This window comes from Stegostoma tigrinum, chromosome 8 (genome assembly GCF_030684315.1).
Source record: "Stegostoma tigrinum isolate sSteTig4 chromosome 8, sSteTig4.hap1, whole genome shotgun sequence".
Classification (NCBI taxonomy): Eukaryota; Metazoa; Chordata; class Chondrichthyes; order Orectolobiformes; family Stegostomatidae; genus Stegostoma; species Stegostoma tigrinum.
In genome coordinates, this window is record NC_081361.1 from 30,521,169 (window position 1) to 30,593,257 (window position 72,089).

Genomic DNA, 72,089 nt, shown 5'->3' on the forward strand with positions numbered 1-72,089 from the left:
CGGAGGAATTGGGAATAGGGGATGGAATTTTTGCAGGAGGGTGGGTGGGAGGAGGTGTATTCTAGGTAGCTGTGGGAGTCGGTGGGCTTGAAATGAACATCATTTACAAGCTGGTTGCCTGAGATGGAGACTGAGAGGTCCAGGAAGGTGAGGGATGTGCTGGAGATGGCCCAGGTGAACTGAAGGTTGGGATGGAAGGCGTTGGTGAAATGGATGAACTGTTCGAGCTCCTCTGGGGAGGAAGAGGCGGCGCCGATACAGTTATCAATGTACCGGAGGAAGAGGTGGGGTTTGGGGCCTGTGTACATGCGGAAGAGGGACTGTTCCACGTAACCTACAAAGAGGCACGCATAGCTGGGGTCCATGCGGGTGCCCATGGCCACCCCCTTAGTCTGTAGGAAGTGGGAGGAGTCAAAAGAGAAGTTGTTGAGGGTGAGGACGAGTTCGGCTAGGCTAACCATTTCCACTCCCCCTCCCATTCTTTAGATGACATGTCCATCATGGGCCTCCTGCAGTGCCACAATGATGCCACCCGAAGGTTGCAGGAACAGCAACTCATATTCCGCCTGGGAACCCTGCAGCCTAATGGTATCAATGTGGACTTCACCAGTTTCAAAATCTCCCCTTCCCCAACTGCATCCCTAAACCAGCCCAGTTCGTCCCCTCCCCCCACTGCACCACACAACCAGCCGAGCTCTTGCCCTCCAACCACTGCATCCCAAAACCAGTCCAACCTGTCTCCGCCTCCCTAACCTGTTCTTCCTCTCACCCATCCCTTCCTCCCACCCCAAGCCGCACCCCCATCTACCTACTAACCTCATCCCACCTCCTTGACCTGTCCGTCTTCCCTGGACTGACCTATCCCCTCTCTACCTTCCCACCTATACTCTCTCCACCTATCTTCTTTTCTCTCCATCTTCGGTCCACCTCCCCCCTCTCCCTATTTATTCCAGAGCCCTCACCCCATCCCCCTCTCTGATGAAGGGTCTAGGCCCGAAACGTCAGCTTTTGTGCTCCTGAGATGCTGCTGGGCCTGCTGTGTTCATCCAGCCTCACATTTTGTTGTCTATACCTACATAAAGTGGTGGGCAATGCAGAATGGTGTCAAACAGCTCCCAGACAGAAGCCTTCATGAAACTAACACTAAGCCTGTTACTTTTGTTAAACTCAGAAATAGCAAATTGTTTCATAGAGCAGTCGTACCTACATAAAGTGGTGGGTAGTTGTAGTTATGTAGGTACGACTGCTCTGTGAAACTGCACTCACGCTATCATCTCACAATCATTTGCTATTTCTGAATTTAACAAAAGTAACAGGCTTAGTGTTAGTTTTATGAAGGCTTCTGTCTGGGAGCTGTTTGACACCATTCTGCATTGCCCACCACTTCATGTAGGTGCGACTGCTCTGTGAAACTGCACTCACGCTATCATCTCACAATCATTTGCTATTTCTGAGCTTTATAAAGCAGTTCATTGGGCTATCGTGTAGTTGATGCATTCTGTATCTTGTTTGCAGAATAGTGATCTTCTTTAACTCTTTCGCAGTTCTTTCTGCAGTTGCTGGCAGTGGGAGATGGCACTTAACACAAAGTCCAGCTGAAGCCTTAAAGTGCCCATCTGTGTCTGACTGTGGAATGTAGTTTTATGGATTGTATCATCAAAGCTTCGATACATATCCCTGACAATCAATTTCAATGCTCATTTCTGACCTCCATGAATCACCAGCACCACAGAAAAAAAGCAACACATAAACAGGGAGAGAGAGCGCCTTTCAATCAAAGGAAACCTAACCTAAATTACAAAATAACCTGATCCCACATTTGTCTCTTTTCATGGTCATTGACCTTTGAGAATTGACCATAGAACAAATTCGAAAGTGATACCAGATGATTTAGTTTCCTTCACTGCAGAAAAAGAAACGTTAACCAGATAAGATTTTACCCAAATTTCTGCATTTTCTCTCAGTGACTGCAAAAAAGCAGTGTGCGCACTGATCATGAGTAGCTAAATGAAACGAGACACTCTGCAAAATGGAACAGTGTGTTTGTAGACATCAGCTGTTGACATGGCCAGATAAACCTGGAAACATCTGCACTATCTTCCCGGTTTCTCTCCGCAGCCTACAAAACTACTCCAGAAAGCTACACCCCAGCTTTAATTATTAGAGTCTCTGCAGCAACGGAAAATATTATTTCCATCCCTAAAAGTTTTGAGTAAAAGTGGAACATTTGAGAGAATAGAGTTAACAAGGTGTAGAGCTGGATGAACGCAGCCAGCCAAGCAGCATTGGTGGAGCAGAAAAGCTGACGTTTGGGTTCTGGACCGTTCTTGAGAAATGGGGGAGGGGAAGGGGATTCTGAAATAAATAGGGAGAGAGGGATAGGCGGATGGAAGATGGATAAAGGAGAAGATAGATGGAGAGGCGGGGATGGAGCCCGTAAAGGTGAGTGCAGTTGGGGAGTTAGGGAGGAGATAGGTCAGTCCAGGGAGGATGGACAGGTCAAAGAGGCGTGATGATGCTATTCAGTAGGAGGTGGGGGTGTGGCTTGAGGCGGAAGGAGTGGATTGGTGGGAGGAAGGAGGGACAGGTTCGGGAGGCGGGGATGAGCTGGGCTGGTTTTGGGATGTGGTTGGGGGAGGGGAGATTTTGAAGCTTGTGAAGTTCTCATTCATACCGTTGGACTGCAGGGGTCCCAACTGAAACATGAGACACTGTTCCTGCAACCTTCAGATGGCATTGTTGTGGCACTGGAGGAGGCCCAGGATGGACATGTCATCTAGGGAGTGGAGGGGGGAGTTGAAATGGTTTGGGAGGTGCAGTCATTTGTCGCAAACCAAGCATAGGTGTTCTACAAAGTGCCCCCCAAGCTTCCGCTTGGTTTCCCTGATGTAGAGGAGATAACATCAGGAACAGCGGATACAGTATACCACATTAGCACTTAGCAGATGTGCAGGTGAACAATATGTTTGATGTAGAAGGTCTTCTTGGGGCCTGGGAAGAGGGGGGGGGGTCGTGAGGGCGGAGGTGTAAGGGCAGGTGTAGCACTTCCTGCAGTTGGAGGGAAAAGTGCCAGGTGTGGTGGGGCTGGTGGCAAGTGTGGAGTGGACAAGGGAGTCCCAGAGAGAGCGGTTCGTCCGGAAAGCAGATAAGGGTGGGGAGGGAAAATTGTCTTTGGTAGTGGGGTCGGATTGCAGATGACGGAAGTGCCGGAGGATGATGCGTTCAGTCTGGAGGTTGGTGGGGTGGGTATGTGAGGACAAGGGGGATTCTGTTTTGGTTGTTATTGTGGGGAGGGGGTGTGAGGAATGAGTTGCGGGAAATGTGAGATTCACGGTTAAGGGCGTTTTTGACCACTGTGGAGGGGAAGTTGCGGTGCTTTAAAAACGAGGACATACGGGATGTCAGGGAGTGGAATGCCTCATCTCGGGAGCAGATGTGTTGGAGGCAAAAGAATTAATAATAGGGGATGGCATTTTTGGAGGACGTTGGGTGAGAGAAGATGTATTCTCGGTCGCTGTGGGAGTCGATAGGCTTGAATTAGATAACAGTTTCCAAGTGGTTGCCAGATATGGAAACAGAGAGGTTCGGGAAGGAGAGAGAGGTATCAGAAATGGTCCAGGTGAACTTACTGTTGTGGTGGAAGGTGTTCGTGAAGTGGATGAATTGTTCGAGCTCCTTGTGGGAGCATGAGGCGGCACCAATACAGCCTTAGATGTAATGGAAGAAGAGGTGGGAGATAGGGCCAGTGTAGCTTCGGAAGAGGGATTGTTCCACATATCCTACAAAGAGATAGGCATAGCTTGGGCCCATGTGGGTACCCATGGCCACCCTCTTTGCCTGTAGGAAATGGAAAGAATTGAAGAATAGTTTTATTTTTTGTTTGGTTGGAGGACCTTTCCCGACTCAACAAGGCTTTTCACGGTAGGAAACTCTATTCCTTATTCAAAACGAAGGGCCAAAACTGCCACTACAGGAACAAGATTTAAAGCGCTGAAAGAAACAGCGCCCTGCAGATGACAGACATGCTTTAATCTGGAAAGTTCAAGCAAAGACTGAAGGAGATGAGGAGTTGCAAAATTCAACAATTTTGGACAGGGAGAATGAATAAGAGAGAAGGAGGAGGCATTTTTGCATTTGTATCACACCTTTCACAACCGCTGGATGTTTTGAGGCATTTTTTTTCAACCAGTGGTGTATGTCTCCAGTGAACGCTCACTGTTGGTAATATAGGAACCACAGCACCCAATTGTACACAGCAAGATCCCACAAGCAAATAAATTGCCAGAACATCTATTTCACACGTCACTTTGTGGCACAGACACGAGCCAGGACACCAGGAGAAGTTAGTTCATACTTTTCTTTGAAATAATACCATGGAGTATTTTAGTTCTGCCAGAGGATGTAGTCGGGGATGTGATTTGATGCCTCTCTTTAAAAAAAGCATGCTCTGACTGAAGTGCCCTTCAACTTTCTAAGTCAGAGATGACTCTGACTTGGGCTACTAGCAGAGCCAAGGAGAGACAGTGTGATGAATCTTCATTTGGATTATGTGAGGGTACAGTGTGAAGAGGAGCTGCAGGATACGACATTAGCAGTTTAGGAGGGACAAATAGCAGGAAGCTCAGGACAGTAGTGACCATTGATTAAAAAGAAGTAGAAAGGTTGCAAGCAAGGATGGTGGTGGAGTTTAAAGGGAAGAAAGATAATCTAATGGGCAGCAGACTGTAAATTATTTGTGAGGGCATAAGAGATAATTCTAAAAGTCTCCCTCTAAATGGGATCTGTACTCCTCTTTGAAAGCAAGGAATGACAGAATGGGTTTGAAACTACTTGAGTAAAGATTTTAATGTGAAAGTGGATTGCAGGTTTCTTCAAAACAGTTTCAGCAAGTGAGAAGAGAACTGAGTTTGAGGGTGGCATGGTGGCCCAGTGGTTAGTACTGCTGCCTCACAGTGCCAGGGACCCAGGCTCAATTCCAACCTCAGGCAACTGTCTGTGTGGAGTTTGCATATTCTCCCTGTGTCTGTGAGTGTTTTCTTCAGCTGCTCTGGTTTCCTCTCATAGATCAAAAATGTGCGGGTTAGGTGGATTGGCCATGCTAAATTGCCTGTAGTGTTCAGAGATATGTAGATTGGGCGGGTGCTCTGAGGATTGGTGTGGACTGGTTTCCACACTGTCAGGACTCTATGAAGCTCTATTTAGTGTCTGAGAGGACAATGTTAAATGGATAAGCAAGAGCAAGTTGTGCAATTCAGCTATTGTATGGGCTTTTGATTTACAAGGTTCGTCTTTGAAAAAACAACAATGTTGAACTCCCCACACACCCAGAGATTTCATGAAGATGCTTTGATCATTTTGTCATTTTGAAGGTGCGGAATTTAAAGGCATTGTTGAATTTCAAGTTGGAATTATCAATTCAAGAATAGAGAGGATACTAGAGAGAGAACAGATCATGGACAGGAAGGGGAAATGGAAGAGGAGAACCAACAAGCTCAAGAGTCAATGTGGATACAGTCAATATTCACATTGTATTGATATCAGACAAAGTTAGACAGCATTGAACCCAGCTGTAATGTTAAAACTTATTACATTAGCCTATTTAAAGTGCAGTTGTCCAGTTCAGTCAATGATTGGGAGTGGTCAAGTTAATGAACAGTTGTTTAACAACAGTAGAGTCCCAGTTATAGTGTAAACACTATAAAGTCCCTGGAAAATGACCATAGAGAGACATGTAGCAGAGAAATGTTTTGATGTAGGTTTGGTGCATATCATGCAATGCTGCAGCTTTTGAAGCTGTTAGTATTATTTTCATACAACATGCAGAATGTTTCATCTTTGAAAATGTTTAAGACATTGTCTTTGTAGAGTTGCAGCAGTAGTATCTTTTCCTTTTAAAGTTTTCCAACAACAGATACTGGAATCAATTTATAAATGTATGAAACGAGCTTCAAAACAAATGGCTTTTGTCAATGAGAAGTTAACATTGTAGAAAGGAAAGTGAAAGTTTTTATTACAATGTCTTTCAGTTTCATTAACACTGTATAGACCTCACTATCAATGTTTTCCTTTTATGCTTGCTAGCTTCAACCATGCGTGGATTTGAAGACAGATGTTTTTTAATACTGTGGGAGAGTTGTACTTGTTAAGGGTCACATATGCATTAATCCCTTTCCTGGCTACAAAGCAATGGGTGTTATGGCATTGGCAGTGGGTAAGAAGGAACAAGTTGAACAGATGGTGAGAGTGCCCAAAGCAACAGACAGAGGGAGTGCTAATGGCGGTAGAGATGAAGATGTAAAATAGGCTGAAACAGAAAGTTTATGGCTGTTCATTCAAAAAAAATGTGAAATCTTGGGTATTTATTCTCTTTATAAAGACCAGCATCTTACACCTAGTCTACTTTAAAAAAGCAAATTGCTCTAAATAAATTGGTGATCTATTCTGGGATCATAAGGCAGGAAAAAGAAAATTATTATTTCTAGAATAATAATGCATTCAACCACCTTGCAAGGAAATTTTGTCTTTGAGATTTGCCGAGTTTTTCACAGCCCCCAGCAGTACCATCTGCAGAATAAACTGAGAGACAGGCAGCACACCACTGGATTACCAGTCATTCAAAAACTTTCCTGAAGGCTTTGTGGGTAAATGCACCACTATATTGTCACATTGAGTCACTGATGTGGATGTTGACTTACTTGCTAGGTAACATCATCAGTGCACTTCCTGTGAAGTGTCGGTGTTCTGTCCTGCTTGTTATTCATGTGCCTCGGTTTGTTGGGGTGAGTGGCATCACCTGCAGGTTTGTTTTTTCATTGTTGGTGTATGGGGTCAAGCTCTACATGTTTGTTAATAGAGTTCTGGTTTGGGTGCCAAGCCTCCAGGAATTCTCATGATTATCTTTGCTTTGCTTGTCCTAGGATAGCTACGTTGTCCCAGCTGAATTGGTGTCCCTTTTGCCCATGTTTATTGAAATGAGTGATAGTTGGGCATGTTGTGGGGTGGCACAGTGTCTCAGTGGCTAACTGTTGCCTCACGGCACCAGCGACCTGGGTTCGATTCCACCCTTGGTTAAGTGTCTGTAGTTTACATATTCTCCTCCTGTCTGCATGTGTTTTCTCCTGGTACTCCGGTTTCCTCCCACAATCCAAAGATATGCAGGCTCGGTGGATCGGCCATGTTAAATTGCCCATAGTATTCAGGGATATGTAGATTGGTTGGGTTATTGGGGGATGGTTCTGGGTTGGATGTTCTGAGCATGAGTGTAGATTTGTTGGGCCACAGGGCCTGTTTCCACACTGTAAGGATTCTAAAAATGTCTTTCAGTCGCTCGTTGGTGTTGATGATTCCTGATGGCTAGTTTCCTTCCGGTTTTCCCTATGTCATGTTTTTGGCAGTCTTTGCATGGTGCCTTATAAATAGTGTTGGTTCTGTTCGGTGTGGTTGCCAGGTCATTCATTTTTGTCAGTGGCTGTCGTAGCGTAGCTGTCGGTTTGTGGGCTACTATTATTTCTATGGGGTGGAGTAGTCTGGTGGCCATTTCAGATATGTCCTCAATGTATGGAAGGGTACTTCGTGTCTCTGGATGCATTGTGCCTTCCTGTTGCGGTCTGTTGTGTAGGTATTGATGGAGTACGTTTTCAGCAAGTACTGTTTATAAAGACACTGTATAAGTATTCTTTCCTGGCTTTGCATAGCTCCAGGGTGCTGCAGTGAGTTGCAGTTCGCTTGAATAGTGTTTTGATGCAGCTCTGTTTGTGGGATTTGGTATGCCACCCACTCCAGCAAACCAAGACGCATAAATAGAAAGTGGGCAGAAAACCAACACTTCACCAGTGGCGCACTGATAGCTTGAAACACAAACATTTATTCACATCTCCTTTCACGACATCTCAAAGTGCTTTATCGTGAATGAAGCACATTTGTTGCATAGTTGTAGTAAGACTATATCGAACACAATAAACGTTTTGTGTGCAGCAAGCTCCGACTAACAGCAACAAGACAGTGAAGTAACAAGGTGTAGAGCTGGATGAACACAGCAAGCCAAGCAGCATCAGAGGAGCAGGAAAGCTGACATTTTGGGCCTGGACCCTTCTGCAGAAAATGTTCTGACTATCAGTGAGCAGAGAATTTGCTTTATTGAAGTTGGTTGAAGGATTAATGTTGGCCAGGATATTAAGGAGCCTTCATCCATCTTTAAATAGTGGCATGGGATCTTTTAAACCCATCTCAATCAAGGCTTTGATTTAACATTTCATTTTAAAAACCGGAATTCTGTCAGTCTAGCACTACCTCAGTACTGCACTGAAGCATCAGACTAGATTATGTGCTCAGTCCCAGCAGTAGGACATGCCCCACAATCTTCTGATTCAAGATCACTGAACAATTAACATCAGTAACATTTTTCTACCCATTAAAGCAGACAACAACTTCAATTCTGAGGAAGGGTCACTCGTCCTGAAACATTAATTCTGATTTCTGTCCATGGATGCTGCCAGACCTGTTGAACCTTTCCAGCAATTTCTGTCTGTTTCTGATTAACAGCATCTGCAGCTCTTCTGGTTTTTCTTTAGTAGAAGCTCCTTGAAATAACATTGATAACCTTTTAAAAAACCATTGGTGTGACTGTTCACAAACTGAGATCTGCATGAGCTTTACAATCCAGCCTACAACTTCTAAGTTTTGGTATTAAATTTACAGCTGGAATTTTTGGCTTCCCAGCCATATTAGGATTAAATGCATTTTTAAAGAACTGATAGTTTTGATTCTGGTAATTTGCTATTTCCAGTTTCCCCTCCCATATATACTGAAGAGTTCTCCTCCTGTGGTTTCCTATCAGCAAGTGGATACCATCAATTCTGGCTATGGAACATTTACAGGCAAAGCATAGCTTGAACTATATTGCAATTTCGAAAAGCCTACATTAAACTAGATCTGACATAACAACTTAGGTCAATTTCCAAGGATTAAATAGTTGCATTGTATACAAATTTGTTAAGAAACTTCTCATTTTCACAAATTCATGACTAATCCAAGTGCCCAAGTCCTTCAGTTTTAAAACACATTTTATTTTATTGCTGTGCCTTTAGCGACTTATGTTGTCGATTAGAAAGTGAAACTGTCACAAACGGTGGCACGATGGTAGTGTCCGTAATTCTGAGGCTGGAGTACTGGGTTCAAATCCCACCTGCTCCAGACCTTTGTTATAACTTTCCCGAACATGGTAATTAAGCTTATCAAGAAGTAAGTGGATATTAATATGGTGCAGGAAAAGGACCGGGTTTTGATTCCAGCCTCAGCTCACTGTCTGTGTGGAGTTTGAACATTCTCCCCTTGTCTGTGTGAATTTCCTCTGGGTGCTGTAGCTTCCTCTAAAGATGTGCAGGTTAGGTGGTAGGGACGTAGGAAATGCATGTGGGTCTGGGTGGGATGATCTTTGGAGGGTTGGTGTAGAGTCAATGGGCTGAATGGCCCGCTTCCATACTGTAGGGATTCTGTGATTTGAAGTGAAGTTGAGAAGGTGGCTTCAATGGGATTTAGACAAGTCATGTGACTAGGTAAGAATATGGCAAATGGAATGTCATGTGAAATTTTCCACTTTGGTATGAGGAAAAGCAAAACACAGATTATTTCTTAAATAGTGAAAGATTGGGAAGTGTTGCTGTCCGTACGGACCTGGCTACCTTGAGTCTCATAGTTTGCAGTCGGTACAACAAGCAACTGGGAAGGTAAATCATTGACCCTCATCATAACGGAATTTAAGCACAAGACTGGAGACATCTTGCTGCAACTGTAGAGGGGATTGGTGAGACGAAACTGTGTAGAGTTTTGGTCTCCTTATCCAACAAATAATATGCGGAGCGAGTGCAGTGGAGGATCAGGTGACTAATTCTTATGATGGTGAGTTTGTCTTGTGAGGATCGATTGAGGAAACTGACCTTCCTGGAGAAGGTGATGACATGGTGGGTATTATTGCTGAACTGTTAATCCAGAGACCCAGGTAATGTTCTGACACCAGTTGTAAAATCCAACCATGCCCACGGCAGATGGAGCAATTTGAATTCAATAAAAATCAGGAATTGAGGATCCAATGATGTCCATGACTCCATTGTTAATTGCTGGAAAATCCCATCTGGTTCACTAACGTCATTAAAGGAACGAAACTGCCATCCTTACCTGACTGGAGACCCACAGCAGTGTGGTTGACTCTTTACTGACCTCAGGGCAGTTAGGATGGGCAGTAAATGCTGGTCTTGCCAGCGATGCCCTCACCCCATGAATTATTAAAAATAAGTATTCTCTAGTGTTTCGATGAATGATTGGCAATCCCATTGAAACCAACACAAATCCTATGGAGACTGTCAGCATGCATGCAGGTAAAATGTTTCTCCCAGCTGGCAAGACTAAAGGCAAAGAATATAATCTCAGAATAAGAGATGGGCAATTTAAGACCGAGGTATGAAGAATTTTCTCACTCAAAGTTTGCTCAACTTTTAGAATTCTGTAACCCAGAGGGTTACAGAAGCTCAGACATTAAGCACGCTCGAGAGAGAAACAGATATATGTTTGTACACTAATGGCATCAAGGGATAATGGAGCTTCACTGTAGACGATGAACCAGGTTCGAATTGAATGACAGAGCAGGCTCAGTAGTCTCAATAGCCTATTTGTGTTCCTACATTCTGTTAGAAACCGAAAAGATGTATTTTCCAGTTCTCAGTCTAGCTGACAGTACCACAACTCCCACATGACCAATTTGGGAATCTCAGGTGATGTCAATGTCTGGACGTCATCCAGAAACTAAACTGTTGAGAACATGCTGAGGATTACTGCACTATTAGTTTTTTTTTCCATGCAGTATATTTCAATGGCCGTGAACTGTGGATAAGGCAGATGCAAACCATGTGGAATTGAATCTGATTTAAATTTCAAGCCTTCATGAGAAAATATGTTGTTGTTTGCTGTTCCAACTGTTTAAGTCACCTCTTTTGAAATGGACAATATGCGCTGTGACAATGCTATGCTCTTCCAAGTTACTTTTGGTTTTCAATTCTTCACTCCTTCACGATCACCACACCGAATCACTCTAGAGGCCAAACCAAGCCTGTATTAAGAATTGAATCTTTTGCTTGCTGAAAATTGTGTCTTCTAATAGAAATTTAACTGGGATGAGGAATGGCTGTCTCAACAGTTCAGGGTTTGTTGTAGAAAGGCGACTGTTTTCCAAGCCAGTTGATCTTACTGGGACAGTTTTATTTTGCAATGTATAAAAATTATTCAGGCCTTTAACAGGCTGACTCAACTGAACTAATTAAAGCAAAATACTACAGATGCAGGAAATCAGAATTGGGGGATATTGGGGAAAACAGAAAGTGCTGGAAATATTCAGACAACATCTGTGGAGAGAAGAGCTAACATTTTAGGATGTAGTCCTTCGCCCTGCTTTGGTCCTCTCTGCGTTTCCCAATAAAACAGCCCAACCAACTCAGAGTTCAGTCACTGCAAAAATGAACAAGCAGCTTTTGTTTTTAGAAGAGAGAACAAGATGCAAGCAATGAGCATCAAACATCATTTTGATAAAGGCCTTCTGTTCAAAGCATCAGCACCAGGGATTCAGCTAATGCCCTAGACAGAGCTCAGTATACAGAAATTATAACAAGCGGAATTCAACCGCTAACCTTGAAGATTAATTTCTACTTTATATAAAATATTAAGATTGTATGGGCAGGGAGCCTCGCTGAGGAATTCAATAATGAGCAGGTAGTGCTAGCATTATTAAACATACTATGATAAATTGATTTGCTAAATACCATAATTTACCTTCATGTACCTGCCATTTGTGTTCTGAAACTGTGCTGATGACTGCCACACGTGGTGCAGCAGAGGTTATACAAATACACTCATGTTGGAATTATTGAGAAAATCCCCCAAATCAGCTTCCATGGGTCACCTTCACAATTTCAGCAATTACCTGGTTTCCGTGCAGAACAGGATGCATTACATTTGCCACTGTAGCCACGTTAAATCTTTTGGTGGGGATGTCTGAGCTCAGATTTTTGCAACCATTAGGCCATGGGAAACATCCATTACTAAAAGCAAGTTTGCATTTACTATTTCCACTTAAGGATTGCAGGAATATCTGTGAGCTGCAACACTGAAGGGCAGTAATAAAAACAATCAACTTATCGTATTTATTAGCGTCACAGAGTCGTACAGCACAGAAATAGACCCGTCAGTCCAACTAGTTCATGCCGACCAAGTTTCCCAAACTGTACTAATCTCATTTGCCTGCATATCCGTCGAAAGCTTTCCGATTTGGTTAATCGTTCAGATGTCTTTTAAATGTTGTAATAAGTGGAATTCAGCTGTACCGGCATGTACCATTTCCTCTGGCAGCTCATTCCAGGTACGATTCACCCTTCGTGTGAAAATATTGCCTCTCAGGTCCCTGCTGCTTTCCTCATCCAAGTAATATGTTTGAATCTTCAGAAAGCGTCAGTTAGATTGTGTAAAAAGAATTAAATAGGTTATTACTCAAAATTAGACCTCAGCATTGGGGTTAATATATCAAATCATATTGGGAGTTGATAAAAAGACTTAAATTTGACGCCAGGATTAAACAGATATTGTTTGTGGACTGAAATTTGTTTGATGCTACACAGATCGGTGCTTGGGCTTCAGTTATTTATAATTACGTTTCTTGAGACTGTCAATACTTTGCTTTATTTTAATTTTGGATTTGGAACTGAGAGTTGTCGTTGAGAGCTGAACCTTGAGTAGCGGCTTTTTCAAAAATGGTGACATCAAAGAGTGATGTTTATTGGACAGAATTACAATTCTGTTAGGCAAGAACTGAGTAACATAAAATGGGAACAGATGCTGTCAGGGAAGAGTATTCTAGACATGTGGAGATTGTTTAAGGAATATATACTGCATGTGCTTGATATGTTTATCCCTAGCAGGCAGGTAAGATGCGGACGAGTGAGTGAGCCGTAGTTCTCAAGAGAGGTTGAACGACTAGTTAAGAGGAAGAAGGATGCTTCTATCAGGTATAGGAACCAAGGATCGGAAAAGGCTCTAAATGGATACAAGCTAGCCAGAAAGGAACTGAAGAAAAGACTTAGGAGAGCTATGAGAAAACCTTGGCAGATAGGATCAAGGAAAACCCCAAGGCTTTTTACACGGATGTGAGGAATAAGAGAATGACCAGAGAAAGGGTAGGGTCCATGAAGGATTGTAAAGGGAATTTGTGTACGGAGTCTGAAGAGATAGAAGAAGTCCTTAATTAATAATTTTCTTCAATATTCACAATTGAGAGCGACCTCTTTGTAGGGGAGGCAGTGTAAAACAGGCTGGTAGGCTGGAGGAAGTGGATGTTAGTAAGGAAGATGTACTAGGAATTTTGAGAAACTTGAAGATGATGGGATTTATCCAAGCATTCTCTGGGAAGCGAGGGAAGAGATCGTAGGGCCTTTGGTGATGATCTTTTCATCCTCACCGTTCACGGGTATAGTGCCGGAAGATTGGAGAGAGGCAAAGGTCATTCCCTTGTTTAAAAAAGTGAATAGGGATAATCCTGGTAATTATGGGCCAGTTAGTCTTATGTCAGTGGTGGGCAAATTACTGGAAAGGGCTCTGAGAGATAGGATTAATGATCACTTGGATGGGTACAGTTTGATTTGTGATAGCATGGATTTGTGACGGGTACATCATGCCTCACAAACCTTACTGAATTCTTTGAAGAGGTGATCAAACACGTGGATGAAGGTAGAGCAGTGGATGTGGTGTACATGGATTTAAGTAAGGCTTTTGATAAGATTCCCCATGATCGGCTCATGCAGAAAGTAAAGAGGCATGGGATAGGCGGAAATGTGGCAGATTGGATTCAGAATTGGCTGACCCTGAGAAGACAAAGGGAGATAGCGGATGGAAAATATTCAGCACGGAGCTCTGTTATGAGTGGTGTACCACAAGGATCTGTTCTGGGTCCTCTTCTATTTGTGATTTTTGTAAATGATTTGGATGTCGGAGTGGAAGGGTGGATTAGTAAGATCGTGGACGATACAAAGGTGGGTCGAGTTGTAGGTCGTACGGAGGGCTGTTCCAGTTTACAAAGGGACATTGATAGGATGCAGAGATGGGCTGAAAAGTGGCAGATGTAGTTTAACCCTGAAAAGTGTGAGGTGATTAATTTTGGAAGGCCAAACTTGAAAGCAGAATACAGGGTTACCGGAAAGATTCTTGGCATTGTGGAGGAGCAGAGGGATCTTGGGGTTCACATCCACAGTTCCCTGAAAGCTGCTACCTAGGTGGATAGAGTTGTTAAGAAAGTGTGTGGTGTGTTAGTTTTCATTAATAGAGGGATTGAGTTCAAGAGCCGTGAGGTTATGCTACAACTATACAAAACCCTGGTTTGGCCACATCTGGAGTATTGTGTCCAATTCTGGTCGCCTCATCACAGGAAAGATGTGGAAGCATTGGAAAAGGTGCAGAGGAGATTTACCAGGATGTTGCCTGGAATGGAAGGAAGGTCATATGAGGAAGGTTGAGAGAGCTGGGGCTTTTCTCTTTAGAACAACAAAGGATGAGAGGTGACTTGATAGAGGTGAACAAAATGATCAGAGGTATAGAAAGAGTGGACAGCCAGGGACTTTTTCCGAGGATGGAGGTAGCTGTTATAAGGGGGCATAGTTTCAAAGTGAGTGGAGGTAGATATAAGGGAGATGTCAGAGGTAGGTTCTTTACTCAGAGAGTGGTAGTGGCATGGAATGCATTGCCGGAGAGGGTAGTGGAGTCAGCCTCATTCGGGGCATCTAAGCAGCTGTGAAGTAGGCATATGGATAATAGCATAAGGTCAGGTGGAGGTTAGATAGACCTTACGTTTGGCACAACATTATGACCTTAAGGACCTGTACTGAGCTGTATTAATCTATGTTCTATGTACTGTGTTTGCTGTGGGGATGGGAACTTAAGTGATCGTGAGAAAAGAGATGAGTTTGATGCTGGTACAGTAGGTAAGAGAATCAAGTCTCACAGTCAATGCTGACAAGACCTTGTCAGAGAACGAGATAAGACTGATAAATTAAACTGCATTTACTTCAATGCAAGGGAACTCAGGGCATGATTGGGAACATGGGACTGGGATACCATAGCTATTACAAAGACTTGGATCAGGAATGGACAGGACTGGCAGTTTCATGTTCTGGAGTATTGATGCTCTATGAAGGACTGAAAGGAAGGAAAGAGAGGAGGGGGAGTGGTGATTTTGGTTAGGGATAACATTATGGCTGCACTGAGGGAGTGCTTCGAGAGTATTCCTGCGAGTTTGCCCAGGGAAATGATTTGGGTTGAACTTTGAAATGGAAAAAGAATAACCATCTTGTTAGGATTGTACCATAGACACCCCCACATTGAAATTGGGGAAATTGAGAAGAAAATATGTTAGGAGATCTCTGATATCTGTGAGACTTTTTGAGTTGTAATGGGAGGGGATTTTAACATTCGAACATAGACTGGGCCTGGCATCGTGTTAAGAGATGGGATGGGAAGGAATTTGTTAAGTGTGTGAAAGAAGACTTTCTTATTCGTTATATGGATGTACGTACTAGAGAAGGAGCAAAACTTGACTTCTTGGGAACAAGGCAGGGGAAATGATTAAGGTGTTAGTTGGGGAGTACTTTGTGATCATAATTCTATCGATTTTAAAATAGTTATGGAAAAAGTTGGACTTATCAGAAAGTTAAATAGGAATAAGGTCAATTTTGATGGTATTTGGCAGGAACTTCCGAAAGTTGCTGAAACAGAAATTGCTGGTCCAGCTCAGCAGGTCTGGCAGCATCTGTGGAGAGAAATTAGAGTTAACAGTTCAGGTTGAGTTCCTGAGCTCTGAGGAAGTGTCGCTCAATATGAAATGTTAACACTGATTTCTCTCCACAGATTCTGCCAGACCTGCTGAGCTTTTCCAGCAATTTTAGTTTTTGTTTCTGATTTAGAGCATCCGCAGTTTCATCGGGGTTTTTATTTTCAAAATTTGATTGGAAGAGGCTATTTGCAGGTAAAGATTGGGAAGCAGGACTCCTTCATAAAAGAGATAATTAGAGTCTGGAGACAGCTTGTTCATGTTCATGTGAAGGGTAAACATGGTAGCTGCCAGGAATGCTGGATGACGAGAGGAATTGAAGGCCTAGTTAAGAAAAATGAGGCATATGTCGAGTTTACACAGCTGGGATTGAGCGAATCCCGAGACACACATCAGGACAGTCAGTGTTTATTGAAGAGGGAAATTAGGAGTGCTAGAAAGAGACATGAAATAGCTTTGACTAAAGAGATTCTGTAACTACATGAAGGGCAAAAGAGTAACGAGGGAGATCCTTTAAAGATCAACAAGGCCATCTGTGTATGAAACCACAAGAGATGGATGAGATACAAAATGAATATTTCATATCATTATTTACTGTGGAGAAGGACATGGAAGCTAGGGAACTTGGCAAAATAAATAGTGATGCCTTGAAAACAGTTCATATTACAGAGGAGGTGCTGGAGGTTTCACAACACATGAAGGTGGATAAGTCCCTGGGACCTGATCAGGTGTACCCCAGAACTTTGTGGACAGCGAGGGGAGTAATTATTGGGCCCTTTGCTGAGATATTTGTCTCAGTGAAAGCCATGTGTGAGTTGCCAGAAGCCTGGAGGTTGACTAATGTGGTACCATTATTTAAGAAAGGTGGTAAGAAAAAGCCAGGGAACTGTAGACCAGTAGGCCTGACTCCAGTGGTAGATAAGACGTTGAAGGGGGTCCTGAGGGATAGGATTTACATGTATTTAGAAAGGCAAGTACTGACCACACATAGTGAACATGGCTTTGTGTGTGACAAATTGTCTCTCATTAACTTGTTCAAGATTTTTTTAAGAAGTCATGAAGAAGATGGTTGAAGGCAGAGCAATGGATGTTGTTTATATGAACTTCAGTAAGGCATTCAACAAGGTACTGCATGGGTAGACTGCTAAGCAAAGTTATGTTATGTGGAATACAGGGACAGCTAAACATTTGGGTACAAAATTGGCTCAAAAGTATGAGACAGGGTGGTAGTGGAGGGTTCCTTTTCGGGCTAAAGGCCTGTGACCAGCGGTGTGCGGCAAGATTTTAGTGCTGCGCCCACTACTTTTTGTCATTTATGTAAATGATTTGGATATGAACATAGTAGGTATGGCTAGTAGATATGTAGATGACACCGAAATTGGGGGTGTAGTGGACAGTGAAGAAGGTTATCTTAGAGTACAACAGGATATTGATCACATGGGCCAGTAGGCCAAGGAGTGGGAAATGGAGTTCAATTTAGATAAAGGTGAGGTGCTGCATTTTGGAAAACTGAATCAGGGCCAGACTCATATACTTAATGGTCAGGTCCTGGGGAATGTTGCAGAATAAAATGATGTTGCAGTGCAGGTGCATAGGACTTTAAAAGTGTAGCGATCATGGAGATAGGATAATGAAGAGGGTGTTTGATATGCATGCCTTTATTGCTCATTGCATTGAGCCTAGGAGTTGGGAGGTCATGTTGTGACTGTATCGGGTATTGGTTGGGCCACTTTTGGAATGCTATTTTCAGTTTTGGTCTCCCTGCTGTCGGAAAGATTTTGCGAAACTTGATAGGATTCAGAAAGGTTTTACAAGGATGTTGCCAGGTTTGGAGGGCTTGAGCTACAGGGAGAGGCTAGGGCTATTTTCCATGGAGTTTTGAAGTCTGAAGGGAGAGGTTTAAAAAAAGTCATGATCGGCGTGAGTAGGGTGAACAGCCAACGTCTTTTTCCCAGGGTAGGGCCGTTGAATACGAGTGCGCATAGGTTTAAGGTGAGAGGAGAAAGATTTGAAAGGGACCTAAGGGGCAGTGTTTTCACACTGAGGGTGGTGCATGTATCGAACAAGCTGCCAGAGGAAGTGTTGGAAGTGGATACAGTAAAATTTAAAAGGAATCTGGATAGGTATATAAATAGGGTTTGGAGGGATTTGGGCCAAATGCTGACAAATTGGACAAGATCAGTTACGGATATTTGGCCAGCGTGGATGATTGGACCAAAGGGTCTGTTTCTGTGCTGTAGAGCTCTATGACTCCATGAGTACCAGAGGTGGTTAAACCTCAGAACAAATTCCTCCTCACCTCAGTTTGAGGAGGAGGACCTGTCCACTTTGTCCATTTCTTTTCTATTTTTCCTCCTTTTGTTTGCTTCTTTCTTCTCGGTGATCTCCTGAATGTCCGGCTTTGGCGCAGGAACAGCGAGGTCATCTCGCGGCTGACATGCCATTAGCATGGACTTCTGGCCTTGAGGTGATTCCAGAGCAGTCTCCCAGCCTCGTGATGCTCAAAGTGAGGCCTGGCATGGTCAGGAGGCTCAGTGCCAGCATGAACTGGGTTACTAGGTCTAACATCCTGAACTTTTTATTTATATTTTAAAATTTATTCCTGTGAGCAATCATGGCGAACTTTTTATTTACTTTTCTAATTTATTCCAATGACCTATAATCCAGAACATTTTATTTATTGTTCGAATGAATTCCTACGATCTATAATCCTGGATCTTTTCTTTCTTGATTTCTCAATTTTTTTTTTCCTGACCAAGAATTTGTACTTAAGAATCTTAGCCTGGGTACCTGTACAGATAAGATGGCCCAACATGTGACATTTGAGTACATGTGACAATGAAGCTAATTCTAAGATTCAGTTCTAGAATAGCATCCTTTATTTTGAGACTATACCCTCTGGTCCTAGACTCTCCAATGAAGGAAACACCCTTTCATCATTTACCCTGTCAAGCCTCTTAAGAATCCTGTACGATTCAACAAGATCATATCCTCATTCTTTTAAATTCCAGACAGCGAGTCCTAACTTGTTTAGTCTTTGCTCATAAGGTAATCCCACCGCACTGGAGATCATCTAGTGAACCTTCTTTGTGCTGCCTTCAGTAAAATGATATCTTTGAAATAAGGGGACAAAAACTGCTGATATAGTCTAAATGTGGTCTCACTAGCACTTTGTATGGTTGCTGTAAGTCCTCCCTAATCTTTACACTCCAACCCCCTTGAAATAAGGGCCAGCATTCTATTGGCCTTTGTGTTTACCTGTTGCATCTGTGTGCTAGCTTCTTGTGTTTTTTGCACAAGTACCTCAATTTCCTTTGTTGCAGATTTCTGCTGTTTTCCTCCATTTGAATATAACAGCTCTTTTGTTCTGCCTTCCAAAATTAACAACTTTGCATTTTCCCACATTACATTCCATTTGCTTTTTGTCTACTCAGATATCAATATCTCTTTGTGAACTGTTTGTATCCCTCTCATAACCCGCCTCTCCACTTATTTTAATGTTTTCTGCAAATTCAGCCCCGGTACTTACATTTCCTTGCTCCGAGTCATTTATGTATGTTGGAAACAGTTGTGGTCCCAGTACTGATCCACTGGCCACAGGTCACCAAGTTGAAAAGGAACCTCCAATCCCTGCTCATTGTTTCCTGGCTGTTCATCCACGTCTACATATCACCTCCAACACCATGGACTTTTATCTTAAGACTTAACCTTTTGTGAGGCACCTTGTTGAACGCAAACTTGAAGTCCAAATACAACACATGTACTGGCTCCTCCCTAATTGCTCTGGTTGAGCAATCTTCAAAAAACCAATAGTCAGACGTGATTTCTCTTTCATGGAGTCATGATGACTCTGTTTGATGAGAGTGTTATTTTCCAAATGCAGTGTTATTATTTCCTTAATAATTGATCCCAATACTTTTTCAACATTAAATGTTTGGCCTCAAGTTACCTGCCTTTTGCCTCCCTCCCTTCTTTGAATTAGGGAAGGTTGTTTTCCAGATACTTTCCCAGAATGCAAAGATTAGGAAAACTACAATAGTAAGTCCACTATTGCTGGAGCTGCCTCTTTTATCTGTGCCAGCACTAGGTGACCCACTGCACTGGAGAGACAATCACTGTAAATACCATCATTCAACAGTCTTGCGCATAAATTCTTTGAAAGTGAGTCAAGAGCACTGAAGGTTACATTTCACAAATGGCATGGGGTCAGTGGTGCAAGTGAGTAGATGGATAGTAGAGGCCTTTTTTAATGGTGGTACCTTCCCCACATATTGCGAACAAACTTTTCCAATCCTGGCAGAGCCATTATTTGGTCGACCAGGCTCTCTATCACCTGACTCCCAGAAGAGATCTCCTGTGTGGTACCAAGGTACCTGTCTTGCTTTTTAGGATTATAATTGTCACTTACCCCAGATACATGGTTCGTGGAGGTGAGCTCTCAACGCATGAATTGTTGATAGGAGGTTATAGGCAGTGAAGCAGCACAAATGAGATTCAAAATATACTCACACCTCCATCAGCCCAGAATTTGCCTTCTGCTTCAAAAGAATGAAACAAAAGATTGCATTTTTTAATTTAAATCAAATGTAAGAATATTGAAAATATTTCCTCAAACACTATCTTTAGAAATAAAAATTAGACAAAGAATTCAGATGATTTCCTCTTACACCTGTGCCTGGTATTGTTGGCATAGCCTAGATGTTGAACGATTGTAGTATTGAGTGGTTATGTGTAATTATCTAATTGGTGAATCCTCTATAGGGCACCAAACAATACATAGGAGGGGAAGGAGGAAAGAAAATACATAAGATCTCTCAAAAATCAGGGTGGTGAGCTCCCTAAAGCTCCTCCTCACCAGAGCTCATTGGCACACAGATTCACATTGGGGAAGGAGAATCGAACATTGCCTATGAAAGACATGCCTGCTAGAAATGTTAAAGTGCTTCAGGACTTGCTGTTCCTGGTATAATTTATACATCGTGCAAATGTGAATTTGATAGAGACTCAGATACTGTTCAAATATTCTTGGCATTTTGCTACTTTGAATGGATTTTTGTTTTCCATCTAATTGAAAAGCACCTGAGAATTTGATTGTATTGAGATGAAAAGGTCATTGAGTAAACATGGAACATAGGCCCTTCGGCACTTGATGTTGCGCCAAATTGTGAAACCAAACTGAAGCCCCTCTAACCTACACACTTCCATTATTATCCATGTGTTTATCCAATGACCATTTAAATGCCCTTAAACTTGGCAAGTCTATTACTATTGCAGGCAGGGCATTCCGTGCCCTTACTACTTTCTGAGTAAAGAACCTACCTCTGACATCGGTCCTATGTCTATCACCCCTCAAATTAAAGCCATGTCCCGTCGTGCTAGCCATCTCCATCCGAGGAAAAAGGCTCTCACTGTCCACCCTGTCTAATCCTCTGATCATCTTGTATGTCTCTGTTGGGTCACTTCTTGACTGTCTTCTCTCTAACGAAAACAGCCTCAAGTCCCTCAGCCTTTCCTCATAAGACCTTCCCCCAATACCAGGCAACATCCTGGTAAATCTCCTTTGCACCCTTTCCAATGCTTCCACATCCTTCCTATAATGCGGCAACTAGAACTGCATGCAAGACTCCAAGTGCGGTCGCACCAGAGTTTTGTACAGCTGCAACATGACCTTATGGCTCTGAAACTCAATCCTTCTACCAATAAAACCTAACACACTGTATGCCTTAACAACCCTATCAACCTGGGTGGCAACTTTCAGGGATCTATGTACATGGACACCGAGGTCTCTCTGCTAATCCACAATACCAAGAATCTTACCGTTCGCCCAGTACTGTGTATTCCTGTTACTCCTTCCAAAGTGAATCACCTCACACTTTTCTGCATAGAGCTCCATTTGCCACGTCTTAGCCCATCTCTGAAACTTATCTATGACCTTCTGTTACCTTTAACATCCTTCCACACTATCCACAACTCCACCGACTTTCGTGCCATCTGCAAGTTTTCTGACCCATCTCTCTGTGCCTTCATCCAGGTCATTGATAAAAATGACAAACAGCAGTGGCCCCAAAACAGATCCTTGCATTACACCACTAGTAACTGAACTCCAGGATGAACATTTTCCATCAACCACCATCCTCTGTCTTATTCCAACGAGCCAATTTTTGATCCAAACCGCTAAATCACCCTCAATCCCATGTGTTCGTATTTTATGCAGTAGCCTACCATGGGGAACCTTATCAAATGCTTTACTAAAACCCATATACACATCAACCGCTTTACCCTCATCCAGCTGTTTAGTCACCTTCTCAAAGAACTCAATCAGACTTGCGAGGCACGACCAAGCCTTCACAAAACCGTGTTGACTAACCCTAATCAAATTATTACTTTCTCGATGATTATAAATCCTATCTCTTATTATCCTTTCCAACACTTTACCCACAACCGAAGTAAGGCTCACTGGCCTGTAATTACCAGGATGTCCCTCCTCCCCTTCTTGAACAAGGGGACATTTGCTAACCTGCAGTCTTCTGGCACAATTCCTTAAGATAATGATGACATAACGATCAAAGTGAAAGGCTCTGCAGTCTCCTCCCTAGCTTCCCAGAGAATCCTAGGATACATCCCATCCGACCCAGGGGACTTATCTAATTTCACACCTTCCAGAATTGCTGACACTTCCTCCTTGTGAACCTCAATCCCATCTAGTCTTACAGCCTGGATCTCAATATTCTCCTCAACAACATTGTCTTTTTCCTGTGTGAATACTGAGAAAAATATTCATTTAGCACCTCTCCTATCTCTTCGGACTCCACGCACAACTTCCCACTACTGTCCTTGATTGGCCCTAATCTTACTCACGTCATTCTTTTGTTCCTGACATACCTATCGAAAGCTTTAGGGTTTTATTTGATCCTACCTGCCAAAGGCTTCTCATGCCCCCTCCTGGCTCTTCTTAGCTCTCTCTTCATGTCCTTCCTGGCTGAATTGTAACTCTCAAGCGTCCTAACTGAGCCTTCACGCCTCATCTTTACATAAGCTTCCCTCTTCCTCTTGACAAGAGTTTCAACTTCTTCAGTAAATCACGGTTCCCCTCACTTGACCACTTCCTCCCTGCCTGAAAGATACATGCTTATCAAGGACATGCATTCGCTGTTCCTTGAACAAGCTCCACATTTGAATTGTGCTCAACCCCTGCAGTTTCCTTCTCCATCCTATGCATCCTAAATCTTGCCTAATCGCCTCATAATTGCCTTTCCCCCACCTATAATTCTAGCCCTGCGGTATATACCTATCCCTTTCCATCGCTGAAGTAAATGTAACCGAACTGTGGTCACTATCACTGAAGTATACACCTCCCTTCAAATCTAACACCTGGCCTGGTTCATGACCCAGAACCAAATCCAAAGTGGCCTCACTTCATGTTGGCCTATCTACATATTGTGTCAGTAAACTCTCCAACGCACATTGGACAAAATCTGACGTTCTCGACCTATAGCATTTCCAGTCAATATTTGGAAAGTTGAAGTCCCCCATAACAACAACCCTGTTACCTTTGCTCTTATCCAGAATCATCGTAGCAATCCTTTTCTTTACATCTCTGGAACTTATTGGATGCCGATTGAAAAAACTCCCAACAGGGTGATTTCTCCTTTCCTGTTTCTAAGCCCATACTGCTTCAGTAGACGAGTCTTCATCAAACGTCTTCTCTGCCACCGTAACACTGTCCTTGACTAATAATGCCACACCTTCCCCTCTTTTACCACCTTCCCTGATCCTACTGAAACATCTAAACCCTGGATCCTGCAATAGCCATTCCTGTCCTTGCTCTATCCATGTCTCCGAGATGGCCACAACATCGAAGTCCCAGGTACCAAGCCGTGCTGCATGTTCACCTGTCTTATTCCGGATGCTCCTGGCGTTGAAGTAGACACACTTCAATCCACCTGCCTGCCTGCCGGTACACTCCAGTGACCTTGAAACCTTATTTATGACTTCACTACTCTCAACTTACTGGACATTCGAGCTACAATTCAGGTTCCCATCCCCCTGCTGAATTAGTTTAAACCCTCCTGAAGAGCAATAGCAAATTTCCCCCCAGGATATTGGTACCCCTCTGGTTCAAGTGTAGACCATCCCTTTTGTAGAGGTCCCACCTACCCCAGAATGAGCCCCAATTATCCAGGTATCTGAATCCCTCCCTCCTGCAACCAACCTGCAGCCACGTGTTCAACTGCTCTCGCTCCCTATTCTTCACCTCGCCAGCACGTGGCATAAGTAACAGAGAGATAACAACTCTGTTTGTTCTAGTTCTAAGCTTCCACCCTAGCTCCCTGAATTTCTGCCTCACATCCCCATCCCTTTTCCTACCTATGTCATTGGTGCCTATGTGAACCACGACTTGGGGCTGCTCCTTCTTAAGGATCCCGAAAACACGATCCGAAATGTCATGGACCCTGGCACCTGGGAAGTAACATGCCAATCGCGAGTCTCTCTCGTTAAACCAGAATCTCCTATCTGTCCCCCTAACCAGGGAGTCCCCAGGACTAATGCTCTCCTCCTCTCTCCCCTTCCCTTCTGAGCAACAGGGACAGACTCTGTACCAGAGACCTGTACCCCATGGCTTACCCCTGGTAAGTCATCCCCCCCAACAACAGTATCCAAAATGGCATACTTATTATTGAGGGGAATGGCCACAGGGGATCCCTGCTCTGTCTGCCTGTTCTCTTTCTGTCCCCTGACTGTAACCCATCTACTTTTTTCCTGTACCTGAGGTGTGACTACCTCCCTGTAACTCCTCTCAATTACCCCCGGAGCCTCCCAAATGCTCCGAAGTTCATCCAGCTCCAGCTCCAGCTCCAGTTCCCTGATGCGGTTTCCGAGGAGCTGGAGTTGGGTGAACTTCCCGCAGATGAAGTCAATGGGATCACTAGTAGTGACCCTTACCTCCCAAATTCTACAGGAGGAGAACGCAACTGCCCTGGTACCCATTTCTCTGTTCTAAATTTACACACAGGCTATTGAAAAAGAAAAAAAAGGAATCTTACCAAATCAGCGCTCAGATCCTTTTTTTTTGTTCAAGGAGGGCCGCTACTGCTCGAGGTGAGTTTTTATATCCAAAATAAACAACCTTACCTTGCCGTCGGCACTCTGGCTTGCACTGCTGCCACTGAAAACAAGACTGTGTGTCAGATTAGACATACACACACACACACACACACGCACACCTCACAATATAACAATTCAATATAAATTCATCAGAAAGCTGAACATTAATTAAAATACAATTTGAATCTAAAACAAGTGCAATATAGAACATGGAACAGTACAGCACAGAACAGGCAAGTGCAATATAGAACATGGAACAGTACAGCACAGAACAGGCCCTTCAGCCCACGATGTTGTGCCGACCATTGATCCTCATGTATGCACCCTCAAATTTCTGTGACCATATGCATGTCCAACAGTCTCTTAAATGTCCCCAGTGTCCTTGCTTCCACAACTGCTGCTGCTGGCAACGCATTCCATGCTCTCACAACTCTCTGTGTAAAGAACCCGCCTCTGACATCCCCTCTATACTTTCCTCCAACCAGCTTAAAACTATGACCCCTCGTGTTAGCCATTTCTGCCTCATCGGTAATAATAAACAATTCCATTATTTCTTGCAGTTGCCCTTTGTTAAAAACATAGCAGTGGGTTTTTAATCCAGAATAGTTTAAACCGCTGGAAAAATAAAGATTGAAGGCACAATTTCAGCTGAAGTATCCATCATACCACCAGTGGTCTGAATAAATGGTTGGTTTGTTCGGTTTTTTCCCCAAAATGGCTTGCACTTTAAAACTATATATCCTCTCATACACACTCTCTCTCTCACTCTTACACTCTCACAGTTCCATTCAGTTTCATTCACAATCTCACACTTATACACACACTCTCACACAGTCTTACATCCAGACAATCTCTCACAGACTCACACTTCCACGTAGTCTCTCACACACAGTCTCACTCACACACAGTCTCACGAGCACAATTTCTGTCTGTCTCTCACTCACGCTCTCAGTTAGTCTCACTCATACTTCACACAGCCTCATTCACACTCAGTTTCACTCACACATCTGGATTCATTTACACAGGTGGACTCACTCTGACTTCCCACAGTTTCACAAGCACAGTCTCATACAGTCACACTCTGACACTCTCACTCATAGTGTCACACTGACTTCACACAGCCTTTATCAAACAAACTCAGATTCACTCACACAACCTCACAGTCTCACTCACATGTAGCTTCACAGTCTCACACACACAGTCTCACTCTGACTTTGTCACTCATACAGTTTCACTCTGACTTCACAGTTTCACACACGCCACAGTTGACTCACTCTCACAGAGACACTCACACTGTCTCACACACACAAACTCAGTCTTAATCAAACGCATGCCCACACTTGACTCTCACTCACACATAAACTCAATCTCATTCACCCAAGCTCTTTCTGAAATCTTACTCACACAATCTCATTTTGAGTTCACACAGTCTCACTCAGTCTCAAACACAATCTCAGTTTCACTCACTCACAGTCTCACTCACATTCATGGTCTCTCACACAATCTCACTCTGATGTCAGAGACAGCATGAACTGCAGATGCTGCAGTCAGAGATAACATAGTATGCAGCTGGAGGAACACAGCAGACCAGGCTGCATCAGAGGAGCAGGAGAGTCAATGTTTTGGTTTGGGACCCTTCGTCAGGACTGGGAAGGTGGAAGGGAGCTGGAAAATAGAGGGAGTAGGGGTGGGATTGGAGGAAGGTAGGTGGAATGATGACAGTGGATGCAGGTAGCGATCGTGGGGATTGGTCAGTGGGAAAGGTGGTGCGGATAGGCGGGAGAGCAGATGGACAGGTTGTGTCAGGTCAGGGGATGAGAGGGAGAGTTGGACATGGGATGAGGCTGGGGGTAGGGAGATTTTGAGACTGGTGAATTCTGTGTTCAGGCCATTGGGCTCTGGGCTCCTGAGGCGGAATATGAGGTACTGTTCCTCTAGTTTGTGTGTGGCATCACTGTGGGGCTGGAGGATCCCTAGGATGGACGTGCCACCCAGGGAGTGGGATATGTGTTTAAATGGTTGACAATCAGAAGGTGTTGTTGGTTACAGTGTAGAGAGTGCAGATACTCCGCGAATCGTCACGGAGCCTGCGCTTGTTTTAGGGGATTCAAGAGGTGCGATTGAGGGTGTGTTGGATCAATGGAAGGGAGAAAGTTGTGGTCCTTGAAGTATCATTCCAACTTAAGGACCGCAACTTCCCTCCTCTGTTGATCCAAAACACCCTCAACTGCATCTCTCACATTTTCCATACTTTTGCCTTCAAAACTTAGGACAGAAACACCCTGGTCCTCACATGCCACCCCACCAAACTCTGCATCCATTGTATCATTCTCTGCCACTTCCAACACCTATAATCCAATCCCACCACCAAAGAGATATTTCACTCCACTTTAGTAGGGACTGCTCATTCCATGGCTCCCTTGTCCGCTTCACATTCCCCACTAAACTCATCACACCTGGCGCCTTTCCCTGCAACTGCATGAGGTATCACACCTGCTCTACACCTCAACCCTTCATGTTCCATGTCAGTAGCCTACAGCCCAATGGCCTATACATGGAATTCACCAGTTTTAAAATTTCCTCACCCCTGGCCTCATCCCATGTCCAACCCTCCATCTCATCCCCACCTCCTTGACTTGACACAACCTGCCCATCTTCTCTCCCACCTATCACTCCACCCTACCCACTAACCAGTCCCCACTACCCCTAGCTGCAGTCACCTTTCACCATCGCACCTAATTTTCCCCAGCCCCACCCCTCCTCCCTCTCTTTATTTCCCGGATCCCTTCTCCCTACCTAGTCGTGAGGAAGGGTTGACCCTCCTTGTCCTCTTATGTTAGTATCAGAGATAATGGGAACTGCAGATGCTGGAGATTCCAAGATAATAAGATGTGAGGCTGGATGAACACAGCAGGCCAAGCAGCATCTCAGGAGCTCCTGAGATGCTGCTTGGCCTGCTGTGTTCATCCAGCCTCACATCTTATTATCTTGTCCTCTTATGTTGCCTGATCTGTGAGGTTCATTCAGCTTCACACTGTACTGACTCACTCTGAGTTCACACAAGCTCACTCTCACACATAGACTTACACAGTCTCACTCACACAAATGCAAAGCCTCATTCACATGCAAATATCCAGTCTCTCAGACAGTCTCACTCTGACCCTCTCACAGTCTCAATCACACAAATGGTGTCATTCATACACACAGTCTCACTGACACAAACACTCTCACTCTCACACACACACACTCTCACTCACACAGTCTCACTCTGACTTCACACAGTCCCACTCACACAGTCTCACACATATAGAGTGTCACTCATGCTCTCGCAGAATTTACAGTCTCACTCACACACATGGTCTGACTCACACTTTCATCGTCTCACTCTCAGTCTCACTCACACAGTCTCACCCTGACTCACACACATGCTTAGTCACACATATGTTCTCATTCACAGTCTCACTCTGACTTGTCACAGTCTCACTCTCAGACACAATTACACAGCCTCACTCAGACAAATGCACATCTCACTCACATACAAACTCCATGTCTCCCTCACACAGTCTCACTCACACACGTGGTCTGACTCGCACACATAGCGTCACTCACACAGTCTCACTCTGGCTTCACACAGTTTCCCACAGACGAACACACACACACACACAGTTTCACTCACATAAACTCACAGTCTTACTCACATACAAACTCACTCACTTGCGTGCAGTCTCATTCAACTCAGTCTCACTAAGTCTCACATGCACAGTCTGACACACACAGTATCACTGACATTCACTCAGTCTCACGCTGACTTCACACAATCTCACTCACATATCAACTCACACAGTCTCACCCATACAAAGTCATAGTCTCACTCACACTTAAACTCTTGGTCTCATTCACAGAGTCTCATGTTGTCTCTGTCTCACACAGTCTCATTGACACACATGGTCTCATTCACACGCATTGTCTCACTCTGACTTTCCACAGTCTCAGTCTGACTTCACACAGTCACTCACTCTCACAGACTTTACCCTGACTCACTCACACTCTCATAATCTCATTCACAGTCTCACTCTGACTTCACACAGTTTCACTCACATACTCACACACTTGGTCTCACTCACACAGCCCATACAATATAACAATCTAAAGTTCTGAGAAAATTGAACATGAAGTAAAAACAGTTAAGGTCTAAAACAAGTGTAATATCGCTGGCCCTAATAAACAATCCTATTATTTCTTGTAGTTTCCCACAGAAGGCATGTCAATGGGTTTATATTCAGATTAGTTTAAACCACTGGCAACATTAAAGTATTGAAGGCAGGAATGGTGTGCTGAAGAGTCTAAAGACCGAACCAAACACTTCAGTTGAAGTATTCATCATTCTGCCACTGACTGGATAATGGCAGGTTTGTTTTATACCAAACAACTGTGGAGGAACCCAGGCAAATTCAATTGCAATTGGTCAACTGGATTGATACATAAAAGATTGTTTTTCTCATCCAACCAGTTGAAACATATCTGCGAAAGTTCATGGAAGACTGGTGGCAGGATTCAATTCTCCAGCGTTCCACCAAAAAATAGCTGACATGCAAGATGTTTCAAAAGCAGAGATAAGCACTGCACTCAAAAGTCCAAAGTTTATGTTCTGCAAATTGTCTGAAGTCATGTCACTGTTAGCCAAATTGCCCAATAATTTACAGTACAATACTGTCAAAGTCATTTATTCAGATATTGCAGGATTTTGAATACTGAGCAGAGGTTTTAGATCCAGTAGAGTCACACAAAACAGTAGGTTCCCTACAGCTAAAACTTCCAGAGACATGAAGGTCTTCTTTTTTGTGAATCTGGGTATTCTCATGCTCGGTGGTCTGTACACCTAGCCGTCCCTCAGAATGAAATTGTAATTTGCGTTCTTATTCATTACATGGTAAAAGTTCGCATCATCTGGAAGTATGAGCACTGAAAAACCAGAGGTAAAGCACATTATTATTCACGTGTGCTTTCATAATATTTATTGTACAGGTCCAACTGCTTCCTGGATATAGAAATATCAATTGCTGGGAGGAACAGAATTAATGTATTGCAAGGTTTCAGAATGTATTACAAAACAAGAGAAAACCTTGGAGTTACACCATCCTTAGGTAAACTAAATAACTAAAAATTGTTATATTTCAGACCATTCTCAGGACGAGCATTGTTGGTCAAGATTCAAATTCATTTCATATTCCTAGGTGCCTGATGGTACATGGCGTCTTCATGACAGCTTGTACAATCAAATAGCTTTGTTCAGCCACATCTGAGACCAGTGAAGAGTCAGCCAAGCATACACTTGCCCAGGTAAAGATGTCAGATTTTCCTTCCTAAAGGACAATGCAAAACCCCAATTGCTTCACGAATAATCCAGCAACTACATGGTCACTTCTGCTGGCATGATGCAGTGTGAAAACACTGAGAAAAGCAATCCTTTCCTTCAGCATTGGATAGGAATCTTGAAACTAACACAACTGGGGGCACATTAAACAAACATGAATCAGTGATCCAGGGTATGACATTTTTCTGAGGGCAATGATAGATGCACAATAAAGCCAGCTTTGTTAGTGACACTTGAATCCAGTGGATTGATTTTTCTTTTCTTTGAAACCTGATAGGGACAATAAGCCGCAGAGGCATTGGGACCCTTAAATTTAATAAGGCACTTTGTTTAACACAGTCTGGATTGTACATTTTAAACCACAACAGAATTAAACCTGTGAGTCCTTGTTTTTACTTTTCACCAGGAAATGTTGGGGGGAGGGTTGCTACAGATTACCTGTTTGGCAGCAGTGACCCCACCGATATTTCTTATCTCTCAGCCATGGGCCAAAAGGACGGGAACAAAAGATTAATTTCAGTAACAGAAAACATCTTTTTGGAATAACCAGTTAGAATAAGACTGAACAAAACAGAACAATGTAATAACAATGTGAATAATTCAGGAATTAATGCCACAACCAATTCCAGATGTGCATCTTTCACTCAGTATGGGTTTAAGAGTGATGGGTGTGTGGAATGCACTGACGGCAGTGATAGTGGAGGGGAATAGAGACTTTTAAGCGACTCTTGGATTGGCACATGGAGGTTAGTAAAATGTAGGGCATGCAGGATAGATTGATCTTAGTAGGATAATAGGTCGGCACAACATCGTGGGCCAAAAGGCCTGTACTGTGCTGTACTGATCTATGTTCTATGTGAAGTGGTTCTGAAGAAGGGTTGCTGGATCCGAAACATTAGCCCTGATTTCTCTGTACAAGTGTTGCCACACCTGCTGTGCTTTTCCAGCAGTTTCCGATTTCCAGCATTTGCAGCATTTCTTTGGTTTGTTTTTGGCTTTAGGGCAATCAGGTGAAATAAGCTGCTTTTATTCGATGCAGATATTAGCTGTTTACAGGCTTTACATTCCTTCGAGTTGCATCCTGCTGAACATAGTTGGATATATTCAATTATACAGATTTAGATACCTTCATTTTTTGTGAAATCAGAAGGAAATATCAACCCCCATGCAGTGGTTATGCCATTCAGAAATTGATTTAGCTTCAAGTGATGCGATTTCCACTGCTCACCTTTATTTGATTCAATGATCTGTGCAAGATCAAAATCCTGAGGTCGCTCCGGTTCAAATTTGAGCACAGTCATTGCTTTCTTGAAAATTTCAGATACTGTGTCTTGATTAGTCACCTAAATAAAACAATATTCTTTTTTCATTGATACATTTGAGACATATGCAAACAAATGAAATCTGTAAAACCTCAATTTCCAAAGGGTTTGTAAACATAGCTGTTTTCACCGAGAAGACAAATGGGGACATTACTCTGAAAGCTGTAATAGTTACATGAATAAAATAATAACTGGGAAGACTGTTATTGTAAAACCTGCCTTAGAAGCTCCATAACTCATAGACTGTGAACAGTAAAGGCTGGAATGTGAATGGAAACAGATCCCAGTGCTCAGGTTTACCAACACACTCAGTTTGAAGCAAATAACTAGTTATAGAAGTAGGAACTTGAATCAGCCACTTCCATCCCCTCCCATCCGACACGCCTATACCATTTTCCTGCTTTTAACATTTACTGTCAACACAGCAAATGGCTTAATGTTATTCATGAAATCTGGAATTTCCTAATGCTGTGCTTATTTGCATAAAATGATTCATAAAATTGCTTTAGCAGTTTGAGATATTTAGCAATTCGTGATTTGAAGACAGTGCAAATACTTAACATTCAATCAATTGTGAATTGCACAGGAATAATATTAGATAGGCAGGATATTGAAAAGACCAATTATTTTTGGAAATTGTCTGTTTTTGTTTAATTCTATGTTATGTTTGGAGATCACGTCTCTCAGCTCAAGTTCAAGCAATGACCTGTAAGATGAAATGCACAAGCAGATTTGCTGTTTCTTCTGGAGAACCACAATGTTTTCTGGTTGACTAGACTCATGCTTAATTTTACTTTAATTGCACTGTAGTTCATGGCTAAAAAAATTACATTTGCCAGCCACTCAAAAGCAAAGATCGTAATAAATATGTTAATGAACAAAAAAATTGAAAAATACAACAAACGTGGAATTAACTTGCTGATGAAGTGGCAGAGAGAGCCACAATTACAATGTTTAAAAGACATTTGGATAAGGACCGAAATAAGAAAGGTTTGGAGGTTTATTTTGTGCGATGTATCTCCAACTCAAAGTGGTAGAGTCAAATATTACACAATTAGAGGTTATGTTAACTAACATCCCCTAATTGATCTTTTTTGAATAACCAATACCTGTTCCACTCTGTTTGCGCAGACTAAACAATTTAAATTGATTTTAGTGACTGGATGCACTGGATTTTCTAAAATATGTTTGATAAAGTAGCACACGTGTGCAAGCAAAATTGAAGCCTGTGGAATGAAATGGGCAGTGGCAGTATAGACACAAAATTGGGTGAGAATGAGAATGCAGAATCATGAATAACAGTTGTTAGTTCAGACTAACTAAAGGAAATGAGGGAAACTGTTTCCTGGCCCTTCTGACACGATGTACCAAGGACAAAATCTAAGGTCATTGGTGAGGAGAAAAGGCAAAAAAAAAGGAGAATTCTGCTGTTTCCAAACTGCAATATCTGAATACGGGGATAAAGCAAATTAAATTACCTTCATAAGAGGACTGAATAATTACAAGGAACAAAATTTGCAGGGCAGTGGTAAAAAGGGCCATGGGGAGGGACAAATTAGATACTTAACGAGATTTAGCACAGACACAATAAGCCAAAGTTTTTTTTTGTTTTGTAACAACATTCCATGATTCTCCGGCTGGCCTCTAACGATGGTGTTTGTTGGCAAAAATATATTCCACTTCCGTCAGGAGATGTTGCCATCATTTTGGTTGCGAATTTTCTGTATTTCACAGATGTTTAATTTAAATAGGCTGTTTGCCATTTGCTTATCCAAATTCCTCCTCAAATCTTCAGCTGGTTCTGCCCCATCTTCAACTCCCTGACAAGCTAACAAATATTCTTTTTACCAGGGTAAAGAGATGGTGTTCGTTAACAGCATTTAAATACCAGAAGCAATTTCCCACACATCACATTGAGCTCTGTGGAGCCACAATCAAAGAGTATCACAGATCCTTTCAAGGGAAATAAATGATCAAACCAAACGATCTCTCTGCCTTCCAATTTGGCCAATATTCCTTCGGCTTTTCTGAACTAGTCAGTTGGCAATTATTCTTTTTTGCACTCTTCTCAAACTCTTTTTTGATGTGCTTTCTTCCATGCTCTAGCCTTTTAAGTTTCACATGAACCAAAGACAGGAAAGAAATAATATTCAATGTCTCTGCTAATATTACTCGATTAGTTGACACATGGACCAAAGTGCCTGTGGTCAGCTAACTGAAGATCTGCTACCTCCTTGCTGATTTACTGTACAGATAACGGTGTGGGTTAATTTGTGATTTTTCTTCTTCAACATTTTTCAGCCAACCCCAAAATGGGGCAACAGAGTGTTGAACCTTACTATGTGCATTTAAAGGAGAAATGCAAGGAAAATGCGTTCAGGCCTGAAACCTAAACTTTGCTAGTGCATTGCAAAACAGTATCCAAATGATGGCCAAAGCACACCCATAGACCAAAAAAAAGGCTTCAGCAATGTGGAAAATAGACAATGAATATGACTGAATGGCAACAAATAATTTGGTCAAAAACTCCTCTTGCATTTATGTTGATACTGACAGAAAGCAATGACAATTACTTAGAGCAAGCATGAAGAGAGAAAACAATCCAGGTACTTACCAAAATAGTTTTGAATTATTTTGCTTTGTCTTCCTCTAATCCAACTCGGATGAGATAGTTTTCCTCTTTCTGGTGGTTGTACCTTGGACATGTTGTGTTCCAGCAACTGCCTAGGCAAGCACACCTACGGCAGTTGGGTATGTAGCAATGTGGTTTTGATGGAACACCACTGTTGGATGAATCTCCAGAGGTGGTGGTATCCATGGATTTTAATCATTGGAATAATTATTTTGTTTGAGAAGACTTTTGTCAATTGTTGCATATTATATAGTTCCCTCTTTCCATTTAAATTTTTTATTCCACTTCTGAGGAATTATATTCCCCACTTGTGTTTACAAGCCAATGTCACCAATTCCTTACTGAGCACACCTATAAATAACCAAGTTTGTTTCTTTAAACATACGAACATTGTGGTCATTTCACGTGACCATTTAAACTGGTGCTTCAATTCTAAGTTTGTCAGATAAACCCTTTGGGATTTCAGTTTGCACTCAGTATTTGAACATGGTCACATAAATTTTTATCTGTCCATTTCATCCCGCTACATACAGAAATCCTGAATCCAACTACACTGTGTGAAGTGAGAACACACATTTATGACATTGTGGGTGACTGTGAATGGGCCAATGAATGTATTGTGCAGGTCAAAATGTGTGCGGGACAGCACCACAGACAAAAAGAAAGTGAGAGATAGCGACAGGTAATGATGATGGTGTGATGATCTTTTTTTAAAAAAAAGTATTGCTTCATTGACACATTTTTAAAAATTATATAAAATATGTGAGCAAAACAAAGCAAATCTGGACTTCTCAAAAAAAAAGTCAGCTCTCACTTTGTGAGTGAATAATATTATTTCTGGAATCAGATGCTTCAGTAACTCAACTTTGGCAAGTGCGACCTGGTGTGGAAAATTGCTCACAGTGGCCATTGAGGATACTTGGTGGAGCTGCGTTCACATTTTCGGATTTCAGTCTGGCTGTAAATGACTATTAGTCAATCGCTCTTAAAAGAAAGACAAAGTAGATTGGCCAGGCAGAGATAATAGGAACTGCAGATGCTGGAGAATCTAAGATAATAAAATGTGAGGCTGGATGAACACAGCAGGCCAAGCAGCATCTCAGGAGCACAAAAGCTGACGTTTCGGGCCTAGACCCTTCATCAGAGAGGGGGATGGGGTGAGGGTTCTGGAATAAATAGGGAGAGAGGGGGAGGCGGACCGAAGATGGAGAGAAAAGAAGATAGGTGGAGAGAGTATAGGTGGGGAGGTAGTGAGGGGATAGGTCAGTCCAGGGAAGACGGACAGGTCAAGGAGGTGGGATGAGTTTAGTGGGTGGATGGGGGTGGAAGAACAGGTTGGGGAGGCAGGGACAGGTTGGACTGGTTTTGGGATGCAGTGGGTGGAGGGGAAGGGCTGGGCTGGTTGTGTGGTGCAGTGGGGGGAGGGGACGAACTGGGCTGGTTTTGGGATGCGGTTGGGGAAGGGGAGACTTTGAAACTGGTGAAGTCCACATTGATACCATTAGGCTGCAGGGTTCCCAGGCGGAATATGAGTTGCTGTTCCTGCAACCTTCGGGTGGCATCATTGTGGCACTGCAGGAGGCCCATGATGGACATGTCATCTAAAGAATGGGAGGGGGAGTGGAAATGGTTGGTGACTGGGAGGTGCAGTTGTTTGTTGCGAACTGAGCGGAGGTGTTCTGCAGAGCGGTCTCCAAGCCTCCGCTTGGTTTCCCCAATGTAGAGGAAGCCACACCGGGTACAGTGGATGCAGTATACCACATTGGCAGATGTGCAGGTGAACCTCTGCTTAATGTGGAATGTCATCACACCTCCCCCCTCACCCCTATCCCAGGCCCCAAGATGACATTCCACATTAAGGAGAGGTTCACCTGCACATCTGCCAATCTGGTATACTGCATCCACTGTACCCGGTGTGGCTTCCTCTACATTGGGGAAACCAAGCAGAGGCTTGGAGACCGCTCTGCAGAACACCTCCGCTCAGTTCGCAACAAACAACTGCACCTCCCAGTCACCAACCATTTCCACTCCCCCTCCCATTCTTTAGATGACATGTCCATCATGGGCCTCCTGCAGTGCCACAATGATGCCACCCGAAGGTTGCAGGAACAGCAACTCATATTCCGCCTGGGAACCCTGCAGCCCAATGGTATCAATGTGGACTTCACCAGTTTCAAAGTCTCCCCTTCCCCAACCGCATCCCAAAACCAGCCCAGTTCGTCCCCTGCCCCCACTGCACCACACAACCAGCCCAGCCCTTCCCCTCCACCCACTGCATCCCAAAACCAGTCCAACCTGTCCCTGCCTCCCCAACCTGTTCTTCCATCCCCATCCACCCACTAAACTCATCCCACCTCCTTGACCTGTCCGTCTTCCCTGGACTGACCTATCCCCTCTCTACCTCCCCACCTATACTCTCTCCACCTATCTTCTTTTCTCTCCATCTTCGGTCCGCCTCCCCCTCTCTCCCTATTTATTCCAGAACCCTCACCCCATCCCCCTCTCTGATGAAGGGTCTAGGCCCGAAACGTCAGCTTTTGTGCTCCTGAGATGCTGCTTGGCCTGCTGTGTTCATCCAGCCTCACATTTTATTATCTTAGATTGGCCAGGCAGTCAGCCACCTCCAGTGATTGGGACAGTATCACTAAGTACTCTTGCATCCTCTCAACAGGATAAGATAAGGGAGGGCAGGAAGATTAAAGAAAAGAAGCATGAAGGAAAGAAAAATATGAAGGGGGATAAACACAGCAGGCCAAGCAGCATTAGAGGAGCAGGAAAGCAGACGTTTCGGGTCGAGAGACCGGTCTCGACCCAAAACATCAGCTTTTCTGCTCCTCTGATGCTGCTTGGCCAGCTGTGTCCATCCAGCTTCACATCGTGTTATCTCAGATTCTCCAATATCGGCAGCTCCTGCTATCTAAGGAAATAAAAGTGTCTGGACAGACCAGAGTCTCCAAAAAGAACATGTTTTCTGTGGTGAGTTCCTCGTTGTTTGACTTTTCCTGGCAGTTTTTGTGAGGTGCTGGCTCTTTAATTTCTAAGTCGCTGAAATCTGATGAAATACTGGCAGAGGTAATGCTCCCTTCTGCATCCTCACTCTGAAGGTGTTCTGACACTCAGAGCTTTCAGTTGGAGGTTGTCTGCTTCAACATCTCCCCTTGGAAAATGGCTGCGTGAGGGAAAGGGGACAGAAATATTGAAACGTCATTACATTCTGGACAAACTGTTAAAAAAAATTAAACTAAAATGAATGTATATTGATGATGTGAGCACCACGAGTTTGAATTATACCATATTTGACCTGTGAGAAATTAATAGTGACACACTAATACCAAGAGTTAGCATTATTAGTGTTGAACATTGTTACATTGTCGAATGGTTAGGGAGTAAATGCATAGGTGATAACATTTTGCATATTCATATGGCACAAGAATCTGGACTTCTTACAATGTTATTTGACCCGCTATCAACCTAGTTGTCATGAAAGGGGAAATGTGGGCTTGACCGGCCAGAGAATGGAAAGTGGCCACATGCTAATACAGACATAAACTTGAGCTTTTAGGAAGAAATTATGAAAAATAAAAGTTAAAACGAAGTAATACAGTTGGTAATTGATAGAAAACTGTCCACAACACTTTGAAAGATAGGATAATGAACTTTTAATTTGGTCTACAGTATACTGGTACTGCAAAAGTTAGATTTCTATTCAGCAACTTGCATTTAGATTGCACATTTACATAGAAAATTTTCAAAAACTCTCAAAAGGAGTACTGCAGATGGCATGATAAAAATTTCCCACACTGAAAATCCTGATTGTTGGTATATTCGGCATTAAATAGTACAGGAAGCAAGAGCGGATGGATGATGAAATGTGAAATTGCAAACTAATGCAGCAGTGTTGATTGCCTGCACTTCAACAATCACAATTCAGCTATGGAAGCTAAATTGCATACATAGAACATCCACACTCATACAAAGAGAAGGTATTCCAGGAAGTGAATAAGCGTTTCCCTTCTCTTTCTTGTTTTTGATATAACAGTCACATGTCACAGTCCAAATCACTGCAAGGCACAACACACCAACAAGGCGTGGTTTTTCCTCTGAAACTCTACATGGGTGTGTGGAGGAAAAATCTGACTTTGCTGGGATCTGCTCAGTCCTTGCCTTTTGTACAGAAAAGTAAGATAATATCTCCAACTCAGGAAAGTTATTGAATAACTTTGAAGTCTTTACGCATGCATGCACGACCATACAACCACATACTTTCATGTCAACTTCTACATGGAAATATATTTGAGTTCTGAGGTGGAATTTCAGGTGTGAGAAGCATGACGAATAATTTTTCAGCAGAAGTTATTATTGCTGCCTGCTGACTCACGAAGCAGAACGCAAAGCTGATTTTTCATTCATTCAATATTGTGAAACATTGCTCAAAAATACGCAAAGTAATTTCAGTGTACAACCTCTCTTTCAATTCCTCCCACTTCCTACAAAGGGGTGGCCATGGGTACGCGCATGGGCCCAAGCTATGCCTGCCTCTTTGTAAGTTACATGAAATAATTCCTCTTCTGTAGCTACACTGGCCCTAAACCCCACCACTTCCTCTGTTACGTTATATCAGCGCTGCCTCGTGCTCCCACGAGGAGCTTGAACAGTTCATCCACTTCACCAAAATATTTCACCCCAACCTTAAGTTCATCTGGACCATCTCTGATACCTCTGTCTTCTTCCTGGACCTCTCTAGTTCTATCTCTGGCAACCGCCTGGAAACCAATATCCGTTTCAAGCCCACCGAATCCTACAGCTACCTAGAATACACCTCCTCCCGCTCACCTTGCTGCAAAAATGCCACCCCGATTCCCAATTCCTTCACCTTTGCCATATCTGCTCACAGAATGAGGCACTCCACTCCCGAACATCTCAGATGTCCTCGTTTTTCAAGGACTGCAGCCCCCCCCCCCCCCCCCCCCCCCACCGCAGTGGTCGAGAACACCTTGAACGGTACCTCCTGCATTTCCTGCAACTCATCCCTCACACCTCCTCCCCGCAGCAACAACCAAAACAGAATCCCCCCCGACCTCATGTACCACCCCACCAACCTCCAGATCCAACGCATCACCCGCTGACACATCCGCCATCAGCAATCCGACCCCACCACCAAAGACATTTTTCCCTCCCCACCCTTATCTGCTTTCCGGAGGGATCACTCTCTCCGTGACTCCCTTGTCTGCTCCACACTCCCTTCCATCCCCACCACATGCAGCAGGAAGTGCTACACCTGCCCCTACACCTCCCCTCTCACCCCCATCCCAGGCCCCAGCAGACTTTCCACATCAACCAGACGTTCACCTGCACATCTGCTAATATGATATACTCTATCCGCTGTTCCCGTTGTGGCCTCCTCGACATCGGGAAAATCAAGTGCAGGCTTGGGACCGCTTTGTGGAACACCTATGCTTGGTTCGCACTAAACAACTGCACCTCCCAGTTGCGAAACATTTCAACTCCCCCTCCCATTCCTGGGATGACATGTCCATCCTGTGTCTCCTGCAGTGCCACAACGATGCCACCTGAAGGTTGCAGCAATAGCAACTCATATTCCGCTTGGGAATCCTGCAGCCCAGTGGTATCAAGGTGGGCTTCACAAGTTTCAAACTCTCCCCTCCCCCTACTGCATCCCAAAAAGCAGCCAAATCGTCCCCACCTCCCTAACCTGTCCTTCCTCCCACCTGTCTCCTCTCCCACCTCAAGCCCCACTCTCATCTCCTACCTACTAGCCTCATCCCGCCCCCTTTACCTGTCTGCCCTCTCTGGACTGACCTATCCCCTCCCTAACTCCCCAACTACACTCACCTTTACTGGCTCTACCCTCGGCTCTTTAACCTGTCTGTCTCCTCTCCACCTATCTTCTCCCCAATCCATCTTTGATCTGCCTCCCCCTCTCTCCCTGTTTATTTCAGAACACCCCTCCCCTCCCCAATTTCTGAAGAAGGGTCTAGGCCCAAAACATCAGCTTTTCTGCTCCTCTGATGCTGCTTGGCCTGCTGTGTTCATCCAGCTCTGCACCTTGTGATCTCAGTGTAACACATTTTTTGTTTCACTGTCTCTGAGAAACAAATTCAATAAGACGAAATCTAGCCATGGTGTATAATCTTCTGTCAATATATGAGAATCGCGAGGCAGCAATGCCAAGCTCATCATAGGTCCACATTCTACAATCATGGTCAAAATAAAGAATCTCTGTCAATCAGCCTACAATAGACACATTCACGAGGTGAGAAAAACACTCCTACTCCTTGCATTGCCTCAAATTAATCAACTTTATCAGTTACTAAAAACATCACACTCCAATGAAGCAATAATGACCACAAATCAAATGACTTCATTTGTCACGAAACAGATGTACTTAGCTGTCTGTCCAATCACCCTATAATAAAGGAAGTCATAAGATATCTGTTGTGCTTAATATGGATACTTACCAGCTAAGGCACTTAAACACACTCTTTTTGGGCTTTGGGGGTTTCTCAAGTTCAGAGGACATACTGGAGTTGCAGGATGGCACATAAACATGTTCAGACAAGATTCATTTTCAAATAAACAGATGCGTTTGTTCAATTTTCTTGTTATTTATGACAAAATCAATAATTTACATTGAATTGAAATTGCATGAATGATTAATTTGTTTGCAAAAGGCACATGTTTTCAGGCAGGAGAACACTGAGCATTACTTTGATGAATGAGCGACAGCAGGTTTAATTACAAATGTTCTCACTGGAGACATGCCAATATTTTCTGCTACGTGAGCAGCAGATCAAGACAATAAGAGGCCAGTTTACAACAAACAACTACACCTCCCAGTTGCAAATCATTTCAACTCCACCCCCCTCAACTCCTTGGACGACATGTCCATCCTGGGCCTCCTGCATTGCCACAATAATGCTACCTGAAAGATGCAGGAACAGCATCTCATATTTTGCTTGGGAACGCTGCAGCCCAAGGGTATCAATGTGGACTTCACAAGCTTCAAAATCTCCCCTCCCCGACCACATGCCAAAACCAACCCAGCTAGTCCCCGCCTCCCTAACCATTCCTCTCACCTCAAGCCTCAACCCCATCTCCTACCCACTAACCTCATCCTGACTCTTTGACCAGTCCGTCCTCCCTGGACTGACCTATCCCATCCCAAACTCCCCACCTATATTCACCTTCACTGGCTCTAACCCCAGCTCTTTGACCTGTATGTCTCCTCTCACCCTATCCTCTCCTTTATCCATCTTCTATCCGCCTCTCCCTTCTCCCTATTTATTTTGGAATCCCCTTGCCCTCCCCCATTTCTGAAGAAGGGTCTCAGCCCGAAACATCAAACTTTCCTGCTCGTCTGATGCTGTTTGGCCTGCTGTGTTCATCAGCTTCACACCGTGTTATCTCATTAGTTTCTTTTATTGCTTTGATTCTTATCTACAAGCTGCTTGCAATGAAACTGTAACAATACCACTCATCAGCAAATAAGGAATCCAAATCTTGTAAAACAAACTTACAAAACGATAATTAGGGAAAGCTGAATCCAACTTTCTTAAATCTGTGAAGAAAATTCCGAGATATGGCACAATTCCGTGAACTGTACCCGAGAAAAAGAAAGGTAAATTTGTTTAATCCATTGTGAATGGATTGTCATATTTCCCAACTATACTTCACCATGCCTTATTTATTCCCTTTGTCATTGCCACTAAATCTGTTTAGAATCAAAATTTAGGACTCAGGTTTTGGACACAGTATACAGTGGAACAGAAAGTTTTGCCTACAAAAGCCAGGCAAGTCCGGAGTTTGATCCCAGATCTGTGAACAGTCAAGGAAACTCAATATTTGTATAACTTCATCATGTGGAGATTGAAATTTTCTAAGTGCTGTACAATTTTGCTTGAAGATGAAAACAATTTACCGCACCAGATCTCCAAAACCTTGTCTCAGTAAGGTTAACTCTCATTTTTCTAAACTCAAGAACATAATTCTACTCAATGTCTTTTCATCGGACACCTCTCTTATTCCAAGAACTAATTTAATGGTCTCAGAGAGTGGACTGGTTAATAAACTAAGAGCCGAAGTATGTGTGATTTTTGAAGGGCATTTCTGCAACTTGAAGCTTTCATCCAGCAGCGTACCATAGGGTACAGTGGTGGTTCTTGCTGTGTGTACATTAATGTTCAAGACACGAAAGCTGGACGTATGAACAGCAGGTTCACAGATGACACAAGAATTGGAGGTGTGGTAAATAGCAAAAAGCCTTAGTCTGTAGGGTTACACAAATTGACTGGATAGAAGTCCTGAAAAGAGGCAAATAGAATTTAATCCTGAAAAGTGTGTGAGGTGAAGCATTTTGGGAGGACTATTAAGTCAGGACAATACATGTTAAATGGAAGTTTCAGAAGTACGGAGATCAGGAGGACTTCGGTGTGCGTGTAAAGATATTCTTGAAGACAGGAGCTCCTGTGGATAAGGTGGTAAAAGCACCATATTGGATACTTGCCTGAACATAACAGCAAAGAGTTAATGACCGAACTGTAAATAAAGCTAGTTGAGCCACAGCTGGAACACTGTGTGCCTGGAGACTAAGGCTTTTTGCTATTTACCACATTTACGACATCTGTGAACCTTTTGTCGCACTTACTTCCTGCCACAAAGCTAATTTTGGTTCCAATTTGCCAATACAGCCTGGGCTGTAACAATTCAGTTATGAAGAGGGACAAAATAAACTGGGGCAATCTTCAATGCAACAAAGAAGCTGAGAGGGAATCTGGTTGAGGTGCAAAGAGTTCTAAGGGGTTTGGATAACCGCAAGGAAAAACATTTTTCTCTCCTTGTTAATAATCAGGGGCTACAGTAAGGAGCAGGGTATTTAGAGGAGATTTGAATTAAAACTTTTCACCCAGAGATGGTGGAACTCACTGCCTAAAAAGGCAGTAGAGACAGTGAGGAACTATTCAGGTGAACTCTTGAAATGCCAAAGCAAATAAAGCCGCTGTAAGTATCATCCCCACCTTTGGGGCCAGGAATCCCAGTTCAGTCCAACCTGCTACAGAAGGGAGTCAAAAGCATGTCTGAACTGGTTGACGGAAACACCAATAAATGCAAACTTTTTAAATGGGCCTTGTGGTGCAGTGGTTAGTGTCCCTTCCGCTGAGCCAGAAGCCTGAGTTTGAGTTCCACCTGTGCCAGTCAAGCGTCATCATGTGTTAAAATATGTTGATTAAAAATACTTACAAAAGGTTATGTGTTAAGTGGTACAAAATGGGACAGGAATATATAGATGTATTATGACCAGTGCAGACACAAGGGGCAGTGCTGCAAAAATTCCAGTCAGCTTGCTACATCCATGATGGCTATCTGGGTTATTGTACAACCCGGGTTTAGTTCTTCCTTCGCTATCCTAAAAGGGATGATCAAATGAGTACCTCAATCTCTGTCTTTGTGAACATTGGCATATTTCAGTGTTTGAGCCAAGATGTTATGTTTACCTCAAAGATAGCAAGAACTGCAGATGCTGGAGTCAGAATCAATACAGTGTGGTCCCGACCTGAAATGCTGATTTTCCTGTTCCTCTGATGCTGCCTGAGCTGCTGTGTTCCTCCAGCTCCACACTGTATTGACCATTGTATTTATCTATCAGACCATGGGAAATGTTTGTGCATACCTGCCTGGGCCCACAAATCCACTCAGCTTAAATGTAGAGATATTCTACCCATAATGCAACACACTTATAGATCATTTATAATGGGAACTGCAGATGCTGGAGAATCCAAGATAACAAAGTGTGAAGCTGGATGAACACAGCAGGCCAAGCAACATCTCAGGAGCACAAAAGCTGACGTTTCAGGCCTAGACTCTTCATCAGAGAGGGGGATGGGGAGAGGGTTCTGGAATAAATAGGGAGAGAGGGGGAGGCGGACCGAAGATGGAGAGAAAAGAAGATAGGTGGAATACAAGGGAGTTGCATTGGGAGAGAGATTCCCTGAGGTTGGTCTGGAGGGAGGAGGGTAACTTCTTCAGGTTAGGCATCCCTGGAAGAGGCTTCGCAGTGAGGTTAAAATTGTGTCAGTGATAATGGGAACTGCAGATGCTGGAGAATCCAAGATAACAAAGTGTGAAGCCGGATGAACACAACAGGCCAAGCAGCATCTCAGGAGCACAAAAGCTGACGTTTTGGGCCTAGAAAGGGTCTAGTCCCGAAACGTCAGCTTTGGTGCTCCTGAGATGCTGCTTGGCCTGCTGGGTTCATCCGGCTTCACACTTTGTTATCTTGGATTCTCCAGCATCTGCAGTTCTCATTATCACTGACACAATTTTAACCTCACTGCGAAGCCTCCTCCAGGGATGCCTAACCTGAAGAAGTTACCCTCCATCCTCCAGACCAATCTCAGGGAATCTCTCTCCCACTGCAACTTCCTTGCATTCCACCTATCTTCTTTTCTCTCCATCTTCGGTCCGCCTCCCCCTCTCTCCCTATTTATTCCAGAACCCTCTCCCCATCCCCCTCTCTGCTGAAGGGTCTAGGCCCGAAACGTCAGCTTTTGTGCTCCTGAGATGCTGCTTGGCCTGCTGTGTTATCCAGCTTTGCACTTATAGATCATTTTCTGAAGAAGGGTCGAGGCCCGAAACGTCAGCCTTCCTGCTCCTCTGATGCTGCTTGGCCTGCTGTGTTCATCCAGCTCTACAGCTTGCTATCGTACACTTATAGATATGCAACCAGCAGCGTGGTTAGAGCTTCAGACATGTAACCAAACATGTTAAATGGTTTAAGTAGCAGCAATGCTGATAACTTGCCTTTAGTTACAAGGAGAACTGCTTAACAGCATATTTGTAATAAAGCTACAACATTATGGAAAGATAAATCCGACCCAGCTGAAAAGCTTAAAGTTTAAGTACTGCAATTTGAGAACATTTCATTCAGATACTGAACATAAAGGAATGACGAACCTACTTTGTCACTTTTTGCGTTATGCTTGTCAGTATTTCGTTTTGCTTCAAAGTACTGTCGAGGGCAGCAAATTTTGAAGCTCTATCCTGAAGATGTACAAAGAAAACTAACTATTCGTTCACTGTATCTAATCTATATCTCCCATAACATCAAGTGAGATAACATAAGAGATTTCAAATTACAAGTCTTTGTTTCAAAAAAAATTTACAAAGCTAAAGGCTTATGCCAACATTTGGCCAATTCTAACTTCAATATGTGATAACTAGGCAATATTTGGAAGTGAAATTACAATTTATCCCAGAGAGAATAGTTCACCACAAAACCATAAAACATTAACTTGGGAACTATTTCAGATTCACATCCAAGTTTGCAAATCAAAACGCCGGACATAGTGAAGTTGATGCATCAAACTGCATTAAAAATGGGATACAAAATTTTATTTTCTGAGATTTAAAAACACAACAGTGAATATTATGATTGCTGGGTCACTGTTTTGGAGTTCACCAGGCAATCACATTTGGGGAAGTACTTTCAGCAAATACGCTGTGGCATATTAAGGTGATATCTTATCACGACAGTCAGTGGCAACGATGGATCAACAGTAAATGTTGATACGGTGACCTTGCTAATGGCACGCCTATCCGAATAAAGCTTAGAAAACCATACTGCCAAAGCACATCTGTGCAATATGCTGAAAGATTAGCGAACCAAGCGTCAATATTCACTGTATAATCAAGCAGATAGCTTTATAGAAGTTAAACAACTGTCAAATCTTGAACTCACGTTTTCCCCTAAAAAGTTACAGAAACTTACCCCACAAAAACAATCATCCTGCATAGCGCACATTTTTTGATTACAAAAACAAATCTACTTTTAAATTTACTCCAGACAGGAAAATTATTTTGGAATTCTGCACTGTGCACCAAGAATAAAACACAATAAACAAAGTGTGACAGCAGGACAGTAGAAATTCTGGAGCAAACCGATGGACAGCAATGTGAAAACATTGTCAACTGCAACTAGAAATTTCAGCAGTTTGAAAAAATGGAGTGTCTGTCAAATTGATAACATCCTAGCATGAATACTGCATTTCGTACTCTTCAAATACCAGCTCAAAAATGTTTTGATTCAATCCAGGGATGATTAAACAGAAAACTTGCATTTTGACTATTTTCTGTCATGGACACACTAGCTTGATGAAGTGACACCAAAATATGTATAACAAACGAATTATTTCGTGACTGTAAAATTCAGGAACAAAATGAGTGGACAAAGAGCACAATAAATGGAGTGAGGAGGAATGGCTACAAACTTGGTTAGATAATATGCTTTGTAAGGAGATTTTTGAAGTGAGTTTCAATTGTCAGTTTTGGTCCAAGCTAGTTGAAACTAGATTGTTGATGTTTCAAATATTCAACAAGCAAAACAATTTGAATGTCTCTCAGTGCCTACGCAGTAAATATTTTGTACTACAGAGAACAATAAAAGGAAGATATGATAATTGAACAAAAACACTTAAGAGAACCGATTAAAGTTCTTCTTGTTTTGCCTTGGCTTGTATTAATTACAACGCCCTCCAAAGTGTACAAAGCAAAAGTAAAGAAAATTGACATGTATCCACTTTATACATTGCTCAAGAGTTCAAATTTCCAAGACAATGAACACTGAGAAAGATGACCTATGAAGGTTGCATCACTGGCACCATGACCACATTAGATGCTGATTAAAATGTGAACTGCAATATCCACATCAATTATAAGAATCATGACAAAACGATCTTGGAAGACTTGAACCGAGCTAGACCCCCGCAAAGTGCAATACATGAATCCCTTGTTTCATTATTGATTGACAGTATTTGTATGCTTTCAGTCACCAATTTAATTCATTGCAGATATTTTGCTTGAAAATACTGATCATGCCCTGAATATAGATACACTGGGCCAAGTGCAACCCCTTATCGAGTTTTGAGAAGAATTGTAGCTCAGGTTGAGGTTCTGGATGTGAGTTTGCTCGCTGAGCTGGAAGGTTAGTTTTCAGACGTTTCGCCACCATTCTAGGTAACATCATCAGTGAGCCTCCGACGTAGCGCTGGTGTTATGTCCCGCTTTCTATTTATCTGGTTAGGTTTCCTTGGGTTGGTGATGTCATTTCCTGTTCTTTTTCTCAGGGGATGGTAGATTGGCTCCAAATCAATGTGTTTGTTGATGGAGTTCCGGTTGGAATGCCATGCTTCTAGGAATTTTCGTGCATGTCTCTGTTTGGCTTGTCCTAGGATGGATGTGTTGTCCCAATCAAAGTGGTGTCCTTCCTTATCTGTATGTAAGGATACGAGTGATAGTGGGTCATGTCGTTTTGTGGCTAGTTGATGTTCATGTATCCTGGTGGCTAGCTTTCTGCCAGTTTGTCCAATGTAGTGTTTGTCACAGTTCTTGCAAGGTATTTTGTAGATGACGTTCATTTTATTTGTTGTCTGTATAGGGCCTTTTAAGTTCATTAGCTGTTGTTTTAGTGTGTTGGTGGGTTTGTGGGCTACCCTGATGCCAAGGGGTCCGAGTAGTCTGGCAGTCATTTCGGAAATGTGTTTGATGTAGGGGAGAGTGGTTATGGTTTCTGAGCCCGTTTTGTCTGTTTGTTTGGGTTTGTTGCTGAGAAATCAGCAATGAGAATCATCAACATCAACCTGGCCAAAGAAACACTTATGACACTATTAGAAGAACAGAAGACACATACACCAGACACCACCAACCTCATCAGCAAGGACAACATCATCAAGCTACTGGACGTATGCCTCACCACCCACTTCACTTTCAATAACAAAACCTACAGACAAACCAACGGTACACCCATGGGATCTCCGATATCAGGGTTCTTAGCAGAGGCAGTAATGCAGAGACTCGAACAAACAGCTCTGCCAACCATCCAACCCAAACTTTGGGTCTGCTATGTGGATGACACCTTTGTCATCACTAAACAAAACAAATTAGAGGAAACATTCAAGACCATCAATAATACCCTTACTGGCATAACATTCACAAAAGAGGAGGAAAGCAACAACAAACTGCCATTCCTAGATGCCACAGTAGAGCGAACAGCCAATGGGGAACTTCAAACCAGCGTCTACAGGAAAACAACACATACGGACCAAATACTGAACTACAGGAGCAACCATCCCAACACCCACAAACGAAGCTGCATTAGAACATTATTCCAATGAGCCACGACACACTGCAGCACAAAGGAACTACATAGAGCAGAGGAAAATCACCTATACAGCGTATTCAAAAAGAATGGGTATCCTATGAACACAGTCCGCCGATTTCTCAGCAACAAACCCCAACAAACAGACAAAACGGGCTCAGAAACCATAACCACTCTCCCCTACATCAAAGACATTTCCGAAATGACTGCCAGGCTACTTGGACCCCTTGGCATCAGGGTAGCCCACAAACCCACCAACGCACTAAAACAGCAGCTAATGAACTTAAAAGACCCTATACAGACAACAAATGAAACGAACGTCATCTACAAAATATCTTGCAAGAACTGTGACAAACACTACATTGGACAAACTGGCAGAAAGCTAGCCACCAGGATACATGAACATTAGCTAGCCACAAAATGACATGACCCACTATCACTCGTATCCTTACATACAGATAAGGAAGGACACCACTTTGATTGGGACAACACATCCATCCTAGGACAAGCCAAACAGAGACATGCACGAGAATTCCTAGAAGCATGGCATTCCAACCGGAACTCCATCAACAAACACATTGATTTGGAGCCAATCTACCATCCCCTGAGAAAAAGAACAGGAAATGACATCACCAACCCAAGGAAACCTAACCAGATAAATAGAAAGCGGGACATTACACCAGCGCTTCGTCGGAGGCTCACTGATGATGTTACCTAGAATGGTGACGAAACGTCTGAAAACTAACCTTCCAGCTCAGTGAGCAAACTCACATCCATGCAACCCCTTATCTGTATTTTCCGCTGTCTACTTGCCATAAAGTTGTCTTCTTCAGAGAATATATTGGAAAGCTCTTCAAACATTGTCTTACTGCTCCTAGTCAAGAGAACGAGACATAGAACATTACAGCACAGTACAGGCCCTTTGGCCCTCGATGTTGTGCCGACCTGTCATACCGATCTCAAGCCCATCTAACCTACACTATTCCATGTACGTCCATATGCTTATCCAATGACGACTTAAATGTACCTAAAGTTGGCGAATCTACTACCGTTGCAGGCAAAACATTCCATTCCCTTACTACTCTCTGAGTAAAGAAACTACCTCTGACATCTGTCCTATATCTATCACCCCTCAATTTAAAGCTATGCCCCCTTGTGCTTGCCATCACCATCCTAAGAAAAAGGCTCTCCCTATCCACCCTATCTCAGCCTCTGATTATTTTATATGTTTCTATTAAGTCACCTCTCAACCTTTTTCTCTCCAATGAAAACAGCCTCAAGTCCCTCAGCCTTTCCTTGTAAGACCTTCCCTCCATACCAGGCAACATCCTAGTAAATCTCCTCTGCACCCTTTCCAAAGCTTCCACATCCTTCTTATAATGCGGTGACCAGAACTGGACGCAATACTCCAAGTGCGGCCGCACCAGAGTTTTGTACAGCTTCACCATAACCTCTTGGTTCCGGAACTGGATCCCTCTATGGATAAAAGCTAAAACACTGTATGCCTTCTTAACAGCCCTGTCAACCTGTGTGGCAACTTTCAAGGATCTGTGTACATAGCCACTGAGATCTCTTTGCTCATCTACACTACCAAGAATCTTACCATTAGCCCAGTAATTTGCCTTCCGGTTACTCTTACCAAAGTGCATCACCTCACACTTGTCTGCATTAAACTCCATTTGCCACCTCTCAGCCCAGCTCTGCAGCTTATCTATGTCTCTCTGCAACCTACAGCATCCTTCGTCACTATCCACAACTCCACCGACCGTAGTGTCGTCTGCAAATTTACTAACCCATCCTTCTACACCCTCATTCAGGTCATTTATAAAAATGACAAACAGCAGTGGACCCAACACCGACCCTTGCAGTACACCACTAGTAACTGGTCTCCAGGATGAACATTTCCCATCAACTACCACCCTCTGTCTTCTTTCAGCAAGGCAATTTCTGATAGAATTTCTGTCTTGATAGAATGACCGCAAATTCCTGTTTACTCACAGCATCCATAAAAGTCAGCTGTTCTGTAATGAAGTGTGGCGGCTCGGAGAGGAGCTTTTCATCAACTTATCCTGTGGTTTCATCCTGTTCCTCCAGGTAGAACCTATCTCTTCTATGGTAGCCTCCTACACAAGTGAAGATAGATATTATTTTGTGCCCAAAGTTCACACTGCTCGAAAACATCTTACGAAATTGTGACTAGAAATTGTGCATTGGTTTACAACAGTTAACTAACATACATAGTTCTAAATCTAGATTTGGTGAATTTATTATGATATTGCAGAGAAACCCTCCATTTGGAAGCATTTCCATTTCTTAAGAAATTGTATTTATTGACCAATTCCCATCCCAATTTCTGGCCGAAGAAAATCTTCCGAATCACAATCCCTTGTTTCACAATAACCTTGAAAATTATTCAAGTCATATTATAAAATATAATGTCATTGACAGCAACAATGAAAAGGGAAATTGTCCTGAAATACTCATTATCAGACCATATTAGAGTTCAATTCTATGCAGAATTTGGTCTTGTACATCATGAAGTCAGTACAAGGGTATTCACTCAGCAAAACATTTTAATAAACTTCGCTGAACCAAAACTTTTGGAAGTAATCTTGAAGCTTGTCAAAGGAAGTTAAATGAACTAAACCCTGAGATAGATAGTAAGCCCTCCATGAACTGATGGGGAGGCACCATGAATTTGACAACCTCAGATTACCACTCAAAAGGGAGGCTCTTGTAGCACATTGGTAGTGTTCCTGCTTCTGGACCATGTAGCCTGGGGCTTAGTTTCACCTGCTTCAGAGGTGTGTTCTGACCAACAAGGGCTCTTGTGCTGTACTGCGAGTGTCAGTACCTCTGAGATACGAGGCCTGGGTTCAAGTCCCAACTGCTCAATAATGTGCATTAACATGTGTGGACAGGTTGATTAGAAAAACATCTTGTAACTCAAAATGAGAGATAATGGGAACTGCAGATGCTGGAGATTCCAAGATAATAAAATGTGAGGCTGGATGAACACAGCAGGCCAAGCAGCATCTCAGGAGCACAAAAGCTGACGTTTCGGGCCTAGACCCTTCATCAGAGAGGGGGATGGGGGGAGGGAACTGGAATAAATAGGGAGAGAGGGGGAGGCGGACCGAAGATGGAGAGTAAAGAAGATAGGTGGAGAGGGTGTAGGTGGGGAGGTAGGGAGGGGATAGGTCAGTCCAGGGAAGACGGACAGGTCAAGGAGGTGGGATGAGGTTAGTAGGTAGCTGGGGGTGCGGCTTGGGGTGGGAGGAAGGGATGGGTGAGAGGAAGAACCGGTTAGGGAGGCAGAGACAGGTTGGACTGGTTTTGGGATGCAGTGGGTAGAGGGGAAGAGCTGGGCTGGTTGTGTGGTGCAGTGGGGGGAGGGGATGAACTGGGCTGGTTGAGGGATGCAGTGGGGGAAGGGGAGATTTTGAAACTGGTGAAGTCCACATTGATACCATATGGCTGCAGGGTTCCCAGGCGGAATATGAGTTGCTGTTCCTGCAACCTTCGGGTGGCATCATTGTGGCAGTGCAGGAGGCCCATGATGGACATGTCATCAAGAGAATGGGAGGGGGAGTGGAAATGGTTTGCGACTGGGAGGTGCAGTTGTTTGTTGCGAACTGAGCGGAGGTGTTCTGCAAAGCGGTCCCCAAGCCTCCGCTTGGTTTCCCCAATGTAGAGAAAGCCGCACCGGGTACAGTGGATGCAGTATACCACATTGGCAGATGTGCAGGTGAACCTCTGCTTAATGTGGAATGTCATCTTGGGGCCTGGGATGGGGGTGAGGGAGGAGTATCTTGGGGCCTGGGATGGGGGTGAGGGAGGACATAGATATTATTTTGTGCCCAAAGTTCACACTGCTCGAAAACATCTTACGAAATTGTGACTAGAAATTGTGCATTGGTTTACAACAGTTAACTAACACAACGTAAATCTTTAACCTTACACAAATACAGGGTACTTCCTCTTCAAAGATCACTCAAAACCCTCCCCACATGCCTGACCAACTACTCCAGGGTACGAGTGTCCCAGGCCTGAAAAGGGTTCTTACAGTGTCAGAGGGATTTGTTGCTTGTCCGGTGGGGCTCCCTCTCTGCCTTGGGTGTTGTTGCAGACAGGGTCGATGTCCTCCCTCACCCCCATCCCAGGCCCCAAGATGACATTCCACATTAAGCAGAGGTTCACCTGCACATCTGCCAATGTGGTATACTGCATCCACTGTACCCGGTGCGGCTTTCTCTACATTGGGGAAACCAAGCGGAGGCTTGGGGACCGCTTTGCAGAACACCTCCGCTCAGTTCGCAACAAACAACTGCACCTCCCAGTCGCAAACCATTTCCACTCCCCCTCCCATTCTCTTGATGACATGTCCATCATGGGCCTCCTGCACTGCCACAATGATGCCACCCGAAGGTTGCAGGAACAGCAACTCATATTCCGCCTGGGAACCCTGCAGCCATATGGTATCAATGTGGACTTCACCAGTTTCAAAATCTCCCCTTCCCCCACTGCATCCCTCAACCAGCCCAGTTCATCCCCTCCCCCCACTGCACCACACAACCAGCCCAGCTCTTCCCCTCTACCCACTGCATCCCAAAACCAGTCCAACCTGTCTCTGCCTCCCTAACCGGTTCTTCCTCTCACCCATCCCTTCCTCCCACCCCAAGCCGCACCCCCAGCTACCTACTAACCTCATCCCACCTCCTTGACCTGTCCGTCTTCCCTGGACTGACCTATCCCCTCCCTACCTCCCCACCTACACCCTCTCCACCTATCTTCTTTACTCTCCATCTTCGGTCCGCCTCCCCCTCTCTCCCTATTTATTCCAGTTCCCTCCCCCCATCCCCCTCTCTGATGAAGGGTCTAGGCCCGAAACGTCAGCTTTTGTGCTCCTGAGATGCTGCTTGGCCTGCTGTGTTCATCCAGCCTCACATTTTGTAACTCAAAATGAACAGCTTTCCACATCATGTCAAAAAACAATCAGACACACCACTGACTCATTTGAGAGGTGCTTCTTTCACTGTAACCGATGGATCCAAATGGTCACAAATGTGGCTAAAATGGTGCTCTTCCATTGTCAATGAATACTACCAGACAACACAGGTCTTTGGGATCACTGGTAAACTTGGTGTTAAATGGCCATTTTAACAAATTAATTTCATCACGGTCCATTGCATAAAAAGATCTTAACTTTCATCATAACTCAATCTTTTTAATTACCATTAAGTTGCAGAGTTATTCCACATGCAGGCTGGTATCTGGGGTTCCCCGATTACTGTGGTGCTCTCTCTCTAGCCGGCTGTGAAACTTCAAAGACCCAGAATGCTGCACTAGGACAACTCCGTTGGAGAGAGCGCTGAACCTCTCTCTCACTGTTTACAGTTTGACCAGTGAGTTGGAACTTATCTCCACACAGTAATCGCGACCGCCACCAATGCCTGGGTGATTCCCTCTCTTGTTGGTGGGACAGTGGCCACCTGGTATCTACCCACTCGGGCAGTACCCCCAAGAGAGAGAAAAAAGAGAGATCAAACTGCTTATCCTGGCCAGCAATCTCCCTTGAGTGGGTGGTTTGAATTGCCCGGATCACCGTCCGGTCCTTGACACTGGAATTGTAGTCTGGGATCTGCTGTGAACTCAGCCAAAATTGGTTTTCCCAGAAGGAGCACAGAAGGACTCAAATATGAGTTCAAAATTACCAGTGAACTGTATTACAGGAAAACTCAACTTGCCCAGTCTGCACAATACATCAATAAAACTTATACTATACACTTATGACATAAAATATAAGAAAACTGGAGCGGACACAACGTAAATCTTTAACCTTACACAAATACAGGGTACTTCCTCTTCAAAGATCACTCAAAACCCTCCCCACATGCCTGACCAACTACTCCAGGGTACGAGTGTCCCAGGCCTGAAAAGGGTTCTTACAGTGTCAGAGGGATTTGTTGCTTGTCCGGTGGGGCTCCCTCTCTGCCTTGGGTGTTGTTGCAGACAGGGTCGATGTCCTCCCTCACCCCCATCCCAGGCCCCAAGATGACATTCCACATTAAGCAGAGGTTCACCTGCACATCTGCCAATGTGGTATACTGCATCCACTGTACCCGGTGCGGCTTTCTCTACATTGGGGAAACCAAGCGGAGGCTTGGGGACCGCTTTGCAGAACACCTCCGCTCAGTTCGCAACAAACAACTGCACCTCCCAGTCGCAAACCATTTCCACTCCCCCTCCCATTCTCTTGATGACATGTCCATCATGGGCCTCCTGCACTGCCACAATGATGCCACCCGAAGGTTGCAGGAACAGCAACTCATATTCCGCCTGGGAACCCTGCAGCCATATGGTATCAATGTGGACTTCACCAGTTTCAAAATCTCCCCTTCCCCCACTGCATCCCTCAACCAGCCCAGTTCATCCCCTCCCCCCACTGCACCACACAACCAGCCCAGCTCTTCCCCTCTACCCACTGCATCCCAAAACCAGTCCAACCTGTCTCTGCCTCCCTAACCGGTTCTTCCTCTCACCCATCCCTTCCTCCCACCCCAAGCCGCACCCCCAGCTACCTACTAACCTCATCCCACCTCCTTGACCTGTCCGTCTTCCCTGGACTGACCTATCCCCTCCCTACCTCCCCACCTACACCCTCTCCACCTATCTTCTTTACTCTCCATCTTCGGTCCGCCTCCCCCTCTCTCCCTATTTATTCCAGTTCCCTCCCCCCATCCCCCTCTCTGATGAAGGGTCTAGGCCCGAAACGTCAGCTTTTGTGCTCCTGAGATGCTGCTTGGCCTGCTGTGTTCATCCAGCCTCACATTTTGTAACTCAAAATGAACAGCTTTCCACATCATGTCAAAAAACAATCAGACACACCACTGACTCATTTGAGAGGTGCTTCTTTCACTGTAACCGATGGATCCAAATGGTCACAAATGTGGCTAAAATGGTGCTCTTCCATTGTCAATGAATACTACCAGACAACACAGGTCTTTGGGATCACTGGTAAACTTGGTGTTAAATGGCCATTTTAACAAATTAATTTCATCACGGTCCATTGCATAAAAAGATCTTAACTTTCATCATAACTCAATCTTTTTAATTACCATTAAGTTGCAGAGTTATTCCACATGCAGGCTGGTATCTGGGGTTCCCCGATTACTGTGGTGCTCTCTCTCTAGCCGGCTGTGAAACTTCAAAGACCCAGAATGCTGCACTAGGACAACTCCGTTGGAGAGAGCGCTGAACCTCTCTCTCACTGTTTACAGTTTGACCAGTGAGTTGGAACTTATCTCCACACAGTAATCGCGACCGCCACCAATGCCTGGGTGATTCCCTCTCTTGTTGGTGGGACAGTGGCCACCTGGTATCTACCCACTCGGGCAGTACCCCCAAGAGAGAGAAAAAAGAGAGATCAAACTGCTTATCCTGGCCAGCAATCTCCCTTGAGTGGGTGGTTTGAATTGCCCGGATCACCGTCCGGTCCTTGACACTGGAATTGTAGTCTGGGATCTGCTGTGAACTCAGCCAAAATTGGTTTTCCCAGAAGGAGCACAGAAGGACTCAAATATGAGTTCAAAATTACCAGTGAACTGTATTACAGGAAAACTCAACTTGCCCAGTCTGCACAATACATCAATAAAACTTATACTATACACTTATGACATAAAATATAAGAAAACTGGAGCGGACACAACGTAAATCTTTAACCTTACACAAATACAGGGTACTTCCTCTTCAAAGATCACTCAAAACCCTCCCCACATGCCTGACCAACTACTCCAGGGTACGAGTGTCCCAGGCCTGAAAAGGGTTCTTACAGTGTCAGAGGGATTTGTTGCTTGTCCGGTGGGGCTCCCTCTCTGCCTTGGGTGTTGTTGCAGACAGGGTCGATGTCTTCAGCCCCAAGGGGTTGGTGTCCAGAGGAGCAGCGAGCTCAGGGCCTGGAGAGTGGAAACGAAGAAGAGCTCTGCTGATAGTTGGCCCTGCTGCCCCTTTTACCCTTGCAATTTCAAAGGACTGGCCAGCTCCGCCCCCTCCCCAGGTAATTCCATGTCACAAGCATCTCCAGTAATTGATGGGGCCAGTTTAATCTCATCATTTGTGGAAACAAGACGGTTGATACTGTCCAAATTTACTTAACTGAATTTTTGACGACTTCACGGACCCTCCCAAACTGTTTTCAGATTAGTGTAAATCGTTATCCCATTAACTAGATAGGCTCCATTGTTCACAGTTTCGGGTTCGTTAGCATTTCTATGCCTGTCCCTGGATATGATGTCTGGCAGGTGCTGGTTTTGTTGATTGAGATGCCTCATACCTCTGAAGATCTCTATCCCCAGATAACTGCACAGATGCCAGGTTGACCAGTTCTTCACAAAAGGCCATTTTCTTTCAGTCCTTACCTTTAAAACTGGGGATTGCCCTGAAACTGCTGTCGGTAACAATTTCTCTGGAAGCTTCGTAAGCTATTTGTAGAGATGTTTCACTTTGAAACCCAAATTACCAGAGAAAGCAGCTAAGTTGGCCAAAGGCACTTGTGCTGATCCAAATGAATCCATCTCCTGCAATCTCATTTATCTGCACTGTGGGAATTGTAGTTAAGCAATTGTAATCCTAATTGTATGCTGGACCATCATGTTAACTTTGCAATTCAACAAACATGGACACCCAAGTCCCTTTGGAGATAAACTTAGCAAAAGAGATTCCGAATTTATTTTTCCTATCAAAGTGGTTAACTTCACACTTTGCCACATTGTATTCCACCTTTAGCCTTTTTTCAATATCACAACCACATAAAAAGACTCAGAGATGGAGCAGTTGAAGGTGAAGTGAAGGACAGAAGCAGAAACAAGTTCAATGAACTTTTCCAGTTGGTGACAACAGCAAGCAGTTTGCATTGATGGATTAGAACAAGAAATTCAAGAGACATGACTGGAATAATGTATGTTCCACATCTCTCATGGAGAAAAAAACGCATTTTGGGGTTCCATGCAAGCACTCATGCCTTCTTTGTACAGGAAGTAAGTGGCATTAAAATTATATGAAGTTGAAGTACAGGCTGTGCAGAGTAAGGTCAAGTTCAGTAAGGAAACACAAGTGCAATAAATGGCGATTGGTTGGGCAGTCATTTGAGGAGCAGCAGAGAGTTCTAAACTGTCCTGGTGAGGGACGGACATGAAGAAGGAGTAAATGTCCATGAATCAGATTTACTCTACAGGAATAGCATAATATCTTTCAAACATGTATTTAAGGTAAATTCCCAAACTGCCTCCACACCCAAACAGAACATACCTTCACCACCGACCCCACCCCACAATTATTTCCCCTTGCCTTTTGAATTAAAACCACTGTTTTTGCAGCATAAGTATAAATCTCACTGAATATCTCGTTCTCTGCTGTTTCTTCCTTCAAAAACCGACTGAGGAGATTCTGGGCTTGTTTTTCAGGATCTGACCCCGGTGCTGTCTGCTTCAAGTAAGAAAGTACCTTCCGGAGACAAGTGTAACTTGAAACTTGACGAAAGTCTTCTGGGTGCTGCTCCATCCAGATTTGGAAAATTTTAGTTATAGCACTGGAAATGAAGCCAGAGTTAAATATCTGTTCATCAGGGAAGCAAAACCTATGGAAAAAAATGTCTAATTCCAAAAAATTAAGTGCAATAGATTAAAGTTGGAATATGAGGTCATCACGGTCGCAAAGGAGAAGATGAGCGACCATCCCCATGAAGGGGTAGAAAAGAGTGCTATTCTGGCTGGCAATCAGTGACTCATGGTGTGCCTCAGGGATCGGTGTTGGGACAGCAATTGTTTACAATTTATATAGATGATTTGGAGTTGGGGACCACGGGTAGGGTGTCAAAGTTTGCAAATGATTCTAAGATGAGTGGCAGATCAAAGTGTGCAGATTACTGTGAAACTTTGCAGAGGAACATAGATACATTGAGTGAGTGGGCAAAGTTGTGGCAGATGGAATCCAATGTAAATAAATGTGAAGTCATACATTTTGGTAGGAGTAATAGTAAAAAGGATTATTACTTGAATGGTAAAAAGTTGCAACATGCTGCTATGCAAAGGGACCTGGGTGTCCTTGTGCAGGAATCACACAGAAGGTTAGTCTGCAGGTACGACAAGTAATTAGGAAGGCAAATGGAATTTTGTCCTTGATTGCTGAAGGGATTGAGTTTAAAAGCAGAGAGGTTATGTTGCAGCTGTAGAAGGTGCCAGTGAGGCCACACCTGGAGTACTGTGTACAGTTTTGGTCTCCTTACTTGAGAAAGGATGTACTGACACTGGAGGGGGTGCAGAGCAGGTTCACTAGGTTGATTCTGGACTTGACAGGGTTGGCTTATGAGTAGTGACTGAGTAGATTGGGATTATGTTCATTCGAATTCAGAAGATTGAGGGAGCATCTTATAGAAACCTATAAAATTATGAAGGGAATAGATAAATAGGAGTAGAAAGGATGTTTCCACTGGCATGTGAAGCTAGGACAAGAGGGCATAGCCTCAAGATTACAGGGAGCAGATTTAGGACTGAATTGAGAACGAACTTCTTCACCAAGACAGATGTTAATCTATGAAATTCCTTGCCCAGTGAAGTAGTTGGCATGACTTCAGTAAACATTTTTAAAGCTAACGTAGATTTTTGTTAACAATAAAGGTATTAAAGGATCGGTGAGAGTGCAGGTAAGTGGATCTGAGTCCACGAAAAGATTAGCCATGATCTTATTGAATGGCAGAGCAGGCTCGAAGGGCCGGATGGCCTACTCCTGCTCCTAATTCTTATGTTCTTATCTTGAACTGCTCAGTGCACAAGGCAATGGTAATCCTGCCATGCCATCAGTTAGGGAGTGTGTGGCACTTGGCACCAATGACAAAGGAATGACTGTCCAATTGAGAATTAAGCTGGCCATGGATGGAAACCATAAGTTGGCCATGTGTCCAAGTTTTCTTCTTTGTAGATTGCACACATAAGCTTAAGGCTCATTGCAAAGTGATTTCACATGCGTCTGAGGATACTTATTACACCAGCGGGAGTTCTTGGCATTTAGATTCTGCTTTCTCCAACAGTAAGGAGAAAGTGACTTTTAAAACAAACTTTTCTTTATAAAAGTCAAATGGGACAACGTTTGCCTGTGTTCTGGGAGTTGCATTGCCAATGCTTGGATACTCCTGTTACAATGCAAAGTCAGGTCTAGCTGACGATGACTAATGAAATACTCCAATACAGTCAGCTAGCAATGCACTGATTTTAACCACCTGGTTAATACTGAGAGGCCATGTAGCATTATTTCACAGGCAAATCAATGGTTACTTTTTTGCAGCAAAACATCAGCTGCACACAGAAGTCATTGCCATATTGAAATGGAACCCTTTGCACAGAAAAACTCCCCATGGCACTTCACAGCAGAGTAACCATACAAAAACTGACATCAAAGGAGGAGATATTCATACAGGTGACCAAAAGTTTGGCCAGAGTGACTTTTCATGAGCTTCTTAAAGGTGAGAAATGGTGACGTCTACAGGAAGGAATTATACATCTGCAGGAAGTAGCACTAATGGTGGTGGCTGATCAAAAAAATCAAGGGAAGCACATTGGACTTGGCAGAACAGGAAAGTTCCAGGCAAAGTTTCAGACCTCAAATAATTCCAGACAGAAGAAAGATGAGAACAATAAGAGATGTGGACACACAAACTGAAAGATTTTTTTTTAAATCTAAAGTTCAGGCACCGGTTAACCAGGAGGCAATGCAGGCCAGCAAACACTGGAGTGATAGATCTTGTTGTGAATTAGGAGATGGATTGAGTTGCAGATATGGTCGATGATGGGATATGCAGGAGGAACTTTTGACTTTGCAAAGATTCCAAAAAGTAAACATTTGATGAATTAGCATCCCCAATTTACGTGGAACAATTTACACTGAGAATGCTATTCTAGTTTTTCATGAGGTATTTCCTTATCCACAGCTCTACACTGCTTACTGCATCCAGCCGAAACAGATGATTCTTCATTGAAAAGTATTCATCATCTATCATTACAGCACAGAAATATATTCTGTGAAACATTACACACAGACATTGGGACTCTACTAAGACTTAGCCAGCTCCATTCCGATTAAACAGTGGCTGGTGTAGGAAGTGCTAGTATGCAATAATGGCCTCATGCTGTTTCAGACGGATGCATTACTTAGTCTGAGAAATAGTTTACACAGGAGGGACTGTTTTTAATTCATCTGCTTTCAGGTCAGTTGGCATAGGTCATACTCTTTTGCAAAGATTCAAAAACACAGTTGGCCCACATTGTTAAGGCGCTGAATGATATTAACTTGTGAAAATGACAAATTATGAAATGAAGTATCTAATTTTTGGAAATGCCAGCAAAATACAATTCAGTGAAGTCAGTGGAATTACCAAAAGCTTGGGAAAAAGTGAGGTTTTTTAAAAGCTGCTAAAGAAATGGAGAAAGTATAGCATGCATTTCAGATTGGAGAGGCAAAACAGCTGAAGCCATGGCTGGTAACAGCAGGACAGACATAATCTCCGATAGACAAAAAAGAGAAACTAGACAAAAAGAAGAGAAAAGTCCTACTGGAAACAAGGAAAATGCAGAGGTGGAAGGAACAAGGCCATGGAAATGTTATTTGTTATATTACCTTAAGGAATAAGTGACTCTAAGTTGAAACACACTGGAAACATGACCTAAGGAAGAAGCCCGGGTTCATTTGGTCCTGAATCATGCAGTGATGCTTAAATCACATTACAGGCACTCGAGCAGTAACCCTCCAAAAAAAGTATATCAAGAAAAATCAATTTAAAAGATCACAAAAACCAAAAATTTCCGTATCCTTTTGAAAGCAGCTGGGAAGAAGTTGCTGAGCTAAAGAGCCTCTCCCCTGCTGACACTCGATATGGCAGAATTTAATTCATATTGTGCAGAGTAGAAAAGTTGACCCAAAACACTTCTGTCATCCCACTAGAATGAAAGTCCCTGTTTCCAGTAGATTCATTAACAAGTGACTATGTTCCGAGTGAGAATTCTGAAACCTCTAATCAGCTGCAGTGTACAGCATTATTTAGTTTAATGACTTATTATCATCCTTTCACCATCTGAAACCATCATTTCCTAAAGCCAACACAATATAGTCTTAGATTGCAATGGCACAGGAGAGAAGTGGAGAAAAGTATATTCTTAAATAGTATTCCAGAATTGAAATAATTATGCATGGATGCATTTTTGTCTTTCTGGCCACTTGCACATCTGTGATTAATTGTTCCACCGATGACAACTTCACTGGATATATGTCTGCCTCCTAATTTTACTCAAGATGTTCCTTTAACCCATGTTTTTACGCAGTCCCTAAATATCTGTTTTTATTCTGTGTCAAACTGACAGGTCATAAATTATTGTGCTGTAGAAAACAAAAATGATAATTTTCTACTTCACTCAACCCAAGATACTTTACTTCAAATTGGTTAACACACCAGTTAACATGCCCAACCAGCACACGACGTTTGTGAGGATTAGATGGCCCTCAATCTGGGTTCAGTATAATTTCGGTCCCTTTATACACTTCATCCCGACATGTCTCTTGGGAAATTAGTACAGGAGTACTGTGAAATTAATCAGGAGCAATTTGGTATCCACAATTAGCTGTGTTCATCCAAACATGCTTAATTAGGTGTTGGAGAAGAATTTCCACATGACCACCAAGCCCTGTAAGTGGCTTAGATTTCTAAAACTTTGTTTCATTTACCCATAAAGACAACTGGGTGGGTGGGGGGGCGCGATTTTAGAGTGAAGAGCAATGCACAAGGTATCCCAACTGTTTGTTAGATGAACCAGAGGTTTTCCTGTGCCGCTTTTTTCAAACTTCAGTGCGGCCCAGTTCTGATTGCTTGCTATTGCGTCTGAAGTAAAAGTATTCCCTGAAAATACTCTCTCCCTCAAATTGACCACTTTTCTCAATACAATACTGCAAAAATTTGCCTTTTTATTTGCTAACAAATAGTTTCTCTGGTCTTGGCCCTTCAGGCATTAACTTTCTTAATGATGAAAACGACAAACAACGTCAACTCAAGAAAGCAAAATAAATGAGTAAGCAAACCATGTACAAGAGAAAATAAATCACTGGACATGTACAGAATAGAATCTCAAATTTAAAGCCCCCAAGTCCAGTCCAGCGCTCAAATCTATTGGATAAATGTTCTTTCTTCTTAATCGAAAAGCACAGAATTTAATTGAACAGCCAGACTAACCAGAATAATCCTGTCATTAACCCCATGTTTCCATAATTTGAACTGGTGTTATTCAGAGTAGAAAAACAACATCAGCAATCTGGTATGGCTCAAAATTTTAACCAGAATTCCTGCTAACCTCCCAACACTGCTGTGGTATTGCATTTGTGCAAAGCTTTCAAGAGTCCAATAACTTTGAAAGCACTTAGTTATCAAATTTCAAACATGAAAAATCATTTCGCAAGAACATTTGGATTTCTTGGATTCGGGAAGCAGCAAGTCAAGCTGGATTTTGAGCAAAACATGCAACAGCAGCATGGAGTGGGAGGGCTACCAAAGTCAGGACACCACAAACAAACCACATATCAAGAATATGACTGCACGAGATAGTGGTATAACTCCATTTCAGACATTCACAGGAAGTTTGCAGGATAACTTGTGATGAAGTGGTGTGAAGAGGGAAACCATTCCTTCAATAATGCATCACTACTGCAAACTCGACAAATGACAATCTGAGATAAACAACTCCAAATAACATGACACTGCAGGACAAATAATTTAAAAGGAAGAATTTTGGATGAATTACTCTGAAAAGTCTAAACAAGTCAATCTCTAGGAATAATGCAGTCATTTGAGATGCAAGTCAAACAGCTTCTTTAATGTGAAAACAGAGTTAACATTTTGGGTCCAGTGACCCTTCCACACAAATGGAAGTGTCACCCTGGACCTGAAATGTGAACTCCCTTTTTGCCTTCACAGATGCTGCCAGAACTGCTGAGCTTTTCTAGCAACTTTGCTTCTGTCCCTGATTTACAGAATCTGTAGCTTTTTTGGTTTTTATTTCCCTTCTTTAATGTGTTTTTTGTGGTTTGGAGTACTGTTTGCCATCCTGTTTTGGGTGCCTCATGTCTTCATGAAAATGTCTATACATTATTTTACAGGACGTTCTGGCTCTCCAGCAATTCTTCTCACATTCTTAAATTCCAAATGATAAATAAAACTTCATTATATGTCAAATCAAACTTACTTTTTCATTATTGTTTTCTTTTCTGCAGATCTGCAATTGTGATCTTTGAGAAAGTTTGATCTGTGAAAGTGAATGCTTCTGCAATTGATCATAGACCACAAAATAAAAAGCCAATTAAAATGGTGTTTGGGCCTATAATTGGTTGCCAGCCATTTAAAAAAAGGTCTCAAAATTCAGCATTTCAATGCTCCAAATGTTAAACTGTATAAAATAATGAACACGGGAAATTTACAAGAGGGCCAAAGCAACTTGCCAGCAGTGGTGGCAGCAGGTGGTAACAGGGAAAAGGACCAGGTGCAAGGAGTGAAGCCACCTCTTCAAAAGCTTACATGTGCTACCTCATCCAGAAATTTCTGTCTGAGAAAAACTCAACACCTTCACATGCAACTTCTGCTTGTGCTTCACTAAGTGCTTAGCATTGCTTGTTCCTCGGGATTAAGGAGAAAATATGCAAATACCTGAGAAGCTGTTTCTTCATCAGTGTCCCATGACCTGGAATGATGTCCATGTTTTTAATTCTGTGGTATGTCTTACATAGTCACACATCACAGAAACATTTTCATCTTCATGAAGAGATTTCTGATGCTCTAACATATGGCCACCAGCTCTCCAGGAGTTCCCTTTTCACGTTACTGTGGTGCAAATGAGGCATAACATGGTCACACATTGGATCAAACTCACTTCTTGACTGTCACTTTCTTTTCTGGTGAACTTAAATTCTCAACTTCCTCAGAATTCCAACAGGGTTTGGACTTCATGTCTTCACTGCTACAATTGAACATGAAGGACAATTTAAAACACTTCAAGCAAGCACTTTCATCTGCAATTCAATCCATTTAAATACCCATTAAAACAGATGATTCAGAATTATAAGCCTTCATCAGATGGTTTTATTAAACAGGTTACACACTAAATGGTGAAGATTCCTTAGTCAGCATAAAATCTTAGCCCCCCATGAGGTGCTCCTCAAGTATTCTTGCTTGAGGCTAAGGTTACAGTTCCTTAGAGGCTTTCCCACCGGTAAGATGAATCTAGTTGCTGAATTTATCCACACATTTCTGAACAAAAACATTGTACATTTTGTAATTCTCCAGTCCTCTGATACCACTCCTGTCTTCAAATAGGATTAGGTTGTTGCACAAAGTGCCACTTGTGTTCTTGTGTTCTTATGCAGCTTCAAGGTTATTTTTCTCAGTATCCTTAGGTGTCTCCAATTCACTTCTTCCTGAGTTACTTACACCAAGCACAATCAGCCATTCTAATCAAAGCAGAAATTGCTGTAGAAGCTCAGTAATTCAAGGGACTCAAAAACGTTAACTCTGCTTTCTCGCGACAGATGCTGCCAGACCTGCTTAGCTTCTCCAGCAATTTCTGATTTCGTTTCAGATTTCCAGCACCTGCAGTTGTTTTATTTTAGCATTTCTAAAATTCTGTCAAACTTCAGCTCATCCATGTCTCAACTACATTTCCTTTTGTTATGAATTGGACAACAATTTCTTCTAATAATACCTCAGCCAGGCCCTTACCTCTATTAGAATTAAACAGTGGGTTTGTGATAATTGGCTCCATTTTGGCATTATTTCACCGTTCATGACTAAGGATGACTTTTGGATTCCCTTATAATGTTAGTTGCCAGTCTCATTTACTTCTTCACTTCCCCTCTGAACTACTTATATTTAGCTCGATGCTCACTGGGGCTATCAATAATCCTTATTACTTGTATCATTTGCCATTATTTCCTGCTTGTGGAAACATTGAGACTGTAGCTGAACAATCTCCTGTTGTATGGCAGACTGTTGTTTCATTGCAGTTTTGCCTCAGCTTGTATTCAAATTTACTTGCTGCAAATGTCTTCTTGCCCCTTTTAAAATTGGTCAAAATAATTCAACATTGCTCCTTGCTCTCTTCAAAAGCAAAACTAAAAATCTTACATTGCAGTGATCAATGCTTCCCTTAAGTGATCCCTGTCTGATATTCGATATATTGCGTTGATGCACACTAATAATGAAGGTGGTAGTGCAGGTTGAAGATATCGTCAGGATTCTCAACTTTAAAAATAGGAGAATTGTATGCCAAACAAAGAAGTTATGACAAATCTTTATTTAAAAAAATCCTGATTTGCCCTCAACGCTAGTATTTACAAACTACACTTCAGGAAGGGATTTGAGAGAGTTCACAAAGCATTCAAAAAAATAGCACCAGAGATGACAAACTAGACAACTTTGTGAAGAGTTTGAAGAAACTAGGGCTTCCTGGAAAAAGACGAAGAAGAGATTTTACAAGTGTCAAAAACATTAGGGATTTGGTTAGAATGGAGAAGAACAATCAGTTCCTTGTGACAGAACAATCAGTTCCTTGTTGAAAAGAAAAGGACACTGATTTCAGATAATCAGCAAAAACAAACAATGGTGACAAGGAAAATCTATTGTTTTAAATAGCATAGTTCGAAACTGGAATTCTCTGTCTAATTGTGTGGTGGACTCAGCTTCAAGTGAGGTCTTCAGAAAGGAACTATAATTTTCTAAAGGAGAGGTTTTGTAGTATTACACAGTAAAAGGACTCAGGAGTGAACTTAAGCAAGTTCTTCTTTGAAAGCTGGTACAAACATCATCAAATCATTGCCTCTGGGCTGTTACCATTTGATGGTTGTATAACATTGCACAAACTGCCAGCTCCCCAGTATTTCCTCCCAGTTTGTCATATTCTGAATAATGATTAGTCGTACATGCAATTAAACTTACTTAGCAATTATTTCTCTTGTTCTTGAAGAACCTCTGTTTTTGTTTTCCTCACCACTTGTACTGTCAATGTTTCCAGAGCTGCAATTGATTAAAGAGAACAAATTGAGTCATTTCGGACAAGCAAACTCATCAAGAGTTAAGTCCACCCCAATTTAACAAAAAAAGAATCACAGTCTTGAGAGATGGATTGTTTTGATTTCCACAGGATGTCCACAGGTCATCATGATGAAGCAGTGCTGGAGTGGGGTTGGAAGAGTTAGAACAGGGCAAAAAGAAGAGAAAACCATTTCTTCACTATTTTACCCTTGTTAATAGCCATTTCTGGGCTATGCAAGACCTCGATACTGAACGACAAGCAAAATTCAATCTACCATTGAAAATGCCTTACTCTCATTCAATATTATTTCATCTCTCAAAATAAGCCAAACATTTCAGAACCAGTCAAGCAGTTGCTTCATGTGATTGCTATAATCTGGATTGGTGTTCACTGCACTGTCAATGGGATGTCTTCCTGAGGCAATCCTGACATAATCTTCGAGCAACTGCCAACAGTTTCTTTTCACATTATTAGATCCCAACTACTGTGCAACAGGTTTAATCTGACATGAGATTAAATTTACTTGCCAAGTACTCCTGTGGTTTCTGACAAGTTTAGGTTTCCACGTAGTTCACAGTGTGGCATGTCAACATTTTCACAGCTGCAACTGTGCACATGATCACAATTTTAATTTCTGGCACTTCTTATCAACACTGGGATTTTTGGCTGTGAGGGGGAGCCAGTGGGCAGATGGGGAGTAAAGAGGTCAAATAAAGAACCTTTGCACTGATCAGACAATAAACATCCAAATGCAAGAATTCATGTTTAACTTGCTCATCTCTTAAAAACTCAAGCGCTTTACAGAACGTTGACAAGACCTATAACTTGCCTGACATTCAGTTCCTTACTTTTTCCGACTGGCACTGAGTGCCCAAGTTGCTCATTCACTGTTTCCAAGCTCCTGGATTGGTACCAAACGCCCTTCACTGACTGTGCTGGCTCTCCTGACTGAAAGCCATGTACCATCACTGACCTAGAAAGTTTGAGTTACAATGAGAGCTGGATAGGCTGGTACTTCTTTCACTGGAGCATAAGAAGTTGAGAGGTGACCTTATAGAGCTTTATAGAATCATGAGGGATATGGATAAATTGAGTGGCGGGTGACTTTTCTGTAGACTGCAGGATTTCAGGGTGAGGGGGCATATTTTTAAGGTGACATGAGAAAGATTTAAAAAAGACATGAGGGGCAATTTTCTTAAAGAATGGTTTGTGTATGGAATGAACTTCCAAAGGAAGTGATGGATGGGGTACAGTTACAACATTTAAAAGGCATTTAAATTGATCACCAACAGTCTGTCCTGGTCTTCCCATGTCAACACAATTGTCAAGAAAGCGCAACAAAGTCTCTACTTCTTACAAGGCTAAGGAAATTTGGCATGTCCACAAGGACTCTCGCCAGTTTTTACAGATGCACTGCAGGAAGCATTCTATCTGGGTGCATCACAGCATAGTTTGCCAACTGCCCTTCCCAACGGTGCAAGAAACTACCAAGAGTCGTGAACATAGCCCTGTCCATCACGTAAAACAGCCTTTCATCCATTGACTCCATCTATACTTCTTACTGCCTCGGGAAAGCATCCAAAATGATCAAACACCATATTTCTTCAAATGTCACAAAGGTTTGGGGGACATTTCAATGAACTTGTATGAATTTTCGGGGGAGGATGCAGCTGAGCAGGAAAGAAGAACAAAGAAGAGTGGTGAGGTTGGGTGGAGGAGATGAAACCATTTCAGTATTTTCACTGTACCTGCGTTGTCCAGAAATATAATCTCAATACTGATCTGTAAGCAATTTTCCATCTAAGTGTTTTGGATGCTTCAATGTTGGTACTATCATTTATGACAACTCTCTCTATTACTAAATTGCTGGGGAGGTAGTTCAGCAGCCACTTTAATGTGACAGGTACAGTCTGGAATGGCACAGAAAATTTTGAAGAAATCAATGGTTCTCCAACATTCCCTTTTCACGCTGCTGCATTCCAAATGAAGCATAATTAAACCACATCTAAATTATTTCAGACCAAACTTGCTTCCTCATGGTTGCACACGTGTCTAGCAAACTTTGAGTCCCATCTACCTGACCATCTATACTGCCAAAGTGTCCACAGCTGCAGATGGCCATGAAGCCCAAATTAAACAAAGGATTTGCATCTATAAATGACTTGCAAACATTTGAAAATAAATTTTGAACACCAAAATGCTCAGTATTTCAAGTCCCCATTATGTCAAAATCAAGAAGTATGATGATACTAGATTGCTTGCTTTCTAATTTTCAGAGAAAATATGTAGGTCACTCCAGATAGGTCAGCTGGTGCATGAGGGGAGATGGGAGGTTTAGCAGTTTAGCATTGTTGTAAGTTAGACCACCAAGAGCTGGATGTTGAGGGCCATGCAATTTTTCACTGAAGATTTTTGAAATATTTCCATGGATCAAAGGATGAATTGTGTCATTGATTTAATTACTGGCAATGGCCTTGGAGGGAGTAAAGCTGTTTCTTTCATGTGATTTTTGTTATCTCGACCGCTGTTTGCTAGACTGCTGCAGGATCTTTCAGGAGTTGGTTCCTACATGATCTTTCAAGAGCTACTATCTTTCCAGCATTTTCCTTTCATGGTATGTATTGTGAATGAAGCACAGAAGGATCAAATTTACATTGAGATAACAAGATGTAGAGCTGGACGAACACAGCTGTTCGTCCAGCTCTGCACCTTGTTATCTCGGATTCTCTAGCATCTGCAGTTCCTATTATCTCTGACACAAACTTACGTTGAAATTTCTGCAGTCAATTTTGGTGAACTTGGTTTTTCAATTTTCTTCAAGTTTGTGCTGTCAAGGGTTTCGGACCTGCAATTAGTTATCAGGCAAAAATTAAAGACATTTTAAATAAGCAGTTGCACCCAGAAGTGGCTTACACACAAAGGGAATATTGAAATATTAAGGTCGAAATCCATAAGACGATGTGATTTGAGGCAGAATTAGGCCATTTGGTCTATTGAGTCTGTTCTGCCATTCCATTCTGGCTGTGATGTTTCTCAAGCCCATTTGCCAGCCTTCTTCTGGAAGCCTTGATCCTCTTACTAATCAAGAACCCATCTATCTCGGTCTTAAATAGACCTAATGACTTGGCCTCTATGGCCTTCTGCAATGTTTTCTACAGATTAACCACACTCTGACTGAAGAAATTATTGTCTTAGTTCTAAAGGCTGGTCTCTTTGCTCAATGACTGTGCCTGCATGTCCTAATCTCTCCAATGCGTGGAAACATCTTCTCCATTCCATGTGCAATCTTTCTAGGCCTCTCAGTATTCTGTGAGTTTCAGTGAGATTCCCTCCCATCCTGCTAAACTCCATCCTGTACAGAACCAAAATCCTCAACCAATCCTCATAATGCAAGCCCTTCACAAGTTTTCAAATCCTTATCAGCTGGATTTGTTAAACAGGTAATATTTCTGATGTATGTAACAACAAGAGATTGTGATTTCTTTTTCGCTCCAAGCTTTAACAGGTGGTTTGCAAGTGATAGCAGTTGAGTCTGGCAGAGGGTCAGGGGGACCTGCATGGAAGAAGTAATTTCGTCTTTCACAGAAGTTTGCAGGACGCCATGGCCTGTATGTTTTTTGAGCGATGGGCGGAGGTAGGGCATGTAATAATATTGGAAAACAAAGAATTAGACATTCAATTTCCGAGGGTGGAGGGAGCTATTACGAGGGGGCATAGTTTTAAAGTGAGTGGAGGTAGATATAGGGGAGACATAAGTGGTAGGTTCTTTACACAGAAAGTGGTCAGGGCATGGAATGCATTGCCGGAGAGGGTAGTGGAGTCGGCCTCATTAGGGGCATTTAAGCAGCTATTAGATAGTCATATGGATGATAGTGTAAGGTCGGGGTGGAGGTCAGATAGAATTTAGGATTAGGGTAAAAGTTCAGCACAACAGAGTGGGCCGAAGGGCCTGTACTGTGTTTTACTGTTCTATATTCTATATCTTCAATATGTTTACCTGCATGGCATAGGCCAATGTTTTGAAAAGAAATATGCCATTAAAGACTGTGTCTTAATAACATACCCAATTATTTACTGGAAATTAAATGGGTGATGGGAGGATATGGAAAATGGCATGAAGGGAATCTGCCAGCTTCCCGTAACTAAGCTATTTGACATGGACCAGTTCTCTTTGACATTGTGACTCCTTGACCTCTTCGGCCTGCCTCCCTTATTTCCCTGATGGTGCCCACCTTCACAACCTCAGTGACAATCAGCATAAACAGTAGGGCAGAAAAAAGGGGCTGATCTGCCATCCGTTTCACTGACGCAGCAGCTCTTGAAACTGAGCCACACCATCAATTGGTGACTAACCCCAGCAACAGTCTCTTCATTGGTCACCGCTGGAATAGACCAAAGCCTCCAGGTTTCAGTTCCAGCTTAAGGCCTGCAGCATTAGCCACAACCTTCCACCTAAAATTTCTTTTTACAAAACCAGGAATAGAGCAAATATTAGAACGATGGCCAACAGTTTCTTTAATGTAAAAGAACAAACTATGGAAGCTGACAATCTGAAAGAAAAGCAGGTGTTGTTGGAGAAACTCAATAGTTTTGCCACATCTACAGAGAAAAATTAAGAGTTCACGTTGAGTTAAGTGACACTTCTTCAGAGGTGTGAAGATCTGAACAAACGAATCTCAACTCAAAACGTTAACTCTGCTTTCTCTCCACATATGCAGCCAGACCTGCTAAGTTTCAGGAGAATGTCTCGACATAATGTTAAAAAAAATGCCAGCTCTCCACCAATTGCCCTTCACATACTTGTATTCTGAATAAAGCATAATTTCATCACACATTGGATCAGTACTTACTTTCTGATCTCTGCAACTGTCTGTGGAGGCATTGGATTTTCATTTTCCTCACAGTTTGAACTTTTATCATTGATTCCACTGCTGAAATAAGTTGTGAAGAACGTCATTTTAAACAAGTACTTGCATTCACAATTGGCTGTCAGCTGTTAGAAATTTGTTCAAAACTCAGGGATTCAGTGTTTTAACTTCTGACAAAACCCAATAATTAAATATGTCGCAATCCAGGTGTATGGCACCAAAGAATGGTGACCTTTTTCTTCAAAACCTTTCATGTATTTGAAAGACACTGGCTGGTGATAAGTGGCAAAAGGAGATACTAAACCCATTTCTTCACAATATGCTCAGATTCCAGTTGGTAACAAATGAATGACTCAGCTTCAAGGCCAAAAGGCAAGCAACTCTCCACTGATGTGTCTTCAATGTCCAGGTCGAATACAATTTTCCTTGTTGAAGAAAACTTCAACCACTAAGAATAATGCAAATATTAGAGAGGCAGTAATGAGATTTCTATGATTTGGGGTGGTATTCACTGCACTGCTGATGGAATGACATCAAGGGAAGTACCTGAATAATATTACAGAATATGCCAGTTCACCAGTAATTTCCTTTCTCTTGTACTCTGTATGAAGCAAAACCTTAGTCACATATCATAGCAAACCTACTTTTT